This window comes from Physella acuta, unplaced genomic scaffold (genome assembly GCF_028476545.2).
Source record: "Physella acuta isolate Inbredline_101_S28 unplaced genomic scaffold, ASM2847654v3 ptg001052l, whole genome shotgun sequence".
In the NCBI taxonomy this organism is placed as follows: Eukaryota; Metazoa; Mollusca; class Gastropoda; family Physidae; genus Physella; species Physella acuta.
The window spans coordinates 1-70,000 of record NW_026732569.1 but is presented as its reverse complement, the minus strand read 5'-3'; the positions used below and the strand labels follow the sequence as shown (position 1 = coordinate 70,000).

Genomic DNA, 70,000 nt, shown 5'->3' with positions numbered 1-70,000 from the left:
TAGATAGATAGATAGATAGATAGATAGAATGAATGTATGTCTTCTTCTACTTTGTTCATATTACAAGATTTCAGGCAAACAGCGAGCTCTCGTTGTTTTCTTCAGAATAGTGCCACCAACGTGACCTCCACCATTGTTCACCAAAGTGACATCCACCATAAGGCCGCGACTGCTGCCTGTTTCAATACCTGGATCTGCTTCCATTGCCTAGACCAGTCAACAAGACAACAGCTGTCTGATGTCGGACAGGTTGCTGTCGCCAGGACAGGTTGCTGTCCCCAGCTGACTAGCATCTGTTAGTACAAGAACCGAACTCCAGACTTGTGGTTAACTCTCGTGTCGTCTGCCACCCGACCATTCAGTTCCCATTTCACAGCAATACACACAAGACTGTTCACACCAGGATTAGAACCCGCGACCTCCAGGTTAATTAAAGCGCATCGATTGAACGAATAGTCTTTTTCTATGTTTCAAGGATATGGATAACGCAGTTTCATAAGATATCAAATTTACATTTTACTCTGAAAATGAAATGGGGGAAAAAAATGTTAGAATCTAATCGATTATTGTACAACCAAGTTAAGCTGATGAAAAAAAACCAATTCCCTGTGAAGAAGCTTCTAGCTATAATACTACTTTGAGTGCTAATCTTACGGCTAATCTTAGGGCTAATCCTTGTTTAATTAAAAAGTTCAGAAGATGACCCCTGACCTATTTTTCGCATAAGCTTACCGCCTTTTGGTGCGATCTTTTTTCGGTACGAATTTGGCTTTGTTGGTGCGTTGCCAGTTAGCGTTTGACTTGCCCGAAAATCACCTGGCATGTATTCATATGCCAGTTGGCCATGGAATATAATCTGTATTTGAAAAGCGATATCACCTAAAGAAGTGATTGGCATATTGAGTAAACAGGCAGAGGGTCAGACAGCATACAACACAGACGGCAGACAAAAACGTAATTCTAAGATTTGAATTTAAGTGGGGGTTTCTTTTCTGGTACCGATGAAAAGTTGGACATATAAAACAGAAAGTTCAAATCAGAAACTGCTCGAGAGTTTGTACGTTGTGTTGTGTAGCCTGATAAAAATGTTTGGAGTTGTTTGTTTTTATCGTGAGTCGATAGAGGCTTTAATCTTGAAACCACTCCACAAACTTAGGCCAGCCCGGTGAAGCCAGTGGTTGTCTAGATAAATTTTTGGGGTGTTCAAACAAAGTTGTGTAGGTATGCCAACAACCGCAATCTTTCATTGATTTCATTTCCCCTTTGTGCATTCCGGCATCGTTACATGGACATTCCGGCACCGTAAGACGTACGTTCCGGCACCATTACATGGACATTCCGGCTATACCGGCACAGTTAGACAGACATTCCGGCACCGTTACATGGACATTCCGGCAATACCGGCACCGTTAGACAGACATTCCGGCACCGTTACATGGACATTCCGGCAATACCGGCGCCGTTAGACAGACATTCCGGCACCGTTACATGGACATTCCGGCAATACCGGCACCGTTAGACAGACATTCCGGCACCGTTAGACGGACATTCCGTCACCGTTAGACGGACATTCCGGCAATACCGGCACAGTTAGACAGACATTCCGGCACCGTTACATGGACATTCCGTCACCGTTAGTCCTGTTCTGGGTTGTTGGAGTCCTGTTCTGGGGGTCTTAGAGTCCTGTTCTGGTGTCTTAGAGTCCTGTTCTGAGGTCTTAGAGTCCTGTTCTGGTGTCTTAGAGTCCTGTTCTGGTGTCTTAGAGTCCTGTTCTGGTGTCTTAGATTCCTGTTCTGGTGTCTTAGAGTCCTGTTCTGGTGTCTTAGAGTCCTGTTCTGGTGTCTTAGAGTCCTGTTCTGGGGTCTTAGAGTCCTGTTCTGGTGTCTTAGAGTCCTGTTCTGGTGTCTTAGAGTCCTGTTCTGGTGTCTTAGAGTCCTGTTCTGGTGTCTTAGAGTCCTGTTCTGGTGTCTTAGAGTCCTGTTCTGGGGTCCTAGAGTCCTGTTCTGGTGTCTTAGAGTCCTGTTCTGGTGTCTTAGAGTCCTGTTCTGGGGTCCTAGAGTCCTGTTCTGGTGTCTTAGAGTCCTGTTCTGGTGTCTTAGAGTCCTGTTCTGGTGTCTTAGAGTCCTGTTCTGGTGTCTTAGAGTCCTGTTTTGGGGTCCTTGAGTCCTGTTCTGGTGTCTTAGAGTCCTGTTCTGGTGTCTTAGAGTCCTGTTCTGGTGTCTTAGAGTCCTGTTCTGGGTTGTTGGAGTCCTGTTCTGGTGTCTTAGAGTCCTGTTCTGGTGTCTTAGAGTCCTGTTCTGGTGTCTTAGAGTCCTGTTCTGTGGTCTTAGAGTCCTGTTCTGGGGTCTTAGAGTCCTGTTCTGGGTTGTTGGAGTCCTGTTCTGGTGTCTTAGAGTCCTGTTCTGGGGTCTTAGAGTCCTGTTCTGGTGTCTTAGATTCCTGTTCTGGTGTCTTAGAGTCCTGTTCTGTGGTCTTAGAGTCCTGTTCTGGTGTCTTAGATTCCTGTTCTGGTGTCTTAGAGTCCTGTTCTGGTGTCTTAGAGTCCTGTTCTGGTGTCTTAGAGTCCTGTTCGGTGGTCAGAGTCCTGTTCTGGTGTCTTAGAGTCCTGTTCTGGTGTCTTAGAGTCCTGTTCTGGTGTCTTAGAGTCCTGTTCTGGTGTCTTAGAGTCCTGTTCTGGTGTCTTAGAGTCCTGTTCTGGTGTCTTAGAGTCCTGTTCTGGTGTCTTAGAGTCCTGTTCTGGTGTCTTAGAGTCCTGTTCTGGTGTCTTAGAGTCCTGTTCTGGTGTCTTAGATTCCTGTTCTGGTGTCTTAGAGTCCTGTTCTGTGGTCTTAGAGTCCTGTTCTGGTGTCTTAGAGTCCTGTTCTGGTGTCTTAGAGTCCTGTTCTGGTGTCTTAGAGTCCTGTTCTGTGGTCTTAGAGTCCTGTTCTGGTGTCTTAGAGTCCTGTTCTGTGGTCTTAGAGTCCTGTTCTGGTGTCTTAGAGTCCTGTTCTGGTGTCTTAGAGTCCTGTTCTGGTGTCTTAGAGTCCTGTTCTGTGGTCTTAGAGTCCTGTTCTGGTGTCTTAGAGTCCTATTCTGGTGTCTTAGAGTCCTGTTCTGTGGTCTTAGAGTCCTGTTCTGGTGTCTTAGAGTCCTGTTCTGGTGTCTTAGAGTCCTGTTCTGGTGTCTTAGAGTCCTGTTCTGGGGGTCTTAGAGTCCTGTTCTGGTGTCTTAGAGTCCTGTTCTGGGGTCTTAGAGTCCTGTTCTGGTGTCTTAGAGTCCTGTTCTGGTGTCTTAGAGTCCTGTTCTGGGGTCTTAGAGTCCTGTTCTGGTGTCTTAGAGTCCTGTTTTGGGGTCCTAGAGTCCTGTTCTGGTGTCTTAGAGTCCTGTTCTGGTGTCTTAGAGTCCTGTTCTGGTGTCTTAGAGTCCTGTTCTGGGTTGTTGGAGTCCTGTTCTGGTGTCTTAGAGTCCTGTTCTGGTGTCTTAGAGTCCTGTTCTGGTGTCTTAGAGTCCTGTTCTGTGGTCTTAGAGTCCTGTTCTGGGGTCTTAGAGTCCTGTTCGGTGGTCTTAGAGTCCTGTTCTGGTGTCTTAGAGTCCTGTTCTGGTGTCTTAGAGTCCTGTTCTGGTGTCTTAGAGTCCTGTTCTGGTGTCTTAGAGTCCTGTTCTGGGGTCTTAGAGTCCTGTTCTGGTGTCTTAGATTCCTGTTCTGGGGTCCTAGAGTTCTGTTCTGGTGTCTTAGAGTCCTGTTCTGGTGTCTTAGAGTCCTGTTCTGGTGTCTTAGAGTCCTGTTCTGGTGTCTTAGAGTCCTGTTCTGGGGTCTTAGAGTCCTGTTCTGGTGTCTTAGAGTCCTGTTCTGGGGTCTTAGAGTCCTGTTCTGTGGTCTTAGAGTCCTGTTCTGGGGTCTTAGAGTCCTGTTCGGTGGTCTTAGAGTCCTGTTCTGGTGTCTTAGAGTCCTGTTCTGGTGTCTTAGAGTCCTGTTCTGGTGTCTTAGAGTCCTGTTCTGGTGTCTTAGAGTCCTGTTCTGGTGTCTTAGAGTCCTGTTCTGGGGTCTTAGAGTCCTGTTCTGGGTTGTTGGAGTCCTGTTTTGGGGGTCTTAGAGTCCTGTTCTGGTGTCTTAGAGTCCTGTTCTGGTGTCTTAGAGTCCTGTTCTGGTGTCTTAGAGTCCTGTTCTGGGGTCTTAGAGTCCTGTTCTGGTGTCTTAGATTCCTGTTCTGGTGTCTTAGAGTCCTGTTCTGGTGTCTTAGAGTCCTGTTCTGGGTTGTTGGATTCCTGTTCTGGGGGTCTTAGAGTCCTGTTCTGGTGTCTTAGAGTCCTGTTCTGGGGTCTTAGAGTCCTGTTCTGGTGTCTTAGATTCCTGTTCTGGTGTCTTAGAGTCCTGTTCTGGTGTCTTAGAGTCCTGTTCTGGGGGTCTTAGAGTCCTGTTCTGGTGTCTTAGAGTCCTGTTCTGGGTTGTTGGAGTCCTGTTCTGGGGGTCTTAGAGTCCTGTTCTGGTGTCTTAGAGTCCTGTTCTGGGTTGTTAGAGTCCTGTTCTGGGGGTCTTAGAGTCTTGTTCTGGTGTCTTAGAGTCCTGTTCTGGTGTCTTAGAGTCCTGTTCTGGTGTCTTAGAGTCCTGTTCTGGTGTCTTAGAGTCCTGTTCTGGTGTCTTAGAGTCCTGTTCTGGTGTCTTAGAGTCCTGTTCTGGTGTCTTAGAGTCCTGTTCTGGGTTGTTGGAGTCCTGTTTTGGGGGTCTTAGAGTCCTGTTCTGGTGTCTTAGAGTCCTGTTCTGGTGTCTTAGAGTCCTGTTCTGGGGTCTTAGAGTCCTGTTCTGGTGTCTTAGAGTCCTGTTCTGGGGTCTTAGAGTCCTGTTCTGTGGTCTTAGAGTCCTGTTCTGGTGTCTTAGAGTCCTGTTCTGGTGTCTTAGAGTCCTGTTCTGGTGTCTTAGAGTCCTGTTCTGGTGTCTTAGAGTCCTGTTCTGGTGTCTTAGAGTCCTGTTCTGGTGTCTTAGAGTCCTGTTCTGGTGTCTTAGAGTCCTGTTCTGGGTTGTTGGAGTCCTGTTCTGGGGGTCTTAGAGTCCTGTTCTGGTGTCTTAGAGTCCTGTTCTGGTGTCTTAGAGTCCTGTTCTGGTGTCTTAGAGTCCTGTTCTGGGGTCTTGGAGTCCTGTTCTGGGGTCTTAGAGTCCTGTTATGGGACTCTCTTGGGTCTTAGAGTCCTGTTCTGGTGTCTTAGAGTCCTGTTCTGGTGTCTTAGATTCCTGTTCTTGGGTCTTAGAGTCCTGTTCTGGTGTCTTAGAGTCCTGTTCTGGGGTCTTAGTGTCCAGCGGCCCTACTTCTGTCCTTATATTTAACTTCAGAAAAAAAAGCTCAGTTCCCACGCGTGTCTTTGTTGGATGCTATCTCACTGTATATCACTTGTCATTACTGTATAATACACGTCATTACTGTATAACACGCGTCATTACTGTATAACACACGTCATTACTGTATAACACACGTCATTACTGTATAACACACGTCATTACTGTATAACACACGTCATTACTGTATAACACGCGTCATTACTGTATAACACACGTCATTACTGTATAGCAATTATCATTAGTTAGTCCCATTTCACCAAGATTTAGTACCAAGTTTTACATTAAACGATTTTAAAATATTTTAAAATACTTTTAAGTGATTTCCGTCAGCCAACCAGCGTTGTAAAATAGGTGCTCTGTTTGCCTCAACTGTTGTACAAAAACTCCACACATTCCCAGCTAATTTACGTCTTACAAATGTTGCCTGCCAAGCCAATTAACATCTAACAAAACACGCCGATAAATCAATCATTAAGTTGATCGTATTTAAAACTAATGACGTTCACTCAAGCGTGATACAGACAGATAAGACGATTTGAAACTACCAACATCAGACGTGGTTTAAAAACTGTAACAACATCAGACGTGGTTTAAAAACTGTAACAATATCAGACGGGGTTTAAAAACTGTAACAATATCAGACGGGGTTTAAAAACTGTACCTATAAAAGTAAGGCATGATTAAATTACTTTTAAAAATTCCTAAAAAAACATTTTAATAACAAGCTTTTATGTAATAATGCACAAAAAAGGAGAAAATAAATTATACACTACTATTTAAATAACTATAAAGAAAAGCGTGGGCCTCTTCCTAAATATTAGTAAAGGTATCCAATAGATACTAAAGTGAACACGCTTTTCTTTATAGTAATTTAATTACTTAGGAAGAGACCCACGCTATTCTTTATAGTTATTTAAATAGTAGTGTATAATTTATTTTCTACTTTTTAGTGCATTATTACATAAAAGCTTGTTATTAAAAAGCTTTTTATGAATTTTTTTTCCAGTACTTTACATGTTTTATTTACAATAGTTACATTACTAAAAACCATTGTCAAGTTTATAGCTAAAGTTTCAGTAAAGTATTAATATTATGGGTTGGCATAGTCTAGTGGTAAAGAACTAGACTGCTGACCCGACTAAAAACCATCGCGCGCCTATTGAACATGATGACGCGCTTTTGTAGTAGAGCCCCCCCCCCCCCCTCGCTCCACGCCCAACACGGCCGTGATGACGCGTGTGGAAAGTACTGCCTACTTATTCGGTCCAAATTTTAATTAATTCCATAAAAAATTAATTAGGCGACCAATTAAGTCAAATTGAATGTCATGATGCATTGTCTTCATGTCTTAACCCATGTACCAACTACGAATCGTATCTGTCAGTTTCAAGTGCCTGCTATTTCGCACGGGCGTTTTGATTAAGACTGACGACAGACTGACGACAGACAGAGGAAGTGAGTTAAATAAAAGCTTGTAAAAATGTAACTTTATCGAATTAGAATTTTACTGTAACAATTCAGTATACACCAATAGCATGTCAGTATATACCTTTAATACCTCAGTATATACATGTAACATCTGATGTCAGTGTATACCTGTAACATGTCAGTATATACCTGTAACATGTCAGTATATACCTGTAACATGTCAGTATATACCTGTAACATGTCAGTATATACCTGTAACATGTCAGTATATACCTTTTACATGTCAGTATATACCTGTAACATGTCAGTATATAATGTAACATGTCAGTATATAATGTAACATGTCAGTATATACCTGTAACATGTCAGTATATACCTGTAACATGTCAGTATATACCTGTAACATGTCAGTATATACCTGTAACATGTCAGTATATACCTGTAACATGTCAGTATATACCTTTGACATGTCAGTATATACCTGTAACATGTCAGTATATACCTGTAACTTCCCCGTATATAGCCTCAGATTCACCAAAGTCTTGAATCAACGATGCGTGACATGAATCTATCCCATAATAACATTAAAATATTGACTCCCCCTAGTTCAAGTTAAAATACCTATCGTCGCTATTAAATTTTGATTTGAACTTTTAAATATTGATTGTCGCTAATTAAAGTATAAATATTGATTGCCGCTAATTAAAATTCAAATCGCTGCTAGCGACTCGACTAAAATATGAAACAAGAAAATTATTTCTTACTGGAAGTCGCTAGTTTCCACCATAGATCCACATGGATCCACCAAAATGTATTTAAATCCACCAAAATATATTTATATCCACCAAAATGTATTTAGATCCACCAATATATATTTAGATCCACCAAAATATATTTAGATCCACCAACATATATTTTGATCCACCACAATTTATTTAGGTCCACCAAAATGTTAGAAAGAAAAAAACTGAATCCACTGCCGCTAGCCCTGAAGCCCTACACCAAATGTTTCTCCACCAAATCCACCCGGAACCAACCAGGTCTAGTGTAGGAGAAGTAGAGCAGCAGACAAAACTTGATACCTATAAGACAGCACATCGTCACGCCTTAGACACCTGAATAGAACCATTCATTCGGTCTTTTCGGTGTGCATGGAACTGTTTTAAAGCCAGCCGATAGGTTGACGTCTGATCTCGCCGAGGGTCTTGTCCCACCCCTAAACTGGGCCCGCGGGTACCTGACTATGTGGCCCGCGGGTACCTGGCTATGAGGCCCGCTGGAAATCCGACCCGTTACTTTTTACCGAACGAGTCATTTTCAGGCGTGTTTTCTAATCCGTTTTCAGTCAGAAGTTGAAGTTAAAAAATAAATTGTTGCTGTCGTGTCGTCCGTTTTTTATTTACTGCATAAATCAGTGTCTGTTGGTGTCTGTTGGTGTCACCTTTGTTCCATACATTGGTGACACATGCTCTGCATACCATTAGTAACATGAGTTGTTTATCGTTAGGTGACACATGCTGAGGAAAACAATTTCAACATCTTCGATTTTAAGGTTGTTTCCCTTCAACTTTTACGCAGTTTTATGTTAAATATTAGATCTAAATGTATTATGATAAACAGAAATAAATTGATAAACATAAATAACTTGATAAATGGAAATAGCCCGATAAATGGAAATAACTTGATAAATGGAAAAAACTTGATAAATTGAAAAAACCAACTAGATAAATAAAAACTTAATGGCTAAGATTTCCATTGGGAAATCAGGGAATGGTGGGGGGGGGGGGGGGTAGTTAAGTCATCAGCTGTCCTCATAATTCTGAAGGTCATCAGATTTCTGTTTCGCTCTGAAAACCTTTGCGCTCTTGATAGATCTACCTCTAGGTCATACACCCGCCGGGAGTCACGTGACTTATGTGGGCCGATGTCTGCCAGCGACAACATACAACACCAACTTTAAGCAGCTCACATTACATGTTGTATGTCATGTTGTATGTCATGTTGTATGTGATGTTGCATGTCATGTTGTATGTCATGTTGTATGTCATGTTGTATGTCATGTTGTATGTCATGTTGTATGTCATGTTGTATGTCTTGTTGTATGTCATGTTGTATGTCTTGTTGTATGTCATGTTGTATGTCATGTTGTATGTCATGTTGTATGTGATGTTGTATTTGATGTATGTCATGTTGTATGTGATGTTGTATGTCATGTTGTATGTCATGTTGTATGTCATGTTGTATGTCATGTTGTATGTCTTGTTGTATGTCATGTTGTATGTCATGTTGTATGTCATGTTGTATGTCATGTTGTATGTCATGTTGTATGTCATGTTGTATGTCTTGTTGTATGTCATGTTGTATGTCATGTTGTATGTCATGTTGTATGTCATGTTGTATGTCATGTTGTATGTCATGTTGTATGTGATGTTGTATGTGGTGTTGTATGTAGTGTTGTATGTGGTGTTGTATTTGATGTTGTATGTGATGTTGTATGTGATGTTGTATGTGATGTTGTATGTGATGTTGTGTGTGATGTTGTATGTGATGTTGTATGTGATGTTGTATGTGATGTTGTATGTGATGTTGTATGTTATGTTGTATGTGATGTTGGATGTGATGTTGTATGTGGTGTTGTTTGTGGTGTTGTATGTGATGTTTAACGAAAGATTAAGACCAGTCAAGATTTAACCTGTGATCCTAAAGTCTGTGTGCATCTCCAGCAGATTTTTGTCATCAAGGGTTCTCAAATTATTTCAAAAGTCTTGCAAAGTGATCAGTAGCATCTTTCTCTGGTCTAAAAAGGGGGTCTGATAAATCTTTGACAGTCCGTGTCTGTCATTCATTTAATTTACTGTCAGTTATTGTCAAAAGCAGCTTAATTTGAGGTATCTGAACAGTGATATCCCAGGATAACTGCCATTTAGATACCTATTATATATCTTCCATATACCTGCCTCAGATACCATCAAGCTATATAAACAGAACTCTATCCTTTGAATTAATTTGGCGGCTCAAAAACATACTAAGTAAACATGTTTACAATAATTAGTCATTAATTTTTTCTTTAATGTGTTGACGTACAACTAGGCTTCACGTATTGACACCCTTATGTGGAACCACTTCAATGGGCACCATTCGAAACGTGGATCGTTATAAAGAATGTGGTTAGGGTGTGGTGAGGCGGGGTGGGGTGGGGAGGGGAGGGGTGACGGCACCACACATATTGGGAAGGACACGCCCCAAATATTTTCATACATTTAAAAGAGAGCTTTGATTTAAGTCATAATAAATGCTGACATTTCAAAAACACGAAAGATGGGGGGGGGGATAATTCCAGGAGCATTAAGTCAAATGGGTCCGTTAAACCGGTAGGTGATGAGGGGGGGGGGAGATGATGAGGGTGGCGGGAAGGGGGCTGCTACGGGTCGATGAATAGAACAGCAGGAAATAGGAAAGCCCAAGGCTTAAAATAAAATGACACCCAAAAAAGCACTTTTAAGGTCGTCCTTATTAGGCTGTTGACGGTTGACTGACTTAAGTCGGTTCTAACGTCCGCTCAAATGTTGAATGTGACAAATGTTGAATGTGACAAATGTTGAATGTGACAAATGTTGAATGTGACAAATGTTGAATGTGTACTTCAGGCAATGAGGAAGGGGTCGTGTATATATGTAACACGAAGGTATAGGAGTGGTTCCTCGGATTGTCCGTCCTACAGGTATAACAGGCTGTAACATTTTGTTTTGAACTTATCAGGTCGTGGGTGTGTCATATCCGGAAGTCGTGGCCAGCACGTGATTGGTTAAAGAGCAGACGACGGGTTCATTTCTCTTGACCATCACATTATCTGACCATTTGAGTCACCTACAAAATTTTCTCATGAAATTATTTGACCATACGAGCAGTGGCGTAGCGAGGTCGGGTGTCACCCGGTGCGGCACTTAATGGTGTCACCCCCTCAGAGGCGTAGCGACCCTTCCCGGGGACAAACTTTCAAATTTTCGATTTGCACCCCCCCCCCCCCCCCCTCAAACTTTCGATTTGCACCCCCCCTCAAGTTTTTCTCTATATACTTTGCTATTTTTTGCCTTGGTGTCATCCCCCTAAATGGTGTCACCCGGTGCGATCCGCACCCCCCGCCCCCCCCCCCTGCTACGCCCCTGCATACGAGTCACCTACAAAATTTTCACATGATATTATCTGACCATGCGAGTCAGTAATAATCTGCCAACAATGATTAAGTTTGAAACCGATGACCCGAGGAAACAAAAAGCGGTTTAGCCAGATTTGACGAGGTCAAGAAATTGTCGAGCAAATCTCGACCGTAGGGGCGGCCACATCTGATTGCTCTCAATTCTGGACACATCGTGCGGTTGAGAAAACCGGTTGTTCCTTTTTGTGTAGAAGTAACCGACACGAAAAACTTTTATTTCAGTTTAAATTTCTATTTGTTAAAATTCTTTTATCCTCAACCAGGGGCGGAACTACAGTGCCGCCAGACCCCGCAATGTGGGGGGGGGGGGGGGGCATGCCATTTAGGGGCCCATAGCCGACCATAATTAATTTTTATAGTTTAAAAAAAATTTCTTGCGTTTTTCACTTGACGGTAAAAGCTTTTGTAAATAACAGAAAGATCTATTACAGTAGTGATGTTATACATATACATATACATATAGTCAACTATTATTATTGCCCATCGCGTCTTTAGTGTGTAGCCTTGTTTAAAAACGAACATAGGCGCCATAGTGGTCACATGTGATCCTGGGGCGTTTCGGGTCACGCAATTGCCGGGGCGCCGGCGGCTGCGCCTGTTGAAGTTTTAACGATGACTATAGCAGCACCCTTACCCGCTATGCAGGACGCCCGATTAACGGATTCCAAGAACTAAGATAGCCGCTATGGAACTCTAGGCGCCAAAGCGTTTATTGACAAACATCGCACCATCCCGGCCGTGCCCATAAGAATTTTTTTCCCCGCAGAAATCTCCTCGGGAGTATTCTCATCAACTCCGCAATGTTTCATGGCACTCGGAACAACGGTATCGAACCGCATCCGACTTTTATTATAACATATATATATATATATATATATATATATATATATATATATATATATATATATATATATATATATATATATATATGTATGTATGTATGTGTGTGTGTGTGTGTGTGTGCCTGTGTGTGTCTGTGTGTGTGTCTGTGTGTATGGGGTGACGCCTAATTGAAAGTTCGCTCCATGTGCCGGAGGGGTCGCTACGCCTCTGCCTATAGCCATCACCCCAGCGAACACCACCCCCTACGGCCATCACACAAACTCCTGTTGTTACCCCTATACACCATCATTCTGTACTGTCTTTTTTTCTAAGGTTTAAGTGAAGCACTTTGGGCCATTACCTCCCTTAGACGGTTATCTCCCCTATTTCCACTGACAAAAAATTTCTATTGAGCGAGTTGTTAAATAAAACTTGGCACTATCGCAAGAGTCGGGGTAATGTGACGACTTGTGAAGATCGCCTCGTAGCTAGATTTAGATGTATTTCATGATAAGTCATGTAGAAAGCGGTTAAAGAGCGGAATATTTCTTGCGGTATTTCTTGCAGCACAGCCCCCCCCCCCCACCCCTACACATCCATCCACCCTTCCCCCCCACCCCATCAGAGCAATCATCCTATATGAAATAGGAGAATATTTAATTTATGTAGAAACTATATACTTTTAACAGTGCCCCCCCCTCCCCCCTCAACACTTGTTGGATGTAATACTTGGAGGTAACACTTGGAGGTAACACTTGTTGGAGGTAACACTTGTTGGAGGTAACATTAGGAGGTAACACTTATTGAAGGTAACATTAGGAGGTAACGCTTGTTGTCACGTCATGAGGCCTTCAGTACACAATAAACTGACGACCTTCAGTACACAATAAACTGACGACCTTCAGTACACAATAAACTGACGACCTTCAGTACACAATAAACTGACGAAAATTAAAGACTTCAGATATTAATTATTGATCAAGTTTTAATGAATAATTTATTTTGCTATTTTTGCGAGTTGATTTTTCAACATCATTAGGGGGGGGGGGCGTTGGGATGGTTATGATATAACCTAACGCCACTCATCTTGGGCAATTATTGGTGTAGACATTATGTGGACAGTGCTGGTCTGTTATATGTGGTTCTATGTTTTCAGTATGTGGTATGTTATATGTGGTTCTATGTTTTCAGTATGTGGTATGTTATATGTGGTTCTATGTTTTCAGTATGTGGTATGTTATATGTGGTTATATGTTTTCAGTATGTGGTATGTTATATGTGGTTCTATGTTTTCAGTATGTGGTATGTTATATGTGGTTCTATGTTTTCAGTATGTGGTATGTTATATGTGGTTCTATGTTTTCAGTATGTGGTATGTTATATGTGGTTCTATGTTTTCAGTATGTGGTATGTTATATGTGGTTCTATGTTTTCAGTGTGTCATCTGTTATATGTGGTTCTATGTTTTCAGTATGTGGTATGTTATATGTGGTTCTATGTTTTCAGTATGTGGTATGTTATATGTGGTTCTATGTTTTCAGTATGTGGTATGTTATATGTGGTTCTATGTTTTCAGTATGTGGTATGTTATATGTGGTTCTATGTTTTCAGTATGTGGTATGTTATATGTGGTTCTATGTTTTCAGTATGTGGTATGTTATAAGTGGTTCTATGTTTTCAGTATGTGATCTGTTATATGTGGTTCTATGTTTTCTGTATGTGGTATGTTATATGTGGTTCTATGTTTTCAGTGTGTGGTATGTTATATGTGGTTCTATGTTTTCAGTGTGTGGTATGTTATATGTGGTTCTATGTTTTCTGTATGTAGTATGTTATATGTGGTTCTATGTTTTCAGTGTGTGGTATGTTATATGTGGTTCTATGTTTTCAGTGTGTGGTATGTTATATGTGGTTCTATGTTTTCAGTGTGTGGTATGTTATATGTGGTTCTATGTTTTCAGTATGTGGTATGTTATATGTGGTTCTATGTTTTCAGTGTGTGGTATGTTATATGTGGTTCTATGTTTTCAGTGTGTGGTATGTTATATGTGGTTCTATGTTTTCAGTGTGTGGTATGTTATATGTGGTTCTATGTTTTCAGTATGTGGTATGTTATATGTGGTTCTATGTTTTCAGTGTGTGGTATGTTATATGTGGTTCTATGTTTTCAGTGTGTGGTATGTTATATGTGGTTCTATGTTTTCAGTGTGTGGTATGTTATATGTGGTTCTATGTTTTCAGTGTGTGGTATGTTATATGTGGTTCTATGTTTTCAGTATGTGATCTGTTATATGTGGTTCTATGTTTTCAGTATGTGGTATGTTATATGTGGTTCTATGTTTTCAGCATGTGGTATGTTATATGTGGTTCTATGTTTTCAGTGTGTGGTATGTTATATGTGGTTCTATGTTTTCAGTATGTGGTATGTTATATGTGGTTCTATGTTTTCAGTGTGTGGTATGTTATATGTGGTTCTATGTTTTCAGTATGTGGTATGTTATATGTGGTTCTATGTTTTCAGTGTGTGGTATGTTATATGTGGTTCTATGTTTTCAGTATGTGGTATGTTATATGTGGTTCTATGTTTTCAGTATGTGGTATGTTATATGTGGTTCTATGTTTTCAGTATGTGGTATGTTATATGTGGTTCTATGTTTTCAGTATGTGGTATGTTATATGTGGTTCTATGTTTTCAGTATGTGGTATGTTATATGTGGTTCTATGTTTTCAGTGTGTGGTATGTTATATGTGGTTCTATGTTTTCAGTGTGTGGTATGTTATATGTGGTTCTATGTTTTCAGTATGTGGTATGTTATATGTGGTTCTATGTTTTCAGTGTGTGGTATGTTATATGTGGTTCTATGTTTTCAGTATGTGGTATGTTATATGTGGTTCTATGTTTTCAGTATGTGGTATGTTATATGTGGTTCTATGTTTTCAGTATGTGGTATGTTATATGTGGTTCTATGTTTTCAGTATGTGGTATGTTATATGTGGTTCTATGTTTTCAGTGTGTGGTATGTTATATGTGGTTCTATGTTTTCAGTGTGTGGTATGTTATATGTGGTTCTATGTTTTCAGTATGTGGTATGTTATATGTGGTTCTATGTTTTCAGTGTGTGGTATGTTATATGTGGTTCTATGTTTTCAGTATGTGGTATGTTATATGTGGTTCTATGTTTTCAGTATGTGGTATGTTATATGTGGTTCTATGTTTTCAGTGTGTGGTATGTTATATGTGGTTCTATGTTTTCAGCATGTGGTATGTTATATGTGGTTCTATGTTTTCAGTGTGTGGTATGTTATATGTGGTTCTATGTTTTCAGTGTGTGGTATGTTATATGTGGTTCTATGTTTTCAGTATGTGGTATGTTATATGTGGTTCTATGTTTTCAGTATGTGGTATGTTATATGTGGTTCTATGTTTTCAGTATGTGGTATGTTATATGTGGTTCTATGTTTTCAGTATGTGGTATGTTATATGTGGTTCTATGTTTTCAGTGTGTGGTATGTTATATGTGGTTCTATGTTTTCAGTGTGTGGTATGTTATATGTGGTTCTATGTTTTCAGTATGTGGTATGTTATATGTGGTTCTATGTTTTCAGTGTGTGGTATGTTATATGTGGTTCTATGTTTTCAGTATGTGGTATGTTATATGTGGTTCTATGTTTTCAGTATGTGGTATGTTATATGTGGTTCTATGTTTTCAGTGTGTGGTATGTTATATGTGGTTCTATGTTTTCAGCATGTGGTATGTTATATGTGGTTCTATGTTTTCAGTGTGTGGTATGTTATATGTGGTTCTATGTTTTCAGTGTGTAATGTTGTAGTTCAGTTACTGCTGGGCGTGGCCAGCAACTATCTCAGGTTCGTGTTTCACCGTTTGAAAAGTTTCACACACTCTCCATTCATAAATACGCCACGCCAGTACATATCCCCCACCAGTCTGTATCCACCCCCCCCCCCCTCGCCAGTCCATACCCCACCAGTCCGTACTACCCCCTCCCCTACCAATCCGTACCCTCACCATGGGCCTAACAAATTTGGGCAATAACCTCATTGAAAAATATTTGTACAGCTTTGTGCAATCGTCGATGGGGAGGGGAGAGGAGTGGACCATTCGACCCGGAAGTAGGTATATCCCAACAGAGGTCAAAGTTGAACACGTCACAAATCAAAGGCGAGCACTTGCACCTGGTGTTGGCGAGAAATGTGACTTTTTTTTTCTGACATGGATTTTTTTTATTAGTGACGGATTTTTTTTGTGACATGGATTTTTTAATGTGATATGGATTTTTTTTGTGACATGGATTTTTTTAATGTGACATGGATTTTTTTTTTATAATGAAAATTTAAAAGAAAATATTTTTTGCCTATGCCTGAAAAATATTCTAATCGTAATTGTTATAAATGGTAGCCTTTATTATAGTACGCAACATCTGTTGTTTGCGTTTGTTTGTTTGTCTGTTTGTTGGCACAATCTATTTAGACAAAGGTGTCTGGTAGTTAAGAACGGTCACTCAAAACAAATTATACACAGGGGATGTCAGTGGTGTAGACACCCCAGCTGAGGAGGGGAGGTTAGTATTCAGGACACACCAACTAAGGGAATGGGGGGGGGGGGGGGGGCTAGAATTGTAGACACCCCAAACTGAGACGCAGGTTAATGACTTCTTTTAGTGGAGAAGATGTTGACATCATTTTAAGACCATGAAGCAGCATTAGTAGTTTAACAAGTATGGCTCTATCAGTTTAAACACGAGCTTTGATTGGTTACTGTAAATGAAATAATTATGTAAATAAACAAATATTTTCTATAATGTGGTGCCTGTCTACACGTCAGTCATGGTTCTATGTGTGGTCAAAGTTTTTTTTCAGTTTTTATCTTGATCAATGCTTCAACTTAAATGGTTCTGGGCCATCAATGAGTTTACATCCACTTTAAAGATTTTGAACCTTTTATTAATCGACATTGCTGATGACTTTCAGTATCACCAATAGTAGGCCTACTAGTTAATAATAATATTCAAAGAAACAATAATTTTAATAATACTATAATTAATGTTAACATGTTCGGACAAAACCCGAGATTATTTCGCTTAAATATTTTGATGATTTTAATAAAATTAATATTAATGATTTTTTAAAAAAAAATGTAAAATTTTTAAAATGTTGAAGCGAGATAACTTCTGATAAACTACGGAGTGAACAATTTTCATGTTTGTTCCCCTTTGACCCTAAACAATCGATATTTTATTGAACTTAGAAATTCAAAGCGGCATAACCTATAAATTATCAGCAATGAAACAATAATAACATGATTATTTTTTCTTAGAAAAAACTGTCCGTCAATCAATTTTGATAATGTAAACAACCTTGCTAATAAAACAATTAAATAGGGGGAACTAGTAGGTTACTAAAAATCCAACTTAACGATGACCAAGAATCAATTATACTAGCTAATAAAACTACTCGAAGAAAAAATAGTTTCAAAAATACTATAATTAATGGTAACATATTCGGACATAGCCCGAGATTAATTCGCTTAAATATTTTAATGATTTAAATCAAATTAATTGTCATGGATTTTTAAAGAATGTTTAATATATTTTTAAAATGTTAAAGCGAGATAACTTCTGCCAAACTACGGAGCGAACAATTTTCATGTTGGTTCCCCTTTGACCATAAAGCAATCGATATTTTATTGAACTTTGAAATTCAAAGAGGAGTAACCAATAAAATTATGAGCAATCAAACAATAATAACATGATTATTTTTCTTAGAATAATCAGTCGATATTATATTTTGATAATCTAAACAAACGTACTAATAAGAAAATTTAAAATACATGGAATCAGTAAGTTACTCTAAATTCAACTTTAGGTTTTAACCAAGAATCAATTATATTAATAGTTAATAATACTACTCATACAAACAATAATAATAATAATAATATACTTAATTTTAACATCTTTGGGCTTTACCCAAGATTATTTCTCTTAAATATTTAGATGCTTTTAATAAAATTAATAATAATGTTTTTTTTTTTTTTTTTTTTTTTTTTTTTTTTTTTTTTTTTTTAAATACTTAAGCGAGATAACTTTTGCTAAACTATGGAGTGAACAATGTTCATGTTTATTCCCCTTTGACCATACAACAATCGATATTTTAGGTTACTAAAAATCCAACTTAACGATGACCAAGAATCAATTATACTAGCTAATAAAACTACTCGAAGAAAAAATAGTTTCAAAAATACTATAATTAATGGTAACATATTCGGACATAGCCCGAGATTAATTCGCTTAAATATTTTCATGATTTAAATCAAATTAATTTTATGGATTTTTAAAGAATGTTTAATCTAATATATAAAGCTCAATTCTGTAACGCATATGTTTGTCGTTGGCATTTCTACGGATTTAAGTGTTAGATCAATTATCGTGCGCGTTTGTCTAAATTTATGAGTTAAAAAATTACTTTTAAAAGTGTTGGGAAATCATTTTCATTTTTCAAATTATAGTAATAATTGTCGGCATGTTCATTAAACACAAGTTTTAAAAAAATATCATCTTTTACAAAAATTCTAATTATGTTTTTATTTAGTCCTATAGCGCTTACTTCCCTTTGATAAATTAGGCAAAACACAATTACTTCCCTTTACGAAACCATTGCATTAGTTGAAAAGCATTTACTTTTTAATTACTTTGTTTTGGTGTTGGGAAAAAAATAATTACATAATTAGCGGGGATTGATCAAGTGCAAATGTTGTAGGTATTTTACGGATAAGCTTGGGGTATTATAATTGTTCATTAAATTGAAACAGGCGCGTTCGTTTAAGTGAGTGCAAAAACTATGAATAAGTTGGGGTACTATAGTCGTTTATTAAGCTAAAACAGGCGATTCTGCCCCGGGCGTTTATGTTCGCGTTAGTGTTTTCTTTGTGTTTAGGTGGGTTTGCGTTAGTGGTTGCGTTTTGATTTGGTTCGTTTTTGTTCTTTCTTTTTTCGTTTTTTTTTGTGTTTTTTTTGTTTGGGTTTGTATTTGTGTTTTTGGTTGGTTTTGCGTTTGGATTTGGTTTGTTTTCGTTCTTTCTTTTTTCGTTTTTGTTTGTGTTTTTTTGTTTGGGTTTGTATTTGTGTTTTTGGTTGGTTTTGCGTTTGGATTTGGTTTGTTTTCGTTTGCTTTTTCGTTTTTTTTTTTTTTTTTTTTTTTTTGGTATTGGTGTTTGTGGTTGGGTTTGTTGTTAGGTTTTTGTTTTCGTTTGCTTTTTTGTTTGTTTTTTCTTTGTGTTTGTATTGGTGTTTGTGGTTGTGGTTGGGTTTGTTGTTAGGTTTTTGTTTTCGTTTGTATTTGTAATTGTGTTAGCGTTATGTTTGCGTTTTGTTGTTTTGGTTGGTTGTGGTTTGGGTGGGCAATGCCGGGTTTATGATGATTACTAAACACACATGTAATGGTCGTTAACAGAAAGGTTTTTCACAGAAGCCAGAGCAGGGCCTGGCCGGGACGGCTAGTATAATAATATTTTTAAAATGTTAAAGCGAGATAACTTCTGCCAAACTACGGTGCGAACAATTTTCATGTTGGTTCCCCTTTGACCATAAAGCAATCGATATTTTATTGAACTTTAAAATTCAAAGAGGAGTAACCAATAAAATTATGAGCAATCAAACAATAATAACATGATTATTTTTCTTAGAATAATCAGTCGATATTATATTTTGATAATCTAAACAAACGTACTAATAAGAAAATTTAAAATACATGGAATCATTAAGTTACTCTAAATTCAACTTTAGGTTTTAACCAAGAATCAATTATATTAATAGTTAATAATACTACTCATACAAACAATAATAATAATAATATACTTAATTTTAACATCTTTGGGCTTTACCCAAGATTATTTCTCTTAAATATTTAGATGATTACCCTTTGACCATAAAACAATCGATATTTTTTTGAACTTAGAAATCTAAAGAGGAATAACCAATAAAATTTTAAGCAATCAAACAATAATAACATGATTATTTTTCTTAGAATAATCATTCGATTATTATATTTTAATAATCTAAACAAACTTACTTATAATAAAAGCGGAATAGAGGGAAATCAGTAAGTTACTCGAAATTCAACATTACGTTGACCAAGAATCAATTTATTCTACTAGTTAATAATACTACTCGAAGAAAAAAAATAATTAAAAATAGCATAATTAATGGTAAAGTCTTCATACTTTAGCAAGAATTATTTTGCTAAAATATTTAATGATTTAAATTAAATTAGTATAGTATTAATAAAAAGTGCATAAAATAATTAAAATATTAAAGCGACATAACCACGGCTAAACTACGAAATGACTAATTTTCATGTTTCTTCCCCTTTGACCATAAAACAATCGATATTTTATTGAACTTAGAAAATCAAAGAGGAATAACCAATAAAATTATAAGCAACAATAATAACATGATTATTATTCTAAGAATAAATTTTGGTAATTTAAACAACTTTACTAATAATAAAAATTAAATAGTGGGAATCAGTAGGCTTACTTTAAATTTACCTTTACGTTGACTAAGAATCAATTATAACACTACTTAATAATACTACCTAAAGAAACAATCATTTTAATAATAATATAATTAATTTTAACATCTTCGAACTTTATCCGAGATTATTTTGCTTTAATATTTTAATGATTTTAATAAAACTATTGTTAATAAAAATTTTAATGTTTAAAATATTCAAAAAAGTATTAAAGTGAGGTAACTTCTGCTAACTACTAAGTGAATAATTTTCATGTTTGTTCCCCTTTGACCATAAAAGTAATCGATATTTTATTGAACTTGGAAATTCAAAGAGGGATAACCTACAAATTATGAGCAATGAAGCAATAATAACATGATTATTTTTCTTAGACAGAACATCGCATAGTTCAGTTTCATGTCATATTTTCAACTGGCTTTCTTATAATAAAAATACATAGAGGCAAACAAGATGTTGAACAAGAATAAATAATACTGTTATTTCTTTTCTTTTAGGGTCCTAAGTTCTGACCCCCATGGCAGATGAAGCCCATTACTTGAGGACAAAACAACATCTGCCTTTTATGCTTGGATGGGCAAAGGCTTTGTAGTGTCACGTAAGGTTTAAAAATAAAGTAACCCCTCCAATAATACATTTGAAAACCAAGATAAAGATTTTTCAAATAGTATCTTTTCCAGTGCTCTATTTTTTTTTAACTTTTATTTAGCCTTTTGGTATATGTTCTAGTTTCTTGCAATGCTACAGTTTTGTTGTCACACTTACTTATACCCAGATACACTGAAACTTATAAGAGATGATACTACAAGTACTACAAGCAGCAATCCCTGCTGGCATTATAACACAACAAAATGTGCTGGTTTTTTTAATCTTTTTTCCTTTAGCTCAAGCTTTTCATTGTTATTTCTGTGTTCTGTATTTTTTTGGCTGCTCCCCTAATGTGTTCCGGATAAATGTTGCCTATAGTTATGAGATTTGTTAAGTTTTTTTTTATGTCCAGCTGTAAATGGTATTGCTTAAACTGGACAGACATCAAAAAGCATATGACAGACTTATAAATAAATAAAACAAATAAACAAACACACAAGTAACAGTCTTTTAGCACCCAAGTTTTATTTGACATTTTTTTACTGGGTCACACAAAGACATTCAAAAAAAAATTTGGTGGGTCACCTAAACATATTCAATAAATGCAAAGTAAAAAATGTAACAACAAAAACATGCAAAATGTTCATTCGATGAAGAGTTATTCATTCTCTACATCAACACATCACTCCCCCACGGCACCCCTGGCTAACCCACACCTATCACAACACCTACTTGCTTCCACTTCTCATTACCCTCAACATACCTGCCAATGTCCCCATGTCACTCCCTATTATCTATTATTCACCCCCCCCCCCCCCACGTCACCCCTCTGGCTCCATCCATCATTCATCACTTGAACTACTACTGGACGAGTCGCTGGACATGAGTTCCACATCATCCTCCTCCTTAGAGTGACCCTTGAGGCTATCTGCGATGGTGTGGTGTGAGTTCAAGGACAGGCTGCCATCTTGTGAAGGCTGCCAGGAGTAGGGAGGGGGAATCCCCTGCTGTTGGTGGTGATGTGTTTGCTGAGGATGGTGACCCAGGCCCGCCTGCTGGGATGAATGTTGATGGTGACTTAGACCCGACTGCTGAGATGGCTGTTGGTGGTGACTCATCCCTGCTTGCTGTGAAGACTGTTGATGGTGACCCAGGCTGGGCTGGGTTGTCTGATGGTGAGACGATGCCTGAGATTCTGAGAAGTAAAAATAAGGAAATGGTGACACAATAAGGAATGGTGACAACAATAAGAAAATGGTGACAACAATAAGAAAATGGTGACAACAATAAGGCAATGGTGACACAATAAGGAAATGGTTACAATGATAAGGCAATGGTGACACAATAAGGAAATGGTTACAATGATAAGGCAATGGTGACACAATAAGGAAATGGTGACAACAATAAGGAAATGGTGACAACAATAAGGAAATGGTGACATGATAAGGAAATGGTGACAACAATAAGGCAATGGTGACACAATAAGGAAATGGTGACACGATAAGGAAATGGTGACAACAATAAGAAAATGGTGACAACAATAAGGAAATGGTGACATGATAAGGAAATGGTGACAACAATAAGGCAATGGTGACACAATAAGGAAATGGTTACAATGATAAGGCAATGGTGACACAATAAGGAAATGGTGACAACAATAAGGAAATGGTGACAACAATAAGGAAATGGTGACACAATAAGGAAATGGTTACAATGATAAGGCAATGGTGACACAATAAGGAAATGGTGACAACAATAAGGAAATGGTGACAACAATAAGGAAATGGTGACATGATAAGGAAATGGTGACAACAATAAGGCAATGGTGACACAATAAGGAAATGGTGACACGATAAGGAAATGGTGACAACAATAAGGAAATGGTGACACAATAAGGAAATGGTGACAACAATAAGGAAATGGTGACATGATAAGGAAATGGTGACATGATAAGGAAATGGTGACAACAATAAGGAAATGGTGACAACAATAAGGAAATGGTGACATGATAAGGAAATGGTGACAACAATAAGGCAATGGTGACACAATAAGGAAATGGTGACAACAATAAGGAAATGGTGACAACAATAAGGAAATGGTGACACAATAAGGAAATGGTGACACAATAAGGAAATGGTGACATGATAAGGAAATGGTGACAACAATAAGGAAATGGTGACAACAATAAGGAAATGGTGACATGATAAGGAAATGGTGACAACAATAAGGAAATGGTGACAACAATAAGGAAATGGTGACATGATAAGGAAATGGTGACAACAATAAGGCAATGGTGACACAATAAGGAAATGGTGACACGATAAGGAAATGGTGACAACAATAAGGAAATGGTGACACAATAAGGAAATGGTGACAATAATAAGGAAATGGTGACAACAATAAGGAAATGGTGACACAATAAGGAAATGGTGACAATAATAAGGAAATGGTGACAACAATAAGGAAATGGTGACACAATAAGGAAATGGTGACAATAATAAGGAAATGGTGACAACAATAAGGAAATGGTGACACAATAAGGAAATGGTGACAATAATAAGGAAATGTGAAACAAAGAGGAAATGGTGACAACAATAATTAAATGTCAGTGAGGTCCTAATTTAAAAATAAAACTGTTGGAGTTGTGCCAATTTGGAGAATCAGTAGGTTTATTTTAAAACTTAGGGGAGTTATCAGATTAGTCAGAGAAGAGTTATCTACCTTGAGAGTACATTCTCATGACTGGATTTAGTGTAGTGGTGTCTGGGAATGATCCCATGGACAAACAGCTGTGTCTCATTTCTAGGTCAGTGGGGTACGGCCTCCTGGGATCACCTGTAAGAGAAGTAGGTTAAGGTCACAAGCTCGTCAAATCATTCAACAGCAAAGAAAATCTATTTTAAAAATGCCAAGCGTAAGTTAAATGTTTTTCTTTACCAGGACTCCAGGTGGGCGGTGCCGCTACTGCGTTACTTGCACTGATCCTGTGTGCATACTTGATGAGATCTTCAGAAGATATTTTGTTTTGTTGTGCCTGTCTCACAGCTGCCAGTTTTTGTTTGGCTTGGTACACAGCCGTTGCCTTTAAAGAAAATTAAAACAAAAAATGTTTAAACAATCTTAACAATCATAACATTGTGTCTGAAAATTTTGAGGTGTGTAACACATTCCATCATTTCCATTCATGTATCTAGCTTATCAATGTTATCAAAATATATTATCACAATCATCAACTTAATCCAGCCATCCAAGCAGCCAAGTCATCCCTTCAGTCAAGCCATCCCTACAGTCAAGTCCTCCCTTCAGTCAAGTCCTCCCTTCAGTAAATTTCTCCCTTCAGTCAAGTCCTCCCTTCATTCAAGTCCTCCCTTCAGTGAAGTCCTCCCTTCAGTCAAGTCCTCCCTTCAGTCAAGTCATCCCTTCAGTCAAGTCCTCCCTTCAGTCAAGTCCTCCCTACAGTCAAGTCATCCCTTCAGTCAAGTCCTCCCTTCAGTAAATTTCTCCCTTCAGTCAAGTCCTCCCTTCATTCAAGTCCTCCCTTCAGTGAAGTCCTCCCTTCAGTCAAGTCCTCCCTTCAGTCAAGTCATCCCTTCAGTCAAGTCCTCCCTTCAGTCAAGTCCTCCCTTCAGTCAAGTCCTCCCTACAGTCAAGTCATCCCTTCAGTCAAGTCCTCCAATCAGTCAAGTCATCCCTTCAGTCAAGTCCTCCCTACAGTCAAGCCATCACATGACCCAGTCATGTCCTACCATGATTGTCTCAGCTTCCTTAAGTCAAGTCCTCCCTTCAGTCAAGTCCTCCCTTCAGTCAAGTCCTCCCTTCAGTCAAGCCATCACATGACCCAGTCATGTCCTACCATGATTGTCTCAGCTTCCTTAAGAACACGCTGTAGCTGACGTATCTCCCCATCCCTCTTGCCCACCTCCACCTTCAGACTGTCAATCACCTTCTCAACCTTCTCTTGTTCCTGGGCTGGAGAAAATAAAGGGGCAGTAAACAATTTATTACGTGTGGAGTTACTTTCTCTTGCGCTACTGGTACTATTTGATTTTATAAAACAAAAGTCATTTGTGTGAAATAATGTATTTAGAAATTTGTAGAACATAGACCCACAAGAATATTTGACCAGTATAGAGTAAAGAGAATATTTGACCAGTATAGAGTTAAGAGAATATTTGACCAGTATAGAGTAAAGAGAATATTTGACCAGTATAGAGTTAAGAGAATATTTGACCAGTATAGAGTCAAAAGAATATTTGACCAGTATAGAGTCAAAAGAATATTTGACCAGTGTGGAGTCAAAAGAATATTTGACCAGTATAGAGTCAAGAGAGTATTTGACCACTCACCTATTTTGAGCAGCTCTTTCAGTTCCCCATCTTTCTCAATGAGTAGCTCCATCAGGTCAGTAGCGTCTGGAACATCAGATTTCCTCTGAGATTTTGGCATGGCCAACTGTTCAATCAATTCCCTGCATAGACACATGTCAAATGTAATCAACAATGGATGTAAGTGTTGTCAAATGTAATCAACAATGGATGTAAGTGTTGTCAAATGTAATCAACAATGGATGTGAGTTTTGTCAAAAGTTTAGACATTGCGTTTGGTTTATTATGCAATTATCTATTATATTTTATAGAACACAATATACTTATATTAAACTTCAAGCCCTATAAATCATTAAATGAGTCACCTTTCTTTCACATTACTAGCTCTGGCAGATTTTACGTACTAAAAACCTATTTAACAATTAGTACTCCTAACTGCCTGGCCTATTATAAAAAACTGCAGGCCTACTAACTCTAACCCTAACACACCTATTTTCAAAGAGTCTATAAATTATAGGCCTAATAATTAATAATAGTAACTAATATTAAGTCTATAGGCCTTTTTTTTAATGGAGGCCACAGAGGTGACGAGAATCCTTCCATCAAATTGACATGGTTTAAAAATGTGCTTTGTACTTTCTCATATATGAGGTATAGAAGAAGTATTGTAATAGTGCAAAATTTGAAAATAATAATTGTTAGGGCTAGACTAACCCGCTCCTCCTAGTAACTAAGGTCACTGATATCTAAACTTGTATGACCCCAGGAACGTAGTTGGTGCTGTTTGGCTGGGGGAGGGGAGGAAGGGTAGTAAAAGTTACAGTACAGTTCATGCTATGACGTATTAGACTAAACTACTGTGACCTCACAGTGACCCTTCCACTGTGTCTTGTGTGGGGGGATTCCGGTAGCTTTTAATAGCAGACAAATGTTTCTCAGCTATAAGCACAAATAATGGTGTTGTTACAAAGGTCTTGTTTCATTTTCAAAATAGGGTACGAGCCCTGTTTCTAGTCGCTTTTACTATTTTTGTAATCATTTTTACTATTTTTGAAATCATTTTTACTATTTTTGTAATCATTTTTACTATTTTTGTAATCATTTTTACTATTTTTGTAATCATTTTTACTATTTTTGTAATCATTTTTACTATTTTTGTAATCATTTTTACTATTTTTGTAATCATTTTTACTATTTTTGTAATCACTTTTACTGTTTCGTAATCTAGAAATTTTTTTACTTGGCCTAGCAGCTAGCTAGATCTAGGTCTAATTAATTATTAATTAATAGTCGCAAATCCGATACAAGCCAAAAACATTAAACAAATTATTACATTTGAGTTTATTATTTATATTTATATATCATTTTTTTTATTTCTAGATCTACTAATTTAAATCTACTATTATATATATTCCTGTTATCTGATTATTTTAGATACCAATGTCCGATAATAGACTCTTCCATAAAATAGGTATGTTGGTTTGTTAGTAGTATTGTCATTGTAATCTAGACTAATTTTATGGTAAGAAATTAGAGTTAGGTGTATGGAAGTGGGGTTAGCGACAGGGTTAGCATTGACATTAGCCAGCAATGTATGTAGGCCTATTTAATATTTATTTAGTTAACTACCAGTAACTTAACACCCTTTTTTAAAGAAGATTTTATTATTGGACACTGGTATAAAAATTCCCCATGTTTCCTTTTGTCAATTAGATCTAGGCCTAAACTTAAAAAATTAAAACAGTAATTTACTACAATCAACTTTCACCTAATAATCAATTCTAATATTTCAATGGTCGAATAAACCATGATTTACCATAACTGCTGTAACTTACGAAACTCAACAAACATTGCCTGATAATTTACGCCGCTAAACTAATGTTTTACCAGAAATAGATCTAGAATCTCGATACATTAGATAATAGGTAGATCTAGGCCTAGTGAGTCCAGTGAGTCTAGTAGATCTAGATCTAGATCTAGAACAGATCTGGATCTAGATCTAGTTGTTCTTGTTTTCCTAGCGTTTTTGTGTGTTTCGGTAATCGGTTGTGTTTAGTTTAGGCCCTAAAGTTTAAGTTTAAAATAAAATACGCTCAGCTGGAGGTGAACGTGAAGCGGGGAATAAAATACGTTAAAATAGAGTTTTACCAAAAAAATACAGGTCTAACAATCTTGAAATAGCACCTACTTTGAAATTAATTCCATATCATCAATTATACTGTGGAGCTTTTGTCTTGTGCTTGGCTCGGATGCCATTTTCAAAGTAAATAAAATGTTGGAAATTATAATAACCGAAAACAAGAAAACAAAATCCAACACGTGAATTTCTATAAAATATATTAGGCCTATCTATTTATATAAATATTTAACATATAAGGCCTACTATAATATAATACCTGTGGATAGGCCTACCTCAAAAACTTCTTCATTTTCTTGGTAAAATATGACAAATAAATATCAATATGAGTTAGCTTATACTTAAAACTAAAAACACTTGTTTTATATGGTGTGGAATGTTAAATCTCAATGTTGTAAAATGTAAAGTGATGTTTTGATTACTGATGAGTGACTAGATTCACATCTTTTAAAAACATTTAATTGTGTGTGTGTGTATATATATATATATATATATATATATATATATATATATATATATATATATATATATATATATATATATATATATATATCTGCTTTACTGTTGTGCAAACTATTGCCTTGTTTGTATCACATGGCTCCAACTGCCACTGGTTTTTTAAAGATCTGTTTGGAACTAGACAGCAGAAAACGACCAGCAATCCACACATGGAATCAAACCTTTATTATCAACAGTGGTCTCATATTACAGTGTAAAACAATAAGCAACTATTGAAAAATTGATTAAAATTATTTTTTGCAAACAAAGATTTTTTAAAACCATTATTTTTTACAGTTAAGTAAAACGTCCTATTAAATTCATCTACTATTTGTTTGTTTGATGTATGACTTGTATGATTATACACTTAAACCAACATGGCCTTGATCAACATTATCTTGACAACATGACCTACAATTATCTAGATCAACATGACCTAGACTTATACAATTCTAAACAGGATCAAGACATTAAAGAAAAGAACAAATATAAAGTTTAAAAATAACAAAATTTATTTCAGTTGACGTCATCAACAGCAATTCAATTAAATCATGGGTTTACCCAAAACTGTACATACATCCAATGAAATTTTTGTTTCCAATAAATAATGAATAATTTAATGATAAAGGAACAGATGATTTATCTCTTACATTTATACCTCCTTCTTCCCCCCCCCCCCCCCCCCAATAAAATACAGTTTTATGAAGATCATCATGAATACAATTTTGTATGATCTTACCCTAAGCAAATTTATACTTTCACAGATGCTGAATAATTTATTTTTTTACTAAATACTCAATATACAACACTTTAATGAGCTCTGGGCCATCATTTTGTACACTGATAAATTGCTGTTCACCTGGTATTTTACTTTGAATGACTGTAGGATGCCGTCAAGGCAATCAAGCAGTCCATGGAGACTATTTCACTGTATGCTGGGGTGATTGAAACAAATGAACTCTACTTCATCTGCCACATTTCTAGCTCAAGAACAGGAAAAGATGATGAGGTGATGGAGACAAAACGTAATTTGCACATGTACTTATTAATTTATAGTTGTATATTTTTAATTTACATAGATTGGATATTTCTGTAAAAGTTTTTGCCCCTCTCCTAGCTCTTGTCCATGTCTCTCAACAGCTGAACTAGACCATATTTAACAAACAATGAAATGGTAAACCCTATTTTAAATGTTGATTCTTAAAACTTGTGTGAATTTATCCAGTTGAATTTGCACATGTACTTATTAATTTATAGTTGTATATTTTTAATTTACATAGATTGGATATTTCTGTAAAAGTTTTTGCCCCTCTCCTAGCTCTTGTCCATGTCTCTCAACAGCTGAACTAGACCATATTTAACAAACAATGAAATGGTAAACCCTATTTTAAATGTTGATTCTTAAAACTTGTGTGAATTTATCCAGTTGAAAGAATCTGGGCATGTTTATTCAATGCTAAACACAATCCTTTTTACCAAAGATAACAGTGTTATTTACTCTAAACATAAGATTAGGGTCAATTTTTCTTCTTTTTCTGTTGTTGTTCTGAGAGCTCCTGGTATTCCTGTATCAGCTTCTCCTGCACCTCTGCCTGTGTTGGGCAGTATCTGCTGTACTCCATTGTAAACTCTCCCTTCCCTTGTGTCAGGGAGCGCAGCTCTGTGGCGTACCCAAACATGTCATTTAAAGGAACCTGTGTTGATCAAACAACAAAACTTTAACACAAGAGCTTTCAAAAGTTTCAAGGAAAGATATATTTTTTAATTTTAAAAACTTTACTTTTCCCTTAAATAAATATTTTTCATTTAAGAATAATGTGACTTAAATGGAGACACTGATACTTAAGTATATTATTCCATTAACAAAGATTGCATTTTTGTTACCTCACAGTACAAGGTGAAGAATCCTTCAACACTGTCAGTGCCTTGAATGACTGCATTTCTTTTCATGATGTTTTGAATGACTGCTGTTTTGTATTCCTCTGGGGCATTGATTTCAACTGTCATAACTGGTTCTAGAATGTTCCACATCCCAGATTCAAAAACTAAAGGATAAGAGCAAGAAAGAAATTTAAACTTCTTTGTCTTTCTTGTCACCTTGTTGTAAAACTCATCCAAATGTAGCTACCAGACTGCAATGTGGATTAATTGGTTAACTATTTTATTAAATTATTATATAATTTCTTAACTAGCAGTTGAAATGTATAAACTAGTCCATTTGTATACATGAAGATTGTTGAGAGTTTAAAAAAATGTGTAGGCTATTTAGGAAAATGTTCCCACCTTCTTTCATGGCCATCTCTGTGGCTAATTGAAAAGCCAGGTCACTTGAATCAACAGCATGATTAGCACCTGCAATTCAAAAGTAGATTGTAAAATCTGTTAACAATCAGCTCATCTACAGTAATCTAATCAGAGGACTGTGTTGATCTGGTGTTAAAATAGTCTTGTCTAGTGACACACCAACCCAGCGACACACCAACCCAGCGACACACCAACACAGTGACACACCAACACAGTGACACACCAACCCAGCGACACACCAACACAGTGACACACCAACACAATAACAAACACACCAACCCAGCAACACACCAACCCAATAACAAACACACCAACCCAGCAACACACCAGCAACCAGAGACACATGAAATCACCAACCCAGCAACACATAAACCCAGTGACACACCAACAGTGACACACCAACACAATAACAAACACACCAACCCAGCAACACACCAGCAACCAGTGACACATTAAATCAGCAACACCAACCCAGTGACACACCAACCCAGTGATACACCAACCCAGTGACACATCAACCCAGTGATACACCAACCCAGCGACACACCAACACAATAACAAACACACCAACCCAGCAACACACCAGCAACCAGTGACACATTAAATCAGCAACACCAACCCAGTGACACACCAACCCAGTGATACACCAACCCAGTGACACACCAACCCAGTGATACACCAACCCAGTGACACATCAACCCAGTGATACACCAACCCAGCGACACACCAACACAATAACAAACACACCAACCCAGCAACACACCAGCAACCAGAGACACATGAAATCAGCAACACCAACCCAGCGACACACCAACCCAGTGATACACCAACAGTGACACACCAACACAATAACAAACACACCAACCCAGCAACACACCAGCAACCAGCGACACACCAACCCAGTGATACACCAACAGTGACACACCAACACAATAACAAACACACCAACCCAGCAACACACCAGCAACCAGTGACACATTAAATCAGCAACACCAACCCAGTGACACACCAACCCAGTGATACACCAACCCAGTGACACATCAACCCAGTGATACACCAACCCAGCGACACACCAACCCAGCGACACACCAACCCAGCGACACACCAACCCAGCGACACACCAACCCAGTGACACACCAACACAGTAACACACCAACACAATAACAAACACACCAACCCAGCAACACACCAGCAACCAGCGACACACCAACCCAGTGATACACCAACAGTGACACACCAACACAATAACAAACACACCAACCCAGCAACACACCAGCAACCAGTGACACATTAAATCAGCAACACCAACCCAGTGATACACCAACCCAGTGACACACCAACCCAGTGACACACCAACCCAGTGATACACCAACCCAGCGATACACCAACCCAGCGACACACCAACCCAGAGACACACCAACCCAGAGACACATCAACCCAGAGACCAACCAACCCAGCGACACACCAACCCAGTGATACACCAACCACATGTACTCACCGTCCTGAAGCCTGAACCTGATGCCAGCCACCTTGTGCCCAGCCAAACCACCTTTCTCACAAGCTTTTAGGAAGCCCTGGGAACATGAGAATGTTTACAGTAATCTATACACTTCCTAGTTACTTATATGTAACATCTACTTCATTTTAACATGAACCTAATGACAACAGCAAAGGATGGGAGAACTTACTGCTTTGACTGATGCAATATATTGTCTGGGGACACTTGTACCAACAATTTCACTGACAAAGTCCAGTTGTGTGTTGTTCTCTGCTCCAAGAGGCTGATCAGAAGAATAGCAACATTTATTAGGACCAGGAAGATGACCAGCAACATTTAGGACAGGAGCAGGAAGATGACCAGCAACATTTAGGACAGGAGCAGGAAGATGACCAGCAACATTTAGGACAGGAGCAGGAAGATGACCAGCAACATTTAGGACAGGAGCAGGAAGATGACCAGCAACATTTAGGACAGGAGCAGGAAGATGACCAGCAACATTTAGGACAGGAGCAGGAACATGACCAGCAACATTTAGGACAGGAGCAGGAAGATGACCAGCAACATTTAGGACAGGAGCAGGAAGATGACCAGCAACATGTAGGACAGGAGCAGGAAGATGACCAGCAACATTTAGGACAGGAGCAGGAAGATGACCAGCAACATTTAGGACAGGAGCAGGAAGATGACCAGCAACATTTATTAGGAGCAGGAAGATGACCAGCAACATTTAGGACAGGAGCAGGAACATGACCAGCAACATTTAGGACAGGAGCAGGAAGATGACCAGCAACATTTATTAGGAGCAGGAAGATGACCAGACCAGCAACATTTAGGACAGGAGCAGGAAGATGACCAGCAACATTTAGGACAGGAGCAGGAAGATGACCAGCAACATTTAGGACAGGAGCAGGAAGATGACCAGCAACATTTAGGACAGGAGCAGGAAGATGACCAGCAACATTTAGGACAGGAGCAGGAAGATGACCAGCAACATTTAGGACAGGAGCAGGAAGATGACCAGCAACATTTAGGACAGGAGCAGGAAGATGACCAGCAACATTTATAAGGAGCAGGAAGATGACCAGCAACATTTAGGACAGGAGCAGGAACATGACCAGCAACATTTAGGACAGGAGCAGGAAGATGACCAGCAACATTTATTAGGAGCAGGAAGATGACCAGACCAGCAACATTTAGGACAGGAGCAGGAAGATGACCAGACCAGCAACATTTAGAAGAGGAGCAGGAAGATGACCAGCAACATTTATTAGGAGCAGGAAGATGACCAGCAACATTTAGGACAGGAGCAAGAGAATGACAAGATGACCAACAAACAGATCTTTAAAACATGAACAAGCGACTAACCAAAAAACATCTCAACGTGAGTGTTCTACTGACCTCTACGACCCCAATGACCCGAGCATACTGGCCCTGTCCACCTGTTTGCTTCTTGTGCAGGTAATTAAACTCGCAGGGCTTGAGCAGACTTTCCCTAAAGGCCACCTTGGGTTTGCCCAGCACACACTGGGCGCCAAACTCACGCTCCAGTCTCTGTGGAGAAACCAGTCACTGACTGCATGAGCAAACCTTCACACACCTTGGCAAACCTTCACACACCTTGGCAAACCTTCACACACCTTGGCAAACCTTCACACACCTTAGCAAACCTTCACACACCTTGGCAAACCTTCACACACCTTGGCAAACCTTCACACACCTTAGCAAACCTTCACACACCTTGGCAAACCTTCACACACATTGGCAAACCTTCACACACCTTAGCAAACCTTCACACACCTTGGCAAACCTTCACACACCTTGGCAAACCTTCACACACCTTAGCAAAACTTCACACACCTTGGCAAACCTTCACACACCTTGGCAAACCTTCACACACCTTGGCAAAACTTCACACACATTAGCAAACATTAACACACCTTGATGAACCTTAACACACCTTGGCAAACATTAACACACCTTGATGAGCCTTAACACACCTTGGCAAACACAACTCCTAATACACCCCAGAAAACCCTAATACACCTTGGCAAACCCCAGAAAACACTCCAGCTAATGTTAACAGCCATAGCAGGGGCTAACCTTACCACACCTCTATAGTGCACACAGCAGGGGCTAACCTTACCACACCTCTATAGTGCACACAGCAGGGGCTAACCTTACCACACCTCTATAGTGCATACAGCAGGGGCTAACCTTACCACACCTCTATAGTGCATACAGCAGGGGCTAACCTTACCACACCTCTATAGTGCACACAGCAGGGGCTAACCTTACCACACCTCTATAGTGCACAAGCAGGGGCTAATCTTACCACACCTCTATAGTGCACACAGCAGGGGCTAACCTTACCACACCTCTATAGTGCACACAGCAGGGGCTAACCTTACCACACCTCTATAGTGCACACCTCTATAGTGCACACCGCAGGGGCTAACCTTACCACACCTCTATAGTGCACACAGCAGGGGCTAACCTTACCACACCTCTATAGTGCACACAGCAGGGGCTAACCTTACCACACCTCTATAGTACACACAGCAGGGGCTAACCTTACCACACCTCTATAGTGCACACAGCAGGGGCTAACCTTACCACACCTCTATAGTGCACACAGCAGGGGCTAACCTTACCACACCTCTATAGTGCACACAGCAGGGGCTAACCTTACCACACCTCTATAGTGCACACCGCAGGGGCTAACCTTACAACACCTCTTTAGTGCACACAGCAGGGGCTAACCTTACCACACCTCTATAGTGCACACAGCAGGGGCTAACCTTACCACACCTCTATAGTGCACACAGCAGTGGCTAACCTTACCACACCTCTATAATACACACAGCAGGGGCTAACCTTACCACACCTCTATAATACACACAGCAGGGGCTAACCTTACCACACCTCTATAGTACACACAGCAGGGGCTAACCTTACCACACCTCTATAGTACACACAGCAGGGGCTAACCTTACCACACCTCTATAGTACACACAGCAGGGGCTAACCTTACCACACCTCTATAATACACACAGCAGGGGCTAACCTTACCACACCTCTATAGTACACACAGCAGGGGCTAACCTTACCACACCTCTATAATACACACAGCAGGGGCTAACCTTACCACACCTCTATAGTACACACGGAAGAAATAATAATTGAAGCAAACGATTCACTCAACCAACTAGACATTGGATAGGAATAACATACAAAATATGTGAAAAGAAAACTTTGTGTTAGTTCAGTCTGGTGAAGAGAAATAAAATGTTTGTTTAAGCTGCTCTAAAGGACTGACTAGCATAGATGATGAACAATGTCTATAACAACTACTACAGACAGTTCAAAGTTCATCTTTCTGTAATACAATTACCTGAAGTAATCGGCAAATCTAAGTTACCTGTGCATAAATGTCCAGATGCAGTTCTCCCATGCCCGAGGCAATGGACTCCTTAGATTCGTCGTCCCACTGTACCCGAAATGTTGGATCCTCCTTGGTGAACCTGGCGATCCCCTTAGAAAAACTTTCAATATCTGCTTTCTTCACAGGTTTGATGGACATTGAGATGACAGGTTCAGGGATAAACATAGACTCCTGCAATAGCATTATTTTAATTTAATTTTTTTTTTACATGAGGCCATATGTTTGTTTAATATGTAAACTAATTGTTTAAATAAATAGTATGTAAATTATATCACAATTTTTAACTGTTTTCTTATCAAAACTAATGAGAATATGCTGGCTATATCTAGAAAAAGACTGACATATCCGTCACTTAATCCAGTCAGATGTAATAAAACAATGTGAAATACTTTACCATTGAAAGATGAAGATTTCCTTTAGTGACAAAAGTATCTCCACCATGGCAATCAATACCAAAGAGTGCACAAATGTCCCCGGAATATACTTCACTCACATCCTGCAAGCAGGACAAAAATCACTGAGTCAAACAGACTTACTCCACACAAGTACAATTATCAAGTGATGGAACAGCTCAATCTGCTACCAACATTGTGCACAAACTCTGAGGCTTACCTCCATCTCATCTGCATTCATCCTGACAAGTCTCTGTACTCTAGTTTTCTTCTGTGTCCTTGTGTTGATGATTGTGTCCCCTTTGCAGACTCCACCTTGATAGACTCTCATGTAAGTAAGCTGGCCAAACTTTCCTGCCTAAAACAACAAGTTACCCCAGTCATATCCCTACATATACAGGCCCACACACATCCCTACATATACAGGCCTACACACATCCCTACATATACAGGACCACACACATCCCTACATTAACTACATATACAGGCCTACACACATCCCTACATATAGAGGCCCACACACATCACTAGAGGCCCACACACATTCCTACAAAGGCCAACACACAAACCTACATATAGAGGCCCACACACATCACTAGAGGCCCACACACATTCCTACAAAGGCCAACACACAACCCTACATATAGAGGCCTACACAAGAGTTCCTTCAACAGTTAACCAGTGACTTCTACATTCAGATAGAACATAATACAATACACATAAGCATTACTATTTTCAAAACATTGCTTCTCCAAGCATGTTACCAATAACATAAGCTAGCTAATAATTGGTTGAATAAATTAAATTAATGAAAAACCTATCAAAACCACTAACCTCCAGCTTAAATGCCAGCCCAACAAAAGGTGGATCAATTGATCTGGCAGGATTCAGGTTAAACTTCACTGAGTTTTCAACCCTTCAGAATAAAAAACATCAATAAGTTAATTTGTAGAGCTCAGTGCTTGTGATTGGGATTCCATAAAGTACAAAATCATGTACAGACAGTCCAAGCCACATATATGTCTAAATGGTCCCCTACCCTGCACTGTTATCCAAGCAAATATTTGTAACCTCTGATGGATTGGGCAGGTAATTCAAAACTGCATCCAGCAAAGGTTGCACCCCTTTATTTTTTAAAGCTGAACCAACCAAGACAGGAGTAAAGTTTCTCTTGATGGCTGCACGTCTGATGGCCGACTGAAATCAAAGTCACATGGAATGACTGAATGACTGACATCTTTTAAAACTTATTTTTCTCATTGTGCTCTAATTCTTAGGACTATAAATACTATAATTATGTAAACAAACTGTTTGCAATCCACTGACCATGATATCTTGGGCTGTGGGGGTTTTCTCTTCTAAAAATATTTCTCCTAGCTGATCATCAACATTTGACACCATTTCTGTAAACACGACCATCCAAGATAATAACACAGCCATTGCAGATAACAACAAAACCATCCCAGATAATAACACAACCATCCCAGATAACACAACCATTCCAGATAACAACACAACCATCCCAGATAATAACACAACCATCCCAGATAACAACACAACCATCCCAGATAATAACATAACCATTGCAGATAATAACACAACCATCGCAGATAACCAAACCATCCAAGATAACAACACAACCATCCAAGATAACAACACAACCATCCAAGATAACAACACAACCATCCCAGATAATAAAACCAACCAACTCAGATAAAACTAAAAAAAAAAAAAATTAACAAGCAAGACAGCTCAATCAAATGGATTAAAAAAGCCACTTACCAATCATCTCTTGTCTTTTGTCCTTAGCCTCAGCCCTAAGATCTGAAGGAATCTCATCTTCTCTTAACGTAAGTCTGTTTAAGGAAAACACAATTTTTTAATGTAAGCCATCATAAAAGTGAAACTTCAAACAGTAAAAACTCATGAGTTAACAAATGATTGAAAATAATTGTCCTAATGACTGGCATGTAATATAAAACTTGATACCAACCCATGGGGCTCCTCAAAATAAATGGCTTTTTCATGAATAAGATCAACAATGCCTTTAAGGTTTCCTTCAAGGCCAATAGGAATGTTTACAAATGCTGCATTATGAAGTAGTTTGGATCTGGAAGACATAAAGGTAGCTCAATTATAGTGACATTTACCAAAGTTAACCAATTGATAAGAAAGATGTCTTTAATTTTAATTAAACTCCTGTCACCAGATTTTGAATGTAACACAATAAGCGCCTGTGACTGTGAACTTAGTTTTTTAAAATGGTAAAGTACCTAATTCATAAACTAACCTTAGCTGATGTAGCACTCTGCTGGGATTAGAACCCTGCCTGTCAAGCTTGTTGATGAAAGCCAAACAGGGGACATTGTAACGCTTCATCTGCCTGTTGACTGTGTACGTCTGACTTTGGACACCCCCCACTGCACACAACACAAGGACTGCACCATCTAGCACACGCAACGCTCTCTCAACTTCAACGGTGAAGTCCACATGCCCTAAAATGTAAACACAAAAATTTTAAAGAACATTTTTAAAATACTAACACTTTTTTCATAGTATTTTAATTAACAGGTTTATACAAAAGTCAATAAAAGTTGTGTGTTTACCAGGAGTGTCGATAATATTTATATTGTGATCTTTCCACATGACATAAGTGGCAGCTGATTGGATGGTGATTCCTCTTTGTCTTTCTAATTCCATAAAATCCATCTTTGCTCCTACAAGATCTTTACCCTTTACCTGTTTTGAAATTAACATGGAATAGTGAGTAAGGACAACTTTTAAAAATTGCCTTGAAACTAGAAAGTTCAGATGTAAATGACTTTCAAGTAACACAAGAGGTAAAATATTTAAAGTTAATTTATTAAATATGGAGTTACATTAGGTATTTTAGATAACAATAAAAGTTTGTCAAGTTGATTAAAACCTAATGAAAAAAAATTGATTAATACTAAAGCAGTTAGCAGTTAACTATTGCAAATAAAAAGTTTGTAGAACCTCATGCATCTCAGCCACTCTTCCAGTGTAGAATAGAAGGCGTTCTGTCAATGTAGTTTTCCCAGAATCAATATGGGCTGAGATCCCAATGTTTCGGATTTTCTCTATATCTGCTATCACTTCCTGGAAATATTTTAAAAGTTACATTAAAATTATTTGGTTACAATAAAACAATGTTAAAAAAAATTATGTTTACATTTTCTATAAATACAAAAAAATGTAAGTAAACTTTAAAAAAAGTCAATGTAAAATAATCTTGTTTTCACTCACTCCAACTTTTCTTGTGGAATACCAGCATGAACATGATAACTTCTGTTGAAATAAAATATTTAGGCCTATTATATATAGCCTAACTAAACTAAACATATGGTGTAAAAACATTTTAAGAGTTTACTAGAGGATTAGGGTTAGCATTGACATTAACCTGATTCGGTGATTAGCAAGCCATGTGTAATAAATTAAATAGACAACTTAAGCAAAGCAAGTGAATCCAGTTAGTAAAATTAAAATTTTTGTTTGAGTCCTAGTTTACTCTAAGTTTACACAATAAATAACAACACATTATTATTAGGCCTATGTCATTTTTAGTAGGCCTATAATGATTAAATAAGATTATAGATTAGACTTACTAAAAAGTAAAAATGTGATCATAAATAAGTGACAGTGAGTAGGCGTACGACTACGTAGTAAACGTACACTAGTTACTAGACTAGTTACCAGTCACGATCTGTCCGGGATTCAAAGGGACGACTCGAAATATCGTCCTAATATTTTATTTGGGGTTATGCCTAGGCCTATACTATACTTAGTTATACTTTACTTAGGCCTATTGTCCACTAGGCCTATTGATTTTGATTTATGGAAAATTTGGAAAATTATTAAATTAATTCAGATTTAGGCTATTCACATTCAGCTTACTTGAGTGAATTTTTTCCCCAATACTGAAGGTAAGTGAGTAATATAAAGCGCTCTTAAACTCATTTTGTATGGGTGATTTTTCAAAATATATAATAAATAATATTTATGCTTGAATAAACAGTGTAGAGCCAATGTCCTTGAAAATTTAGGATATCCAACAAGTGCTACACCGACATTATGAAAGTAATAGCCATGCCGATACATTTAGAGTTATCCCCTCCTCGCAATAAATAGATTCGCGTTTTTAAAGATTACATTAATGTAGTCTTAGGCCTAAGTTTTGTTTAGTGGGCGTAGGCATACTGCTTAACAGCTTTCGTCTTAGCCACTATTATTAGTAGATTCTATAATAAATAAGTCTAGATAAGTAGATCTAGATCGGTAATCTATCGTTATAAACTATAAGGCCTACTAATCTATTTCTCAGATCTAGTATTTATTTAGTTTAGTTCCTGGCTAACACTAGCCTAAATTAATTACTAAACATTAATAATATTAATAATTAAATAATATAGAGTAAAGTTCCGCGTGTGGTCACACATAGCAAAAAATTCCGAACTCCCGATTTTCATCGGGCGCTATTTTGTAACCGTTTCACACAGAAACAAACCGAAAGTACTTTATTACTCCACTGCCATTCTACTCTAATATGCATGAGTTATTTTGTATTCATACGCATAGTATTTGAGATATTCATGTTTTAGTGACGAACCTCCTTGTGATCTACTTTCCCCCCCTTTTCTTTTGCCTGTGGTCACCTGTCCCTGCTTGTGATCACTAGCATATTTTTTTACGTTTTGATCCAATTTTAATAATTTTACTCATATAAACGTGTTGATAATTGTATAATTAACTAATAGATTTGCAAAACCAAATAATAACACGTTAATTAAATTTATTAACTACAAATTACGGATGACCCAGTGATGACTCAAGGGACGCAACTATTATAATCATAACAAAGGGACGTAACAATCACTAACAAGACAAAACGTAACATTTGCTTCGATTGGATTGTATGTAGAGACACAAACTAGATTTAGAAGAAGTAGATGATTAAAATAATTTAAAACAACAGAAAAAAATAGAAATTATACAGGATCTAGACTTAGCTTGAAATATAGAGCATCTAGATCTAGGCTAGTCTAGCTCAAGTCATTGGTGACCACAGCGAGGGTAAAACACAAAAATCGTTACCCCAGCTGTGATCACCCCCATTTCACCACTAAGATTCTTTTAATAGCCTTAACTACAGTATTTTCAGTGTCCCGCACATATATTGAAGCTATTAATAGTTAACCTAGTTATAAAAAGCTTTGATTGGTTGGTTTTATTCATCTCATCCGGGACCTAGTCCTTTTCATACGGGGGAACTAGAATCGCCTACGACGTCATACCTCGAAACTTGAAAATTTAAAAACTCGTCTTTCAGAAGGAGGGAAACAAAAGAATTTGACCTGGATATATTTAGAAATGGACATGTTTACAGCAGATATTGGTAGTTTCGTATAAAACATCCAAACAAATATTATACGAAGCCATAAACAGGAATGTGACTACACCGTGGTTTTGACCACACGCGGAACTTTACTCTAGGGCATTATTATAGGGGCCTAGATGTCTAGTAATAGTAATAATAATGTAATAGAATAATAATGTTGTATTGTAAAATGAAACCAGTGTATTGATTGTAAAGGCTAACTAACCCTAACTTAGGGTTAGGACTAAATACTAGTAAATGCTACTAACTACTAACTAAGCAAATAAATAGGGCCTACTGATTACATTTAACAAGTCATTATGATTAAACTCCTAATTCCTAATCATGTTAGGTTAATATTAATATTTTTTTTTTACACATTTGTACCATTTCTTTTCTATTTGCAGAAGATACAAGATATGTGTATTGATTTTGTTAAGTTAAGAGTGCAGTTGTCATTCTTTACTAGATCTAGAATCTAGATGAGTCTATCTACGCACTAAGAGGGCATGAAATTAATTTTATCACCATATTATTTCTCCAGGTAGATCTAAATTATTTAATATGTAGGCCCTAGGCCCTAATATATTAATTTAATAATATTAATTTCATTTTAAAAGTTAAGAAAAATATTTGTTTTTTTTTACTATTTTCACTAGAAATAATGTACTTTTTATTTTTTACATGTTTGTCTCTTTTGTCTCAAATCTCTCAGATTGTTAGGTAGTCCAATGACATTATTTTTTTAGTTTTTTAAAGAAGGGCAACTTATTAATCATTAGTTCAGTCTTCCACCGCAAGATGGCTAATAATGGGACAGAGTTTTGGAAACAAGGACTTTTGGCTGCCATGAATGATCCTAATGCAGTGGTGGATAGTGATGATGAACTGGTTGTGATCAAAGATAAATACCCCAAGGTTTGTTGTCACATACAAACTTTAAACGCATACAGGCATATTATGCAAAATTACAAACTCACATACTAACAAACATACGCATTTTATTATTTTGTTGTTAGCATTGTCTTAAAGGCTAAGTCTAACTGGGCTAGATTTAGGTTTAGTTTCTTTAATGATACATCATACAACAATATAGTTTTAAAACGGTGTAATTACTCAAAATAAAACTATCCAACTTATTATATTGCGCAGCAACACATAAAATAACAAACATCCATGTTAAATATCAATATTCCAACATTATAACTTAAAAAATGAATGATAGGATAAAAGTAAATAGCCTCATGTTTACATAAACTTATGATATGATTGTCCATTTATATCATTTTTCACAGGCTTTGTTTCATTTTCTTGTAATGCCCAAAAGGAAAATCGCAAGTTTAAAAAGTCTTACTAAAGAAGATGTGGAACTTCTTAGACACATGCACAAGAAAGGAGTTGAGATATCAGACAGGTATTTCAATACCATCTTCAGCATGTTGGCCACTGGTATACAGTACCAAGCTCTAGTCATTACAACAATCTGAGTTGCTTTACCCAAAAGTCTTGTTGAGATAAAGAAAAAAATTAAAAAGCTGGAACTAAATTGTGAAATTAAGACTTAAGAAAAGTTCCTAAGCTGTATTTTTTCTTGTACATTTATTAGAAGCTTATTAATATTCTAGTAATAAAGCAGTTAATTATATTTATATCATAATTTCTTTTTCACAGAGCCAACAAAGAACTCAAATTCCGGCTTGGTTATCATGCAGTTCCCAGTATGAGGTAGAGGAAAATGGTGCCCTACTCAAAAATATATATTCCACAGAAATAATTAAGAAATTAAAAGTTTTAACAACACAATACATGAGCATAGAAATAACAGGCATGAAATAATGAGACAACATACAAAAACTTTGTTTCAAACTTTTAATTACACGCATAAAGCCAGATAAAGATGACTCCTTTAGGCCCTACTTTTATCACCTTGGCTTACTGTTGTTTACTGGATATTTCTGTTGGCAGTCATGTCCACATGCATGTCATTAGTCAGGACTTCAACAGCGCATGTCTGAAAACAAAGAAACACTGGAACTCTTTTACTACAAAATATTTTGTTGATTCTGAAGGTAAGCTCCCTTGATTCTGACACATTTGAAAAAAATTAATTCTTCATTTGCTACAATTATTGTTTTAAATTTACAGTGAGAAATTTTAAATTCTATTCAACATAGATTTGATCAAAGCAATAGAAACAGTTGGCCATTGGCAAGTCAACCAAACAGAAATGAATGATTTACTTAAACAAGACCTGAAGTAGGTAACAAAATGGGGTGTGAGGGGTGTGTTTTTATTTTAGGTTGCTTGATTGTTGTGTGTGGAGTTTTTTAAATTTTATTTTAGGTTGCTTGATTCATTGGTTTAATGATGGCTTGTTTTTTGTCAGCATAGAAGTAGAGATTGACTGGGCATTTAGCTGGTGAGTGACATCTGCCACACTGACCATAGGTCTGGCTGGACATTTAGCTGGCTTAAGCCACACTGACCATAGGTCTGGCTGGACATTTAGCTGGCTTCAGCCACACTGACCATAGGTCTGGCTGGACATTTAGCTGGCTTAAGCCACACTGACCATAGGTCTGGCTGGACATTTAGCTGGCTTCAGCCACACTGACCATAGGTCTGGCTGGACATTTAGCTGGCTTAAGCCACACTGACCATAGGTCTGGTTGGACATTTAGCTGGCTTAAGCCACACTGACCATAGGTGTGGCTGGACATTTAACTGGCTTAAGCCACACTGGCCAGTGACATGAAAAACACTGACCTTAGGACCACAAAATCTTGATCAGATATATGGCCAGATTTGCAGATGGTCACAACAGAGATGATTGTTTAACTGTAGCACATATTTGTAGGACATTACATTTGTAGGACATTACATTTGTAGAAAATCAGCTATAACAGAGGCAGGTTGTGGTCATTGCAGTACAAGTACTGCAGTAAGGTACAGTACAAGTACTGCAGTAATGTACATTACAAATACTGCAATAAGGTACAGTACAAGTATTGCAGTAAGGTACAATACAAGTATTGCAGTAAGGTACAGTACAAGTACTGCAGTAAGGTACAGTACAAGTACTGCAGTAAGGTACAGTACAAGTACTGCAGTAAGGTACAGTACAAGTACTGCATTAAGGTACTGGCCATAGACTAGCTAGAACATCAACACAGCCCTAGCCCAGAGATGACGCCAACTTTACTTCCATTTCTAACAGGTGCCACGTCTGTAGACAGACCTTCCAGACCATCCCAATGCTAAAAGCCCACATAGTTCTCCATGATGTAACCAAGAGATCTTAGCATTCCATCCACTATATTTTTTGTATTCTTATAAATTGGAAATGTTTATTGCCATCAAGTATCAAGTGTGTGAAATCCAAGTTCATCATGAGTGAAGTTTCACCTGATTAACTTATTCTAGATGAATTCTTTTTTCAAGTGTTTTGTGTCCTGTACTCAAAATTTGTTTGATCATAAAACTGGAACCAATGCAGCAAAGTAAAACAAAAATAATTTGAGTTATATATATTTGTGACTAAATGACTACACAAATATCAGAATAAATGTTATTCATCATTTGGGCTATCAGAGTTTGCCAATATTTTAAGTTAAATTACTTTCACCTCAGCCAATTTTTGAATTGTGAAATTGTTTGATGACCTCGTTATTGGCCAGTTGGTTAGTGTAAAGGTCTTGTCATGTTTTAGTAACAAAAACAGGAACATAAACAGTTTTGAAAAAAAACAGCTTTAATTAAAATAACAAGGGCAAGAAGTATGTCTACACTCTACATGAGCTCACAAACAAGAAAATCTTTTAAGCTCACATTTCTAGCCTCTACAGGTATTAAAACTTCTTGAGTTGACAGTGGAGCTTGAATACAGATCAAGTAGCTATGACTACATTGGTATAGACTAAAGTTAACCTCTGAAAGTAAATCGAGTCAAGTAACTATGATTACATTGATTAAGTAAAATACCAATCTCTAAAAGTAAGTACCCCAAAACTATAAAAAGCATTAATAGTTGGCCCAACTCGTCTATAATGACTGCTGAGTCAGCAAAAAAAAAAGAATTGGCTAAAATATAAGTAATTATTGCAATATATCAAAGCAGATGAGTGTATAATGTTAACAGCCTAGGATAAATTGTTCAAGTAAATACTTTTTACACTGCTACAGGGAAAGTGTAGATTTCCTTAGTTCATACATTAGATAAATCCCTGGAATTGGTCACTTAATTTTTGTGTGGTAGCAGCCAGCTGATTTGTTTAATCACTAATCAAAATTCTATTTACCAAAATAAGATTTATGCTTAATTTTGTACTGCAGTGTTTTTATTTACAAAAACAGTCTCAGAAAATTATTTAGTACAAGCATTAATTTAAAAAAAAATGTCTGATTACATTATCAGAAACTGGCACAGTTGAAAAGTTTGGTTCACTAGTTGAATTTACTGGCACATACCGACCTGATTACATCTGGTTTTTACTATAAAAGTATACAGCAAAATAGAAAAATGACTTTCATTAGTCCGTGTAAATATATGAAATTTAAATTAATAAGTTGAAACAAATTATTTATATTTATTTATATTAATGTTGTTTAAAGAAAGATTATAGTTCTAACTTGATATGGTAATGAAAAATTTCAATCACACAATTTGTATAAAGTGGGGCATTTACATTTTTTTTAGTTTAAAAAAAACTCAATGTTCTACTGTAAACATTCAAAATTATTTGTGCGAAAAATGACAAACTAAAAAGGGGTTTGTGAGAACTAGTGGCAGTGAAAAACTTTGTCGACAGAAATTTTCAACTTTCCAACTCTAAAAACTTACATTAAAACTTATGTATTACATAATCCAGCCACACACAAAATGAGGAAAAAATAATGCAATGTTAGTAGTAAACAATTAACTTATAGACAACAGAGGGGGGTTAACTGATGTTTGCATTGTTTAAACTTGCTGAATCAAAAAGTAGAAGTGGAAAATAAACAAGTAAAAACCTGCATCCAGCAGTAGTTGGTACATATTTGTTTTCAAAGTGGTATGTTCTATTAAGTGGGTACTTCTACTGTCAGTTTGCTTTTATCCTCTCTCACCCCTCCCACCCATCCAGCTATTAAAAAAAACATCACAAGCAGCATGTAAAGATAATAAAAAACAAATGGTCAGAGAATATTGTTATCACAGAGACCTAGGGATGATCACCGGTGAGTTCTACAGATAAAACAAGTTCCCACTGGTTGACAGAGATAATAGTTTGAGAAATGTGTCCAAATCCTGCCCAATTCAGCCCAAAAATAGCACACACAAGCTAGAATCACAAGACAAAGAAAGAATTTCCGTAAACAAATTGTCAAAATTGGAAAATTACCCGGTTATGAAATACCACAACTGTTTTTGCTTTAAGGATGTTATAGTCACAACTGAAAGTTTAGTAACAAGTTGACCACAAGTTTTCAACCAATTATGGCACGGTAAAATGTTTTAAACTTGGTGATGATCTAACAAAGTTCCGTCACTCAGTGATGATGTCAAAGTGTTCAATAGCTCTGGGATGACTATCTAAAGGTTCGACAATGTGATGACCCTGGAGATGACCTTCCAAGGTTCCATAACTGTGTGATGACAATTATTTATCTTTGAGATGAACAGGTTCTATAACTCTTGTGATGGTCTAACAAAGTTCTGTAACTCCATGAAGCAGATGTTCCATCCCTGGCTTGTAGCAGTCCACACAAAATGCTACTGGAAAGACTGGAAGCTGCAGCTGTTCTACTGGTACATGGCTGTGATCTCTGGCTGGAACTTGTCCTCAATCACCTTACGTTTCAGCTTGAAGGCATCTGTGACCAGGCCTGTGTCTGGCATCCAAGCCTCAGGGAAAAGGCAGATCTTATTGGGCAGCTCCATGCGCTGAAGCTTGGCTGGTGAACAAACACATCAACATACACTTTTTTATTTGGATGGAAAGGGGAGGCCGCAGTTTGGGATTTGTTATGTAGACGTGTGATGGGTAGATTATGTAGACGTGTGATGGGTAGATTATGTAGACGTGTGATGGGTAGATTATGTAGATGTGTGATGGGTAGATTATGTAGACGTGTGATGGGTAGATTATGTAGACGTGTGATGGGTAGATTATGTAGACGTGTGATGGGTAGATTATGTAGACGTGTGATGGGTAGATTATGTAGACGTGTGATGGGTAGATTATGTAGACGTGTGATGGGTAGATTATGTAGATGTGTGATGGGTAGATTATGTAGACGTGTGATGGGTAGATTATGTAGACGTGTGATGGGTAGATTATGTAGACGTGTGATGGGTAGATTATGTAGACGTGTGATGGGTAGATTATGTAGATGTGTGATGGGTAGATTATGTAGACGTGTGATGGGTAGATTATGTAGATGTGTGATGGGTAGATTATGTAGACGTGTGATGGGTAGATTATGTAGACGTGTGATGGGTAGATTATGTAGATATGTGATGGGTAGATTATGTAGACGTGTGATGGGTAGATTATGTAGACGTGTGATGGGTAGATTATGTAGACGTGTGATGGGTAGATTATGTAGACGTGTGATGGGTAGATTACGTAGATGTGTGATGGGTAGATTACGTAGACGTGTGATGGGTAGATTATGTAGACGTGTGATGGGTTGATTATGTAGACGTGTGATGGGTAGATTATGTAGACGTGTGATGGGTAGATTATGTAGATGTGTGATGGGTAGATTATGTAGATGTGTGATGGGTAGATTATGTAGACGTGTGATGGGTAGATTACGTAGATGTGTGATGGGTAGATTACGTAGACGTGTGATGGGTAGATTATGTAGACGTGTGATGGGTAGATTATGTAGACGTGTGATGGGTAGATTACGTAGATGTGTGATGGGTAGATTACGTAGACGTGTGATGGGTAGATTATGTAGACGTGTGATGGGTTGATTATGTAGACGTGTGATGGGTAGATTATGTAGACGTGTGATGGGTAGATTATGTAGACGTGTGATGGGTAGATTATGTAGATATGTGATGGGTAGATTATGTAGACGTGTGATGGGTAGATTATGTAGACGTGTGATGGGTAGATTATGTAGACGTGTGATGGGTAGATTACGTAGATGTGTGATGGGTAGATTACGTAGACGTGTGATGGGTAGATTATGTAGATATGTGATGGGTAGATTATGTAGACGTGTGATGGGTAGATTATGTAGACGTGTGATGGGTAGATTATGTAGACGTGTGATGGGTAGATTATGTAGACGTGTGATGGGTAGATTATGTAGACGTGTGATGGGTAGATTATGTAGACGTGTGATGGGTAGATTATGTAGACGTGTGATGGGTAGATTATGTAGACGTGTGATGGGTAGATTATGTAGACGTGTGATGGGTAGATTATGTAGACATGTGATGGGTAGATTATGTAGACGTGTGATGGGTAGATTATGTAGATGTGTGATGGGTAGATTACGTAGACGTGTGATGGGTAGATTACGTAGATGTGTGATGGGTAGATTATGTAGACGTGTGATGGGTAGATTATGTAGATATGTGATGGGTAGATTATGTAGACGTGTGATGGGTAGATTATGTAGACGTGTGATGGGTAGATTATGTAGACGTGTGATGGGTAGATTATGTAGACGTGTGATGGGTAGATTATGTAGACGTGTGATGGGTAGATTATGTAGACGTGTGATGGGTAGATTATGTAGACGTGTGATGGGTAGATTATGTAGACGTGTGATGGGTAGATTACGTAGATGTGTGATGGGTAGATTACGTAGACGTGTGATGGGTAGATTATGTAGACGTGTGATGGGTTGATTATGTAGACGTGTGATGGGTAGATTATGTAGACGTGTGATGGGTAGATTATGTAGACGTGTGATGGGTTGATTATGTAGACGTGTGATGGGTAGATTATGTAGACGTGTGATGGGTAGATTATGTAGCAGTGTGATGGGTAGATTATGTAGACGTGTGATGGGTAGATTATGTAGACGTGTGATGGGTAGATTATGTAGACGTGTGATGGGTAGATTATGTAGACGTGTGATGGGTAGATTATGTAGACGTGTGATGGGTAGATTATGTAGACGTGTGATGGGTAGATTATGTAGACGTGTGATGGGTAGATTATGTAGACGTGTGATGGGTAGATTATGTAGATATGTGACGGGTAGATTATGTAGATATGTGATGGGTAGATTATGTAGACGTGTGATGGGTAGATTATGTAGACGTGTGATGGGTAGATTATGTAGACGTGTGATGGGTAGATTATGTAGACGTGTGATGGGTAGATTATGTAGACGTGTGATGGGTAGATTATGTAGACGTGTGATGGGTAGATTATGTAGACGTGTGATGGGTAGATTATGTAGACGTGTGATGGGTAGATTATGTAGATGTGTGATGGGTTGATTATGTAGAATTTGGATTGTAACTAGGGCAGGTAAAGGGTTAAAGTTAATCATTGTTCTATGAAAAAAATAGCTGTCTCAGCTTAATGTTCAATGATAAGAAACCAAAAATTTTAAAGTTGAAATAGAAAAGTTTACAAAAACTTTAAAGAACATATGTGCATCATGTCTCCTTACATTTTAACCCATGGGTTGTTAGCTCTTTCAGGACAAGGCTTGTTATCTGGTCATTCCGGCAAAGTTCTTTGAAATCTGAGCAGTTGACGTTGTGCTGTTTGGCCAGGGCCATGAGCCGAGCCTCGCTGGGAACAACAAGAGCCACGGCGCTGTCTTGGTCGCTGTGGGCCACCACACAGATCTGCTCCACTAGTGGGCACATCTTCAGGACTGTCTCCACCTGGGCCAGGGAGATGTACTCACCGTGCTGGAGCTTGACCAAGTCTTTCTTACGATCTGAAACATTACAACGTGATTCTTACTTTTTTATCAGACATTAAAAAGGTCTAGAAATATAATTATACTGACAAATTGTTACTGCCTGCAACTGCCCTAGCTTAATGACAGCATAGAGGTTTCATCGAGAGATCAACTGTACAGATGCACTATCAGTCTTCAGATATTAATATATTTGTGGGATAGGACTTAACAAATGATCTCCAAACAGAACTGGAGGCAAATCAACAGAGTTCAATGCACACATACAACTGCAAATTGGGTCCCAAAATCATGAAATTTGGGAGAAAAATTCTACAAGTAGGCAGATGGGTTAGACATGAATTAAAAGGGTTAACTTACCGCATATTATCAAGCATCCAAATATTAATCTAAAAATATCAGTAATCAAAGGGTTAATATCAGATGTAAAGGGTTAACTTACCAATTATTTTGAGACAACCATCCTCCTCAAATTGACCAATATCTCCCGTGCAGAAGTAGCGCATGCCATCAATGGTGATGAAATCTTCATTGGTCTTGTCTGGACTGTTGTAGTACCCCTGCGTCACATTGCCCCCACCAATGAGGACCTCCCCCTGGGGGTAGGGTTTGTTGTTCACAGTGTAGCTACCTATAATTAGGGGAGACAAGCATAAAACTTGTAACAACATAGAAGTTGGTTAACTTGATAAAGTAAAATAAAACAAAAGAGGCAGCAAAAAAATAATAATTAGGAAATAAACCTGACCTTCGACCCAGTCTCGCAGCCTTATCTCATTACATATAAGAGGTGCTCCAACTCTTTCAGTTGTCATGTCACCAACTATAGAAGGAGAACATTTTTTATCAATAAGGGACGTAACTCCAGAGCAAAAAGAGTAGGTAACTTAATCAATAAATAGAACAATAAAAAGGGAAATAATTCAATCTTAAATACCTTCATAAAGAGGAAGTGGCAATTTTTTTTATTTAATTGGATATCAAATAACAAAATTAGTCATTTTCAATCAATGACAATATTTGTTAGGTCATATGCTCAAATTTTTTGAAGTAAATATTCATATGATTACACTAGTAAAACATAAAACCATTAAAATAGTTAAATCTTAAATATTGGAACTGTACTATTATATTTCTATGAATGTTAACAGACATTTATATTAATTTTTTTTCAAAATCCAGACAAAAGTAAGGAACATGAAAGCATTGCCTTACATTCTACGACTGTTCCAACAGACAAAAGTAAGGAACATGAAAGCATTGCCTTACATTCTACGACTGTTCCATGAGACAAAAGTAAGGAACATGAAATCATTGCCTTACATTCTACGACTGTTCCAGCAGACAAAAGTAAGGAACATGAAAGCATTGCCTTACATTCTAACATGAAAGCATTGCCTTACATTCTACGACTGTTCCAGCCCCACAAGTCTCAGTCAGTCCGTAGCCCTGCCCCAGGGGACAGCAGAAGCAAATGTTCATGAATCTTTGTGTGGTCCCTGACAAAGGCGCACCCCCACACAACATCAGGCGGACGTGTCCTCCAAGCAAGTCCTTTACACCTTTAAAAACAACCCTGGAACACAAGTCAGTAGCAACTATCACAACCTGCGGACACTTCATCTGCTAATATTGATCTAGATATAACAACTTTAATTATTAGTTTCAGAAGGTTGATATTAAACTGACAGCTTACAATCAACACTAGACCTACTAGTAGCACACAAGAATATTTTAAACAAAAAACAAACAGTTTTATCAACCCTAGGATTTACGCAGTGCACAAGCCTAGCATGCCCATGCGCCAGGTAAAACTGCAGAATGTTTCAATAAAGCTACTTAACTGGAATTCAGTTACGGAAAATATTTAAAAAAAAATTATTTAATGCATCCTGTTTCAGACAAATCTTTAAAAATTTTGTTCATTTATTATCAGTTATATAAATGAACAATAAATATTTTGTTCTTACTTGTTACATAGTGGGGTGTCGAAGCCTTGAAGGATGTGTTTATGTTTGTAGTCATATGCAAATTTAAAGAGCACGCGCTTCATTAGCGAGGAGGAGTTCACTTTTTCCCAAACATTCTTGTATATCCTATCCATGATCACCTGCGTACACAAAAATAAGATTTTTACACATTCTCATTACATGCTTTAGTACATGTTCTCATTACATGCTTTAGTACATGTTCTCATTACATGCTTTAGTACATGTTCTCATTACATGCTTTAGTACATGTTCTCATTACATGCTTTAGTACATGTTCTCATTACATGCTTTAGTACATGTTCTCATTACACATACCTAATGCATGCTCTTATTCAATGTTCTCCATAAATGTCATTCTTACACTCTAAACCAATATTCTTATACAAAAAAATTCTCATAGCTTAGAAGCTTTTCTAAAATATCACTTTATATTTCCTCACTAAATTTGTAACATGTGACTTGTGGTGAGTACAACTTTCTAACGCCTTTTAAATAAATATATTGTATTCAGAGGCAACTAGCATCCTATAAGACATGACTGAATAGGTGGAAAAACAAATTCTACAGGAACAAGATTTACAGGTACACAGACAAAAACAACGTACAGATACACAGACAAAACAACTTACAGGTACACAGACAAAAACAATGTACAGGTACAGACCAAAACAATGTACAGGTACACAGACAAAAACAACATACAGGTACACAGACAAAAACAACGTACAGGTATCCAGACAAAAACAACGTACTGGTACATAGACAAAAACAACTTACAGGTACACAGACAAAAACAACGTACAGGTACACAAACAAAAACAACTTACAGGTACACAGACAAAAACAACTTACAGGTAGACAGACAAAAACAACTTACAGGTAGACAGACAAAAACAACTTACAGGAACACAAACAAAAACAACTTACAGGTACACAGACAAAAACAACTTACAGGTACACAGACAAAAACAACTTACAGGTAGACAGACAAAAACAACTAACAGGTACACAGACAAAAACAACTTACAGGTACACAGACAAAAACAATGTACAGGTAGACAAACAAAAACAACTTACAGGTACAGCAGCCACTAAGGTTGGGTTCAGCACAGATACATCCCCAGCACTGCCTCTCTTGATCTTGGTCGACTGGGGAAAAAGTTGGAGGGGAAATATTCTTTGTCTTTTTTTTAACAAAACAAAGTATTTGTAACAAAGCTATCTTAGGAAAATTATAAAAGTAACCATAAGAAAGTTTTCAAAGTAATCATTTTATATATGTATATATAAATAAAAATGTTATACACACACACACACACGCACACACAAATATATATATATATATATATATATATATATATATATATATATATATATATATATATATATATATAGGGCCTATATGATATATAAACATATATTACTGTTACTTACGCTTGTAAATTAGCTAGAGCAGAGTGGAAACACCAAGAAACCTACCTTGTCTGTTAAGGTTGTGGGTGAGGAGTAGCCAATTCTTGTCCCTTTAGCCACACAAGATATTTCTACAATAATTGTGTAAACAAGAATTGAATTGACAAGAACAATGTACAATTTTACTGGGTTAAAGGTTACATTAAATTTCTCAGTAGATCATGATTTTTTTCTCCTAATGCCAGCAACAGTAAACTACACTGATCCCCTAATGCCAGCAACAGTAAACTACACTGATCCCCTAATGCCAGCAACAGTAAACTACACTGATCTCCTAATGCCAGCAACAGTAAACTACACTGATCTCCTAATGCCAGCAACAGTAAACTACACTGATCCCCTAATGCCAGCAACAGTAAACTACACTGATCCCCTAATGCCAGCAACAGTAAACTACACTGATCTCCTAATGCCAGCAACAGTAAACTACACTGATCCCCTAATGCCAGCAACAGTAAACTACACTGACCCCCTAATGCCAGCAACAGTAAACTACACTGACCCCCTAATGCCAGCAACAGTAAACTACACTGATCACCTAATGCCAGCAACAGTAAACTACACTGATCCCCTAATGCCAGCAACAGTAAACTACACTGATCTCCTAATGCCAGCAACAGTAAACTACACTGATCCCCTAATGCCAGCAACAGTAAACTACACTGATCCCCTAATGCCAGCAACAGTAAACTACACTGACCCCCTAATGCCAGCAACAGTAAACTACACTGATCCCCTAATGCCAGCAACAGTAAACTACACTGATCCCCTAATGCCAGCAACAGTAAACTACACTGATCCCCTAATGCCAGCAACAGTAAACTACACTGACCCCCTAATGCCAGCAACAGTAAACTACACTGATCCCCTAATGCCAGCAACAGTAAACTACACTGATCCCCTAATGCCAGCAACAGTAAACTACACTGACCCCCTAATGCCAGCAACAGTAAACTACACTGATCTCCTAATGCCAGCAACAGTAAACTACACTGATCCCCTAATGCCAGCAACAGTAAACTACACTGACCCCCTAATGCCAGCAACAGTAAACTACACTGATCCCCTAATGCCAGCAACAGTAAACTACACTGACACTGTTACATCAGGCTATTTTTTCAGATTTTACCTGCACTAAGCTCCAAAACATGAGCCAAGGGAAGATAACCTACATAAACATCTTTCTCTCTGTTGACATAAAAAAATTGATGGGTACATCATACAAAAGCAGTAAAAAATAGTCTTATAATCAATGTTAGAACCAAATGTCAATGGTCACTCTAGTTCTAGAACCAAACATCAATGTTTACCCTAATTCTGGAATCCTCTCCACCTGTCCTGAAGTTCCACACAAAAGATTTCTGTGGGATATAATCACACCTGTGGGCAGACAGAAATGACCAGTACTTAACTAGTGAACTCTAGACCAGTACTTGACTAGGGAACTCTAAATGACCAGTACTTGACTAGGGAACTCTAAATGACCAGTACTTGACTAGGGAACTCTAAATGACCAGTACTTGACTAGGGAACTCTAAATGACCAGTACTTGACTAGGGAACTCTAAATGACCAGTACCTGACTAGGGAACTCTAAATGACCAGTACTTGACTAGTGAACTTTAACTATTCCCTCTAGCTTTTTCAAACAAGCCTAATTTTACCAATTCACCTCAATTTTAACCCTAACCTAACTTGATACTTTCACAAGAACTTAATTTAACCTCCCTCTTGTCAACCATTCCCACTAAACAAACAACTAATACCCTTAGCCACTGACCTTTAGGAATTCCTGTAGAGCCACTGGTGTACATGATGACAGCTATGTCGTCCGGCTTTGGCTTCTCACACACAGTTTTTTCTGGAACATCATCCACACCTAAATATTAACATCTCCAGCTAACATTTTAACATTTTTTTCTGGAACATCATCCACGCCTAAACATTAACATCTCCAGCTAACGTTTTAACATTTTTTAACATCTCCAGCTAACATTTTAACATTTTTTTCTGGAACATCATCCACACCTAAATATTAACATCTCCAGCTAACCTTTTAACATTTTTTTTCTGGAACATCATCCACACCTAAACGATTGTTTTTGCTAACTTTTTAACATTTTTTTTCTGGAATATAATCTATGCCATGGTAATGTGTAGTAGTACCATGGCATTATGACTTCCATCCACAACTTCAAACCCCCAATCACCCAAATGGTGGCAATAGTTCAGGCAAGAACATCTGAACAGGAGAATTGCCCAGACATTTGTAAACTTAAAGGCTGTAAGTTGGGCCAATGAAATAACAACTCACATTCTAAGGCTGTAACATGGACCAGCCAATGAAATAACAACTCACATTCTAAAGCTGTAAGTTGGACCAGCCAATGAAAAGAAAGCTTACTTTTATCCGGCTGTGACCCTAGTGCCTCCACATCTTGCATGGATAACACAGTTATCCCTTCAGGAATCTTAACCTTGACCTTGGAGAGTTGCAGTTTGGTGCAGCCCATGACAATAACATGAGTCACGCTAGGAGTTTTTGGTAAAACTTCCTGCAAAATAGCAAGCACCATAGATGACATCTTGCTAAATATAGATCACATCTTGCTAAATATAGATGACATCTTGCTAAATATAGATCACATATTGCTAAATATACATCACATATTGCTAAATATAGATCACATCTTGCTAAATATAGATGACATCTTGCTAAATATAGATCACATCTTGCTAAATATAGAGCTTATCATGCTAAATATAGATCACATCTTGCTAAATATAGATCACATCTTGCTAAATATAGATCACATCTTGCTAAATACAGATTACATCTTGCTAAATATAGATCAAATCTTGCTAAATATAGATGACATCTTGCTAAATATAGATCACATCTTGCTAAATATAGATGACATCTTGCTAAATATAGATCAAATCTTGCTAAATATAGATGACATCTTGCTAAATATAGATCACATCTTGCTACCAATAAATATGTCAATCATCACTTACTAAATCTAGTTTGCTATATTGGTATATTTAGATTGCACCTAGAGCAATTTAGATTTCTATTTCTTTTGACTTATCAGTAGGTTTGTTGTTGTAAATGTGTAACTGTTGACACATTTGCTGTAAAAACTGACCGTGAATTTGGGCAACAGTTCCAGGCTTGTGATGACCTTGGCAACTTGTGTCTCGCTGATACCATGGATGATGGCATCAACTCCAAGTGTGGCGTATAGGGTAACAACTGGAACATGGAACAAGTTGCAGGATTACAGAGGCATGGTACAAATTTACAGGGTAACAACTGGACCATGGAACAAGTTGCAGGATTACAGAGGCATGGTACAAATTACAGGGTAACAACTGGAACATGGAACAAGTTGCAGGATTACAGAGGCATGATACAAATTACAGGGTAACAACTGGAAAATGGAACAAGTTGCAGGATAACAGAGACATGGTACAAATTACAGGGTAACAACTGGAACAAAACATAAGTAGGCTACATCCCTTATCTCTATATCTCTGAACACTAACAAAACTGACTCAACAAGTGCCCCAGTCACAGTTATTTTCTATTTCTATCACATCTATTCTCCACCAAAACAAACCTGGGAAATTAAACTTAAAACACGTCTGCGCAGATATCATCCAATCAGCACGAGTTTCTGCAAAGATGACCAGCCTTGACCTAGGCAATTGGCCCAAGGCCGTCAGCCCATTGCCAAAATTGGAAATCCTTTTAGACACCTCGTTGTAGGTCTCCCATTGATAATTGCCCATTACAAGCTGGAACGGGAGAAAACGTTTGGGTCAGTCAATTCAATATTCATACCAGTGTCAGTCTAAATATAAAAAATGTATAATCATAATAGACTCATATCCTTTGTATAAAAAAACCATTGTAAAGCATTCTGTCTCCCACCACTGCTAGCATGTCTGACCTTCTTAAAAACTCTTCCATTGGGCTGAGGCTCCTCCTCCTCACTGAGAACATCCCTGGTGCCCAGACATGGTCGGTTGCCATGCAACTTACAAGCTCTGGCAAACAGTTCGTCTAGAGTAGAGCATTCTGGGAACATGGCCGTACTTAGACCTGAGGCTGGGACTTCCACAGATCTCCATGGGTCAGACGGATGACCAGACACAGGAGCAGCCTAGAAAACAAATTTTTTTCATTCATTAGGTTCATTGGTGACCAGACACAGGAGCAGCCTAGAAAACAATTTTTTTCATTCATTAGGTTCATTGGTGACCAGACACAGGAGCAGCCTAGAAAACAATTTTTTTTTCATTCATTAGGTTCATTGGTGACCAGACACAGGAGCAGCCTAGAAAACAATTTTTTTTTCATTCATTAGGTTCATTGGTGACTAGTACAATGACAAAAGGAATAGGTGTGAGGCTTGCTCATCTTCCTGTTCACTGACTGATAAATCAAAGAACCTTATTGGTAACCTAAAACTGCCTAAGGAGACAGAAAATGGATGGTCCGAGAACATCTGGTAATGAGCACCTAAGCAGGGCTGTCTACCCCAAAAAAATTTTCCCCGTAACAAGAGCATAGGTTTTCCGTAACTTTCCGTATTTTTACACATTTTTTAAATACAATGTAAATAAGACCCATGGGGTCATCCATAAATGACGTCACACTCGTAGGGGGGAGGGGGGGGGGGGGGGGTCCGTAATTTTGTGACGAAGTGTGACGAGGGGGAGGGGGGGTCAGATGTTGCGACGTCACATTTTTGCATTATAAAAAAGCAATGTTAGAAAACGAATTTTAGACGTTATTTCGCGTTTTAGATAACTGTTTTAATAAATTGTAATAGTTTAGACAAGATTTTGGAAAAATATCAATGTTTTAAAAAAATTCAACTGCAATTTTGAGGGGGGTTGTAGGTTGAGGTGTGACGTCATTTTAGGGGGGGGTCTGGCTTTTTGTGACGAAGTGTGACGGAGGGGAGGGGGGGAGGTAAAAATCGTCCAAAAAAGCGTGACGTCATTTATGGATGACCCCCATATTATATGATCGTAAAGCTCATCAGCGTAATGATGACAGTCGGCGACTCGTGCTACTTTTTATTTTATGGACTAATAATTAGTTTTTTTTTAAAAAAGCCGTTAAATTCAGAATGTAAGGCGACAATGGAAAATTTCAAATAGGAATTGTTCTTGCAATGAGTAGTATGACGTATGTTATAGGCCAACACTACGGATATCTAAACCAATGTGAACTCAGTGACCCCTCGACTGTGTGTGTGTCAGGATTTTTTCTCCCGCGAACAAGAAAACGTAAGCGGCCGACGGGTGACGATGTTTAGAATTAGCATATTTCTTGAATATTTTTTTTTAAATCTACATTTTATCAATGTAATATCTAGAAGAAAAGAACAATTTTAAAAATATGATCCGTAATTGATCTCGGTGAGCCTAGATCTCGATGTTTAGTAAAATCTTGTCTTCTCGCACATCTCAAACAAAATGCCTCGATGTCTCGCTATTTAGGCATTTAGCCGTAATACCGCCTCAGCAAATATGTCTCGCCAGACTGCGCGATGAGACTTTCAATGATTTAGGCCACGCCCTTTTTTTTTCTCTACGGACAACACCGACTCATAATCGCGGGGTCAATAGTTCACAATATAAACACGACTGCCGCCAGCCATGACAGGAGCGGGAAGGGAAGGGGGAGGGAGGATTGTTACGGAAGAGGCTGAGAACCTTAGAACCGAATAACACACTGATATTAGTGATATATAACTAGCTAAATTAAAATATAAAACTCAGACCGGGAACATAAAGTTAAGTTACCACCAGAATTATTTTTTTTTACACTAAAGTCGATTTTGATCTCTACTGAAATCAAAACCGTAATTTTGCAGCAAAATCGTAATTCCGTAACCTGGGTGTCAAAATCGTAAAGTTACGGGCAAAACCGTACAAGTAGGCAGCCCTGCCTAAGGCAGACACTATCAAGGTGGGTCAGCATCAAGTCAACTGTTGGCAGCCAAACTCTGGAGAGCTGTAGTTGGTGGCCCATACTCCAGCAGGACAGAGAACTCTGGAGAGCTGTAGTTGGTGGCCCATACTCCAGCAGGACAGAGAACTCTGGAGAACTGTAGTTGGTGGCCCATACTCCAGCAGGACAACTCTGAAGAGCCATTGTTCCCAGCCTTTCACTAGTCTGGTAATGATGACAAAAGCTTACCTTGAGTCTTTTAGACTTTGTTACAACTTTGTCTGGCCTCTGGATGATGAAGTAGGGTATGTAGGTCACCACATCAAACACGAAGGCCAAAGCCTTTAAGACGTACACCAGCGAAGTGACCACAAGTTCTGATGACATACTGGCTACGTGGACAGACTCTCAACACACAAAATATTCAGATTTGAAGCTATGGATGACACAAAAAATATGGTATCAATCTAACTTTGTATCTTATCTCAGAAATACATCCCAAGCAGATATCAATTCTCATTATGGTTATGTAATTAACAGACTAAATTTTTGTAAAAAATCAGCAACGATGGATATCATTTTGTTCTAACAATTACGTGTGATTTTAGAATATTTTTTAAAAATGAGAAAGAGGTTAAAAACTGTATAGTATAATCATTACCTATATTAAATGAATAAAATGTTTTTTTTAATGGAGGCTATGCCTGCACTCAGGTACACACAAAGACAAATGTTGGTCCTGAAGCAAATAGTTGTTTGCTTAACCCACTGCAAACAGCAGCTAGAGTTTGTTTACCTGAGCTAACTACAGGTAGCTTAAAGTAATCTCAATTAGACTGATGAAATAGACAGAGGTTACACATAAAGTATCACTTTAAGAGGTACATTTCTACAACTTAGCTTAATTATTTTTTACCTCTTAAAAAATAGGCCAAAAAGTACAACAACTATTAATTGAAATAAATTTCTTTCAGAATTTTGTTTGTGTATGTAAATGTTATTGATAACTTTTGACTAAATCACAGAGCCAGAAGTGGCAAGATGAAAATCTTCATGTTTTTAAGTGGTACTTTAGAGTGTGATGGTTGTAGCCCAGACTTGATGGAAATCCTATTAGCACTATCAGTAGCAGACACACCACAGCACATAAATAAAACTACACACTACAATACTGGAAATGTTTACTGAATGGTTACACACAACAATACCTGTATGGGGAGTGAACTGCAAGAAATAATACACACAACAGTAACCTGTATGGGTAGTGAACTGCAAGAAATAATACACACAACAATACCTGTATGGGGAGTGAACTGCAAGAAATAATACACACAACAATACCTGTATTGGTAGTGAACTGCAAGAAATAATACACACAACAGTAACCTGTATGGGTAGTGAACTGCAAGAAATAATACACACAACAATACCTGTATGGGGAGTGAACTGCAAGAAATAATACACACAACAATACCTGTATTGGTAGTGAACTGCAAGAAATAATACACACAACAGTAACCTGTATGGGTAGTGAACTGCAAGAAATAATACACACAACAATACCTGTATGGGGAGTGAACTGCAAGAAATAATACACACAACAATACCTGTATTGGTAGTGAACTGCAAGAAATAATACACACAACAGTAACCTGTATGGGTAGTGAACTGCAAGAAATAATACACACAACAGTAACCTGTATGGGTAGTGAACTGCAAGAAATAATACACACAACAGTAACCTGTATGGGTAGTGAACTGCAAGAAATAATACACACAACAATACCTGTATTGGTAGTGAACTGCAAGAAATAATACACCAAGCATACCTGAATGGTTAGTGAAAGAGTCCTCACACAGCAGCACACAAGAAAAAACTCGACTAGCAGCCAGTCAGTCAAACAGCCATTGAACCAAGCAGTGATACAACTGTGTCCAAAGTCCAATAACTTGTCAAACTCTGGTAGACAACAGACTAGGTTTTATTTTCAGTCACTTGAGAGGGCCCTTATCTCAGATCAAGGTCAAGGTCTATGTACAAAGATCAGAATGTGAACAGGGTGGGAAGAATTGAAAAAAAGGAATCTATCACCCACTTGGGTGATAAAACCGTGACATTCAGTGATAAGCCAGCCACTTGCTTTAAAGTGTACATGTTTTGCTAATGGTTTCAAGGTCTTTAGTTTTTTTTACTATACATGAAATTTTATTTTAACAATTTATAACAAGATGCAAATCCATTAATATAATGATAGGAGTTACATTACAAAGTCTGGACAAAAAAATGTCACTTATTCACATTTTTTCCCTAAATCACTAAACCATTCAGCCCTAGCCTAATTTTATTCAGAGCAAACCTAATCCCAGACTTTTCTCTAGTCAAAAGGCAGTTCTTTGCACAAAAGACCAACAATGAAGTGTTAAGGTGTTGACCTTAATCTTAGTGCTTTATTTTGGCAGTAGCAGAGGAAAATTCTTAAACCTAACTAGAAATATGATGATTACTTTTTTATTTGAAATTAAATTTCAAAATTTAAACCTGACTAAAAAAATCTTGCGATATATTGATGTTACATTTTTGTATGACAAAATTCAAAAACACACACATTTTGTGTCTAAAAATCGCTTTCTGCATTACACATCGACATCAACAACTACAGGACAAATGTAGTTATTATCTTAGCCATCTTATTTAAGTTTATTTTTTGTCAACTTATTGTTAGAGATTCATGGGAAACCACTCTAATTTACATATGATGTCAAATTTTCAATTTTGCTCTCAAATCCTGCTATTTAAAGTTAATTTCTGGCCTATTATTATTTATTTAGTTATATTTAGACAATCAACCAATGCTTGTTTTGGTTTATTATTCAATTATGTATAATATTTGACACAAATATATCACAAAATATATTTGTATTAAAGCCAAATTAATAAGTCATCTTTCTTGCACATTACTTGCCTTGGAAAATTGTATGTACCTAAAACGATAGATTACCTAATATAACTACTACGTAGGCCTACTATAATATAGTACAACTACTTCTTACTTAGTACTAGACCTATTAGTAGGCCATTTGTTTCACAACTTCCGGGTTTGTTGTTTTCGTGCCATCTCACAGCCCATGCACTTACTAAAATGGTGACCAGTTTCACTTTCAATACGCAAGCGTCGCCTTGGTGTTATGTTATGTTATTCTTGTCTTTAAAATCAAAAAACTTTGAAATACTGCTTCAATACCAAACCAGCCTATGTGAATACTAAACTTGAAAGCATTAATTTTACACACATTACAATTAACTGGTAATAATTTATTGTGTTTATGAGATGTGTTACGCTTAAATGATCATAACTTAATAATACCATTTTGTTATATTCTTTTTGGGTGGGTGAAAACGAGGGGCGTGAAAAAGTGTGCCGCGCAAGAATCCAATAATTTGGCTCGATTTAAGACTATTTTTTAATGTCATACCTAAAAATAGAATGATAAGAATGTTTACATTTTCTTTATTATTATGTTTTAAAGAAGGTCACAGGTCAAGTATTTTTTTCCTTCAGTGGAGTGTGCCAGAAGCTGACGTGACTTGGGAATTTTTTTTCAGTAATAATGACTTTGCACAGAAAGTTAATATATGCTAAATTGGCTTTACTAGTGTGCTAGCTGTTATTGATAAATTTTTTTACAAAAAATTATGGATGATTTTAGATACCAATGTCCGAATATAGACTCTTCCATAAAATAGGTGTGTTGGGTTGTTAGTAGTATTTGTGAGCTCGACTAATTTTAAGGTTACAAATTACTAATATTAGGGTTAGGCACTAGAGTTGGGATTAGGGACAGGGTTAGCATTGACATTAGCCAGCCATGTGTGTCTTTAGTAAACTTTAGTTAGTTAACTACAAGTAACCTAACAAGTAACACCCCGTTTCTTAAAGAAGATTCTATTATCGGACATTGGTATAAAAATTCCCACAAAAATAATTTTGAAATTTTCATCAAATGAAAATGCCTTTCTAAAAATTATTAGTTAGATCTAGAATCTAGATTAGATCTAGATCTATTAGTATTAGATTTAGTTTAGGGCTTAGATTACTATGCAATTGAATCATCTAATGATTCAATTCTAATCACCTCACTAAAAAGTAAACTTGACTAAACTTCATAGATCTAGATCTGAAACCGGAACGACTCTAACTTCTCTAACTAATCTGAAATCATGTGTTTGTGTAACAAAAAAAATAACACATTTATTTTGATTTTGATTTTGTGTTGTTGGCTACTTATTACTTAAAAGTAAAATGTCAGTTTAATTCGTAATGCTAATTAGTAATTACTAATTAGATCTGGAACTCTGGTAAATATTAATTAATCTGTAAAACCTAAAAATGAGCACGTACCATCATAGATTTTTAATAGAACTTTTAGGCGTATTAGTCATGGCAAATTTAAAGTATTTACTGTATTAAAAAGAAAACAACGAAATCTTCCATCCAATAAAATTAGGTTGTTGCAACTTCCGTATCTTTCAACAAAACAAACGATGTATTTTTTCTTTATTTTCATAATACATAATAAATTAATATGCCCAATAGCTATAATAGTATAATATTAATAATTATTAGATTTTGGGCTTTTATTCGAATACGGCCTCATGTTTTTTTAATAAACGACTGATTAATTAATGTTGTGTTTAATCCATTTGTTTTGTTACACTTTCTCTTTGAGGGGCCACTAAGGGTGCATACAGAAACTTCAAATCATTCGTCATACCATGAAAAAGGTGATGTCAGTTATTTTTACGCTAACGTAAAAAACTGCTTCAGTCATCTACACGGTATAAATTAGTCATTTCAATTTAAACCTAGATTCTACGCCTAACCGCAATTCGATTCGAACTGTTTCTAGTGTTTCTTTCAGACTTTTTTCTCCGGGGGTGGGGGGGGGGGGTGGAGTAAAAAAAAGGGGGGGGGGCAGAGTTTCTTCCAGGAGCCCCCCCGAAATTTTTTTTACCGCCCCCTCTTTCCCCCCCCCCCCCCCGAACCAAATGAAATTTATATAATTTATATAGAAAATATATACTTTTAACAGTGTCCGCCCCCCGAAGAAAGTTTACCGCCCCCCCCCCCCGAAAATTTCAAGTGCCCCCCCCCCCCGGAGAAAAAAGTCTGCAAGAAACACTGGGGGAGGGGGCGTTGGACAGTGGTAAAAGAATGTATTTTCATTTCCTATATACATTCCATTTCGTTCGGGGGGAAGGGGAGCGGTAGACTTTCTTCGGGGGAATGGGGGGGGGGGGTGGAAGCTCCCCCCCCCCCTCCGAGATGCCTGGAAAAGCTGATTGTGTCAAACAAGGTGGTATTCAAAGATGTTGTTCAATCAAAAATCGGATTCATTGAATTTTAAATACGTTTTCGGAGATGCGGCTACTTATAGGCCTGTAGTACTACAAAATTTAAAATGTATAAAGGTCTGCATCAAAATTAAGTGTATATCGCCACATTAGAACTGATGTAGGCCTACGATGTAATTTTCTCAGAATCTACGCATTTTACCCGATTTTAACCCCCAGCTATCAGACTTTTGCTTTCTCACCAAGTAAGCGTACACAAAAATTAAATGAGATTTTGACAGTTTTCGACGCTTTACACCTCTCTAGTTTATCGAATATATACGGAATAAAAATAATGAATTGTAAGCGTGCAAAAAAAAAAACTATCGAGATTTCGAAAAATATCGACGTTTTATTTATACATTGTGGAGCAGGAAAAACCGTTTTGCAATCTTGTCCGTCTGTCTGTTTGTAAACAAGATAACTTGAGTACGGTTTCAGTTAGGTTTACGAAATTTCATATACAAATGTAAGTTTTTAGTTAGGAGGAAGGTACTTTTAGAGCAATCGGGCTATAGAAATATAGAAGTTTGTTACAAAACCTCTTGTTTTAGCATAATAATGTCATGTTCTTGCCCAATGCTGTAACATCATTGATACCCATTTCGGCAGCGTAAAAATCGCCACACTGAGTGTCACCACATGTCCCTCGTGTCACCTTGAGTGTCACCACATGTCCCTTGTGTCACCTTGAGTGTCACCACATGTCCCTGGTGTCACCTTGAGTGTCACCACATGTCCCTTAGTGTCACCTTGAGTGTCACCACATGTCCCTTAGTGTCACCTTGAGTGTCACCACATGTCCCTTGTGTCACCTTGAGTGTCACCCTATGTCCTTAGTGTCACCTTGAGTGTCACCCTATGTCCCTTAGTGTCACGCTATGTCCCTGAGTGCCACCACATGTCCCTTAGTGTCACCTTGAGTGTCACCCTATGTCCCTTTGTGTCACCTTGAGTGTCACCCTATGTCCCTTAGTGTCACCTAGAGTGTCTCCACATGTCCCTTGTGTCACCTTGAGTGTCACCACATGTCCCTTAGTGTCACCTTGAGTGTCACCACATGTCCCTTGTGTCAGCTTGAGTGTCACCCTATGTCCCTTAGTGTCACGCTATGTCCCTGAGTGCCACCACATGTCCCTTAGTGTCACCTTGAGTGTCACCCTATGTCCCTTTGTGTCACCTTGAGTGTCACCCTATGTCCCTTAGTGTCACCTTGAGTGTCACCCTATGTCCCTTAGTGTCACCTAGAGTGTCACCCTTTGTCCCTAGTGTCACCTTGAGTGTCACCCTATGTCCCTTAGTGTCACCTTGAGTGTCACCCTATGTAGTGTCACCTTGAGTGTCACCCTATGTAGTGTCACCTTGAGTGTCACCACATGTCCTTTAGTGTCACCTTGAGTGTTACCACATGTCCCTTGTGTCACCTTGAGTGTCACCCTATGTAGTGTCACCTTAAGTGTCACCCTATGTCCCTTAGTATCACCTTGAGTGTCACCCTATGTCCCTTAGTGTCACCTTGAGTGTCACCTTGAGTGTCACCCTATGTCCCTTAGTGTCACCTTGAGTGTCACCCTATGTCCCTTAGTGTCACCTTGAGTGTCACCCTATGTCCCTTAGTGTCACCTTCAGTGTCACCTTGAGTGTCACCCTATGTCCATTAGTGTCATCTTGAGTGTCACCCTATGTCCCTTAGTGTCACCTTGAGTGTCACCCTATGTCCCTTAGTGTCACCTTGAGTGTCACCCTATGTCCCTTAGTGTCACCTTGAGTGTCACCAAATGTCCCTTAGTGTCACCTTGAGTGTCACCCTATGACCCTTAGTGTCACCTTGAGTGTCACCCTATGTCCCTTAGTGTCACCTTGAGTGTCACCCTATGTAGTGTCACCTTAAGTGTCACCCTATGTCCCTTAGTATCACCTTGAGTGTCACCCTATGTCCCTTAGTGTCACCTTGAGTGTCACCTTGAGTGTCACCCTATGTCCCTTAGTGTCACCTTGAGTGTCACCCTATGTCCCTTAGTGTCACCTTGAGTGTCACCCTATATCCCTTAGTGTCACCTTTAGTGTCACCTTGAGTGTCACCCTATGTCCCTTAGTGTCACCTTGAGTGTCACCCTATGTCCCTTAGTGTCACCTTGAGTGTCAGCCTATGTCCCTTAGTGTCACCTTGAGTGTCACCCTATGTCCCTTAGTGTCACCTTGAGTGTCACCCTATGACCCTTAGTGTCACCTTGAGTGTCACCCTATGTCCCTTAGTGTCACCTTGAGTGTCACCCTATGACCCTTAGTGTCACCTTGAGTGTCACCCTATGTCCCTTAGTGTCACCTTGAGTGTCACCCTATGACCCTTAGTGTCACCTTGAGTGTCACCCTATGTCCCTTAGTGTCACCTTGAGTGTCACCCTATGTCCCTTGTGTCACCTTGAGTGTCACCCTATGTCCCTTAGTGTCACCTTGAGTGTCACCCTATGTCCCTTAGTGTCACCTAGAGTGTCACCCTTTGTCCCTAGTGTCACCTTGAGTGTCACCCTATGTCCCTTAGTGTCACCTTGAGTGTCACCCTATGTAGTGTCACCTTGAGTGTCACCCTATGTAGTGTCACCTTGAGTGTCACCACATGTCCTTTAGTGTCACCTTGAGTGTTACCACATGTCCCTTGTGTCACCTTGAGTGTCACCCTATGTAGTGTCACCTTAAGTGTCACCCTATGTCCCTTAGTATCACCTTGAGTGTCACCCTATGTCCCTTAGTGTCACCTTGAGTGTCACCTTGAGTGTCACCCTATGTCCCTTAGTGTCACCTTGAGTGTCACCCTATGTCCCTTAGTGTCACCTTGAGTGTCACCCTATGTCCCTTAGTGTCACCTTCAGTGTCACCTTGAGTGTCACCCTATGTCCATTAGTGTCATCTTGAGTGTCACCCTATGTCCCTTAGTGTCACCTTGAGTGTCACCCTATGTCCCTTAGTGTCACCTTGAGTGTCACCCTATGTCCCTTAGTGTCACCTTGAGTGTCACCAAATGTCCCTTAGTGTCACCTTGAGTGTCACCCTATGACCCTTAGTGTCACCTTGAGTGTCACCCTATGTCCCTTAGTGTCACCTTGAGTGTCACCCTATGTAGTGTCACCTTAAGTGTCACCCTATGTCCCTTAGTATCACCTTGAGTGTCACCCTATGTCCCTTAGTGTCACCTTGAGTGTCACCTTGAGTGTCACCCTATGTCCCTTAGTGTCACCTTGAGTGTCACCCTATGTCCCTTAGTGTCACCTTGAGTGTCACCCTATGTCCCTTAGTGTCACCTTTAGTGTCACCTTGAGTGTCACCCTATGTCCCTTAGTGTCACCTTGAGTGTCACCCTATGTCCCTTAGTGTCACCTTGAGTGTCAGCCTATGTCCCTTAGTGTCACCTTGAGTGTCACCCTATGTCCCTTAGTGTCACCTTGAGTGTCACCCTATGACCCTTAGTGTCACCTTGAGTGTCACCCTATGTCCCTTAGTGTCACCTTGAGTGTCACCCTATGACCCTTAGTGTCACCTTGAGTGTCACCCTATGTCCCTTAGTGTCACCTTGAGTGTCACCCTATGACCCTTAGTGTCACCTTGAGTGTCACCCTATGTCCCTTAGTGTCACCTTGAGTGTCACCCTATGTCCCTTAGTGTCACCTTGAGTGTCAAACTTCTGTGTTGATGTTACCGGACTCAGTCCTACATGTCTAGTGCCGCCACTTTCTAAGGGCTTTTTCCCAGTAGAATCAGAAAAACAAAATGCCAGGGCCGCACCCCCAGGTGACGCCACTTTGTGAAGGATTTCCTCTCTCCGTAGAAACATTAGCAGGGAAAAGGGCGCCGCTTGTCCGGCTTTTATAAGATAATCTAAACTGATAACCCGATTGAGAGACTCAACCGGACATTTCTAAGACGGGTATCCGGGAACTAAAGCCTAGTAAAGCTGTAGGAATGTGATGCTTGACTGGACACATGGACACGCCAAAAGCACAGATTTTGGGCCAATCCCGGGGGTGAAGGCAGTAATAATAATAAAACACGTTCAAAGCGAAAGATCGAACAATATTAACGTGACTAATGAGACTCGAACAATATTAACGTGACTAATGAGACCTCAAAGCAGACGACTTATAACTTATGACAGCAGAATGCATTTGTTTTACAATTTTATCTACTAGTCTGATGTACCGGCGATGGAACAGGTTCTGACTCATTCAGCTATTTTGTTTCTTTACCCCCCCCCCCCCTTTTTTTAGTGTTCATTGTCGGATGGACCCTGTCAACTGTAGATTAACCGTGGAGAACCAGACGCTTTCTCGTGTAACGAGGCTAACCATTACAGTAGGCTAATCCATTCATTAGGCTAATCCATACATTAGGCTAATCCATACATTAGGCTTATCCATACATTAGGCGAACCCATACCCTTAACCTTAAACGATACCATACAAAATGCTAAACTTCTCTTCAAGCTAACTCATCCTTAGCTGAACTTAATATAAGTTAGATTCTAACCCAAACTGAAATAATTCATACTTTCATACCAGGCCATATAGACCTATCTTCGTGAATATTAAATTTAAATAATTGTAGGCTCTCCATTTTTTCGATCGTCAAAATGTATTTTACTACCATAAGTGTAAGCTAATTTTATTTTATTAAGCCATATCTTTTTCCTTAAAACACATTCGGTTGCTAGTGAAACAATTTTAGGGGCAGTAACTGTTGTGTCTTGTCTGAGATCAGTTACAGTGGTTGCCTCCTTTACATTATAAATTGAAGCGGCTCAAAATCTCTGTCCAGTTCACTAAGTTTTGTTTATTCAATTATTTATTTTCGGAGGGTGTCTGCACAGTGTTTCTTCCAGGCTTTTTCTCCGGGGGGGGGGGGGGAGAGGGAGCATTTGATATTTTCGGGAGGGGGCGGTCAACATTTTTTCGGGGGGGGGGGGGGCGGACACTAGTAATAGTGTATGTTTAATATATCAAATCCATCTCGTTCGGCGGGGGGGGGGGGGGGGGGTGGTAGACTTTCCTCGGGCCCCCCCCTCCCCCCCAATAGATGCCTGGAAGAAACCCCGGGTCTGCAGACAACTGGCTATGTAGTTTTGAAATATCACGTGGTAGGTTCAAGAAAAACTTCCACGAAAATAAGCGTTTTTACGGTATTTGATTCCCTGCGTTAGCAGCCCCTTCCTACACACCCCTTCTCTTACACACCCCTTCTCTTAAGGCATTCATGTACCGGTGTAGCGTGGGGAGTCACAGGGGGTGGTGGGAGTCATGGGGGGGGGGGGGGGGGGAGTTCAGGGGGTGGGAGCCCCGGGGTGGGGGCGTGAGTCAAATTCTAATGACTTGCTAAGTTGAGGGTGTTCGACA

At 38.2% G+C, this 70,000-nt stretch overlaps 5 protein-coding genes across 6 annotated transcripts in view; 1 reads left to right on the top strand and 4 right to left on the bottom strand.

The window, feature by feature from the left end:
* The window catches only part of LOC131955078 (chondroitin sulfate synthase 3), a 30,679-nt gene extending 22,778 nt beyond the window's left edge, over nucleotides 1–7,901 (bottom strand). Inside the window, exon 1 of one of the 2 annotated variants that reach the window (XM_059319033.1) lies at nucleotides 7,822–7,901. The gene's annotated coding sequence lies outside the window, so the exon portion shown is untranslated. Of the gene's footprint in view, nucleotides 1–7,503 lie in introns of both variants that reach the window. The other variant, XM_059319032.1, reaches the window with a different exon arrangement.
* A 13,822-nt stretch (nucleotides 7,902–21,723) lies between these two features.
* On the bottom strand, nucleotides 21,724–27,512 carry LOC131955064 (mediator of RNA polymerase II transcription subunit 4). The gene is made up of 6 exons (XM_059319016.1): nucleotides 27,424–27,512; nucleotides 25,257–25,378; nucleotides 24,764–24,879; nucleotides 23,848–23,992; nucleotides 23,632–23,745; nucleotides 21,724–22,105 (listed from the first exon to the last, which is right to left on the bottom strand). The coding sequence occupies exons 1-6, from the start codon at nucleotides 27,489–27,491 to the stop codon at nucleotides 21,753–21,755; spliced, it is 918 nt and encodes a 305-aa protein (XP_059174999.1). The 5' UTR covers nucleotides 27,492–27,512; the 3' UTR covers nucleotides 21,724–21,752.
* A 1,091-nt stretch (nucleotides 27,513–28,603) lies between these two features.
* LOC131955062 (elongation factor G, mitochondrial) lies at nucleotides 28,604–39,640 on the bottom strand. The gene is made up of 19 exons (XM_059319014.1): nucleotides 39,425–39,640; nucleotides 38,777–38,818; nucleotides 38,507–38,629; nucleotides 38,116–38,248; nucleotides 37,800–38,004; nucleotides 37,503–37,619; nucleotides 37,292–37,365; nucleotides 36,836–36,912; nucleotides 36,549–36,706; nucleotides 36,344–36,425; nucleotides 35,730–35,867; nucleotides 35,512–35,613; nucleotides 35,094–35,288; nucleotides 33,074–33,226; nucleotides 31,863–31,955; nucleotides 31,673–31,748; nucleotides 30,154–30,222; nucleotides 29,755–29,915; nucleotides 28,604–29,564 (listed from the first exon to the last, which is right to left on the bottom strand). Exons 1-19 carry the CDS (start codon nucleotides 39,626–39,628, stop codon nucleotides 29,388–29,390), a joined length of 2,379 nt encoding a protein of 792 aa, XP_059174997.1. The 5' UTR covers nucleotides 39,629–39,640; the 3' UTR covers nucleotides 28,604–29,387.
* A 1,755-nt stretch (nucleotides 39,641–41,395) lies between these two features.
* Nucleotides 41,396–44,484, top strand: LOC131955063 (aprataxin-like). The gene is made up of 7 exons (XM_059319015.1): nucleotides 41,396–41,448; nucleotides 41,687–41,822; nucleotides 42,200–42,318; nucleotides 42,576–42,629; nucleotides 42,870–42,973; nucleotides 43,079–43,160; nucleotides 44,122–44,484. Exons 1-7 carry the CDS (start codon nucleotides 41,414–41,416, stop codon nucleotides 44,204–44,206), a joined length of 615 nt encoding a protein of 204 aa, XP_059174998.1. The 5' UTR covers nucleotides 41,396–41,413; the 3' UTR covers nucleotides 44,207–44,484.
* Nucleotides 44,485–44,637: 153 nt separating this feature from the next.
* On the bottom strand, nucleotides 44,638–63,723 carry LOC131955061 (long-chain-fatty-acid--CoA ligase 4). The gene is made up of 18 exons (XM_059319012.1): nucleotides 63,625–63,723; nucleotides 61,054–61,184; nucleotides 59,474–59,660; nucleotides 57,210–57,422; nucleotides 56,877–57,054; nucleotides 56,403–56,509; nucleotides 55,658–55,808; nucleotides 55,034–55,114; nucleotides 54,565–54,634; nucleotides 54,384–54,442; nucleotides 53,261–53,325; nucleotides 52,859–52,930; nucleotides 51,761–51,900; nucleotides 51,194–51,366; nucleotides 50,539–50,613; nucleotides 50,233–50,421; nucleotides 49,533–49,808; nucleotides 44,638–46,838 (listed from the first exon to the last, which is right to left on the bottom strand). The coding sequence occupies exons 3-18, from the start codon at nucleotides 59,609–59,611 to the stop codon at nucleotides 46,687–46,689; spliced, it is 2,139 nt and encodes a 712-aa protein (XP_059174995.1). The 5' UTR covers nucleotides 59,612–59,660; nucleotides 61,054–61,184; nucleotides 63,625–63,723; the 3' UTR covers nucleotides 44,638–46,686.
* Nucleotides 63,724–70,000: the final 6,277 nt, after the last annotated feature.

Excerpts from the sequence above, each read along its gene's own strand:
- LOC131955061 (XM_059319012.1), bottom strand. The coding sequence starts at position 59,611 with ATGTCATCAGAACTTGTGGTCACTTCGCTGGTGTACGTCTTAAAGGCT. Across the intron at positions 53,326-54,383 it reads TGTTTTGGAGCTTAGTGCAG|AAATATCTTGTGTGGCTAAA; the intron begins GTAAAATCTGAA and ends CAATTATTGTAG. Across the intron at positions 50,422-50,538 it reads GCTGCGAGACTGGGTCGAAG|GTAGCTACACTGTGAACAAC; the intron begins GTCAGGTTTATT and ends CCCTAATTATAG.
- LOC131955064 (XM_059319016.1), bottom strand. The coding sequence starts at position 27,491 with ATGGCATCCGAGCCAAGCACAAGACAAAAGCTCCACAGTATAATTGAT. Across the intron at positions 25,379-27,423 it reads GATATGGAATTAATTTCAAA|GGAATTGATTGAACAGTTGG; the intron begins GTAGGTGCTATT and ends GTGTCTATGCAG. Across the intron at positions 23,993-24,763 it reads AGGAAGCTGAGACAATCATG|GCAACGGCTGTGTACCAAGC; the intron begins GTAGGACATGAC and ends TTTTCTTTAAAG.
- LOC131955063 (XM_059319015.1), top strand. The coding sequence starts at position 41,414 with ATGAAATTAATTTTATCACCATATTATTTCTCCAG. Across the intron at positions 42,319-42,575 it reads GGAGTTGAGATATCAGACAG|AGCCAACAAAGAACTCAAAT; the intron begins GTATTTCAATAC and ends TCTTTTTCACAG. Across the intron at positions 43,161-44,121 it reads TTACTTAAACAAGACCTGAA|GTGCCACGTCTGTAGACAGA; the intron begins GTAGGTAACAAA and ends CATTTCTAACAG.
- LOC131955062 (XM_059319014.1), bottom strand. The coding sequence starts at position 39,628 with ATGTATCGGCATGGCTATTACTTTCATAATGTCGGTGTAGCACTTGTT. Across the intron at positions 37,366-37,502 it reads TATTTTGAGGAGCCCCATGG|ACTTACGTTAAGAGAAGATG; the intron begins GTTGGTATCAAG and ends TTCCTTAAACAG. Across the intron at positions 31,956-33,073 it reads GGGTCATTGGGGTCGTAGAG|CCTCTTGGAGCAGAGAACAA; the intron begins GTCAGTAGAACA and ends TCTTCTGATCAG.